At 38.9% G+C, this 70,612-nt stretch overlaps 2 protein-coding genes across 3 annotated transcripts; one reads left to right on the top strand and one right to left on the bottom strand.

The window, feature by feature from the left end:
- Positions 1 to 17,719: 17,719 nt before the first annotated feature.
- On the top strand, positions 17,720 to 30,017 carry CCDC43 (coiled-coil domain containing 43). 2 transcript variants are annotated; one of them, XM_027873326.1, is made up of 5 exons: positions 17,720 to 17,947; positions 23,551 to 23,638; positions 24,493 to 24,628; positions 26,381 to 26,439; positions 28,545 to 30,017. In XM_027873326.1, exons 1-5 carry the CDS (start codon positions 17,759 to 17,761, stop codon positions 28,730 to 28,732), a joined length of 660 nt encoding a protein of 219 aa, XP_027729127.1. In that variant the 5' UTR covers positions 17,720 to 17,758; the 3' UTR covers positions 28,733 to 30,017. The 2 variants fall into 2 exon arrangements, with proteins under 2 accessions (XP_027729127.1, XP_027729128.1); XM_027873327.1 differs by lacking the exon at positions 26,381 to 26,439 and having other exon boundaries at positions 28,545 to 28,701.
- Positions 30,018 to 33,681: 3,664 nt separating this feature from the next.
- On the bottom strand, positions 33,682 to 50,002 carry MEIOC (meiosis specific with coiled-coil domain). The gene is made up of 8 exons (XM_027872960.1): positions 49,901 to 50,002; positions 47,904 to 48,038; positions 44,907 to 45,064; positions 41,157 to 41,261; positions 38,312 to 40,187; positions 37,448 to 37,582; positions 34,482 to 34,662; positions 33,682 to 33,911 (listed from the first exon to the last, which is right to left on the bottom strand). Exons 1-8 carry the CDS (start codon positions 50,000 to 50,002, stop codon positions 33,682 to 33,684), a joined length of 2,922 nt encoding a protein of 973 aa, XP_027728761.1.
- Between the last annotated feature and the right edge of the window lie 20,610 nt (positions 50,003 to 70,612).

The raw sequence follows: 70,612 nt of genomic DNA, 5'->3' as shown, positions 1-70,612 counted from the left end.
GGATATAAGACACCAGTCCTTACCCTGGCCAAGCTTCCTTTGACTTGTGACCCTCTTCCATGTGTTCCCTGGCCACACTTACTCTCCATATATGTTCCCTTTCTCAGCGTGTATACTTTTTATTAATTTTGGTAGACTGTCAAATAAAATTTCTTTTGTCTTGCATTAGCAGTTCTCCAGCTGGTCTGATAAAAGAAATATCAGTGGAGGTAATGAAGTAATATTTGTTAAGTGTTTAGCACAATGTCTGGCACATAGTAAGTGCTATATAAATTTATTATTATTAATATATTATTAAATATACCAATATATTATAATTGTGAACTATTGCTTATTGGTATAATTATTAATGCATTGTTGTTGTTATTCTTATTGTCGAGGAAGACAAAAGACTGCTTTCATCTTTCCAGCTATCTAGATCTCATCAATGTGAGTTTTTCCCAGGAGTCACCTTAGGGGCACTGGCCCCCTTCCAATGGCTAATGGAGAAAATAGTCAGATATATGAATTATCTTTAAGTGTTGCTATACCTTGATGACCTCACTGTCTTTGGAAAGGCACTGGAAGAAAAGACTAATGAAAGTGTTGTACCAACAAAAGAAAGTTGATATGAATGAGCAGAAAAGCATTTAAGTACTTACTATATGCCAAGCACTGGGGATAAAAATACAAAAGCAAAGACAGTCCCTACCCTCAAGGAGCTTATATTGTAAGGGGGAAAACAAATAAAGGAGAGGTGGGGTAGGGGTAGGGGCACTTTGGTTCAAAAGTTACAGGGGTAGTAAATGGGGACAGAGAGGAGTAGATTGATGTGCTCCATCCACATCTGCAATGACAGAGTTGATTCAAGTATAGCTCATGTTTCCAGAACTATTGAGGAGGTGAGCAAGGAAGGAGATGATAAGTGCTCGGTGGGAAGGCTATGGAAGAGCTGGTGGGAATGCAGAGGGAAGCATGACTGGGGCTTTCCTGAAATAATGTTCTGAGAGGTCATCACAGATCTGGAGAGTGGGGCTCCAGGGCAAAAGTTCCTCTAAGACAATGGTGTCCAACTCAGAGAGAAACGAGAATGACTAATCAATCAGTCATAAGGATCCCTGCAGGCTATGTATCGACTTATTTTTAAAATGTAATATTATTTATGTCTTACTGTATTTTTATTTATTGCATTAAATATCTACCAATTACATTTTAATCTGGTCCAGGCCACATTCAGGAGTGGACAATTCAGGACAACTTTGTTCTAAGGCATGGTCTCTCGTACAGGTAGCATGTTTGATCTGAACTTGTCAATTGACAAATGCCAATTTTATAGAGCCCCTTTAATTATATGACATAATTATGTTAATTATGTGACATACAGTATGTCAACAAGGCATGATCACTGATGCAGGAATGGTAGTTCTCCTGCATTGGCCACATCCACAAAATCTTTGGTATACAGGGACTTTTCTAGTATTGGGCAGTTTTTATTTATTATTTCTTAAGAACTATGCCTCTATTGAGGAACCACTGAATGAAATGAAATCTGAAACACTGAATAAAATCATTAAATGATTGAAAAGACTCAGAGGCAGAAGGTCAAGAAATGACATATTCCCGGCCCTAAAGTCAGGAGGACCTGAGTTCAAATCTGGCCTCAGACCAAACACTTGACACTTACTAACTGTGTGACCCTGGGCAAGTCACTTAATCCCAATTGCCTGAAAAAGATAAAAAGACATATTGCAGTGAAACTTACAAAGTTATTTGGAGATCAATGGACAGGAAAACATGGACAAGTGTTCAGAAACATGGTCAACTGCCCCCCACACGTTCCCAAAATGGTTGATACCACCCCCTGGGGGGGTGCTGGAATGATCCAGGGGGTGGGAGTAGTTTGAAATGATGCAAATTAAAAAAAAAAAAACAGGAAAGGGTTAAAGAAATTAGATGGGGGTGCTGCTGAGTAATTTTTTTTAAAGGGGGCAGTAAGTCAAATAAGTTTGAGGACCTTAAGGAAACCTTTTGTCCTGCACACAAGATGCCAAAACTGATTGAGAGTCAGTGTGGTCCAGTACAAAAGCACTGAAAATTCTGCTGGACCTTGTTCAGAGCCTTAGTCACCTCCCCTGTAAAACAGACATAATAATACCAATGACAGATGGCTAGGTGGCGCCATAGGGCACAGAATGGCAGACCTGGAGTCAGGAAGACTCACATTCCCCTGGGCAACTCACTTAACCCTGTTTGTCTCAGTTTCTCATATGTAAAATGAGCCAGAGAAGAACATGGCAAATAACTCCAGTATCTTTGCCAAGAAAACCCCAATGGGGTTATAGAGTCAGACACGACTGAAACGAATGAACACCACCACCAATGATACCTGCTAGGATTGTTGTGAAGATTAACAGAGATAGTGCATGCAAAGTCCTTTGCAAAACTTAAGTCATAGGTAAAGAGTTACTGGCATTGACATATGGGAGTTTTCCTCTATTTTCACACATCTGCCCCTTTTCCAAGGGTGCTGTATGAGCATCAATGCCCAAATTCCTCCCAGAAGTGTAGCCTAGTCTGGGCCATATGGGGTCAAGACCCACAGTTTAAGGTGCAGAAGGGGACCCAAGTGGAAAAAAAGTTTGAGAAGCCTGGGCCTAGAAGAGCTAGTCTTAGTGCAATCTCAACATTAGCCACTGGGTGTCACTCTGAGCTCAGCCTATGTCCCAAGTCCACAGGCCTATTTCCAAGGGTTGGAGTTGCAATTTAAGATTGGATTGTTTTTGCTTACATAGAGAAAAGCCTTTATTTCAAACAATACCTTGATCAGTGAAACCATGCTTTTCAAGTGTTCTTGAAGCTTTAATGGACTAATTGGCCAGGGCGAATGTGTCTGAACCCATGGATAGTCTTTTCTAGGTGCTAATTAGCTAGGACACACAGGTTTGAACTTGCAGGCAGTTTCTTCTACACTCATGATTGATCTTGGAGGCAACTTGGCCTTAGTACATATTTAAGACCCTTAGTGGCCTCAGTTGTGTTGTCTGAAGGGAAGCCTGTAATGGGCTGGTTCTCATACGTAACCTAAAGTGATCCTGTCAGTGAAATTGGAAGGTGGTGGTTATCTCAGTTTTTTCAGGATAGTTTCCTCAGCCTGGTTATGAATAACTATCTCACAGGTCCAGAGTGCTGGACCTGGTGTCAAGAAGACTGGAATTCATATGCAGCCTCAGGCACTTACTTGCTCTGTGACCCTGGGCAAGTCATTTAACCTCAGTCTTATCTCAGTTTTCTCAACTGTAAAATGGAGATAATAATAGCACCTATGTCCCAGGGTTATTGTGAGGATCCAATAAGATATTATTTCTAAAGCACTTTGCAAAGCTTTAAAGCATTACATAAATGTGAGTTATTATTATTATTACTATTCTGAAAATGACCTTGACAAAAGTTACCATTACATGACAGTGAGGGTTTGGGTGGGTTCCAAAGCCTTTTGTAAAAGTTACCAAAAAAAAAGAAAGAAGAAAAGAAAAAACAAACCTGTAGAACTTTTAGCATGCAAAGTGCTTCAAAGAATACTATTAACTCAGGGGCAGCTACATGGCACTGTGGAGAGAGCTCCGGCCTTGGAGTCAGGAGGACTTGAGTTCAAATGCAGCCTCAGACACTTGATCCTTACTAGCTGTGTGACCCTGGGCAAATCACTTAATCCTGATTATAATACGAATGTTTCTTCTACTTAGAAAAGCAATCTCCCAGAATGGCAGTTGCATTTGCATTTTCAGTAGGTAGTAATGATAATGACAATATAATCCCCCTCAAAATTCAACAAGTCAGTCATTGGATGGGGTGGAGAGGTAAGAAAGGGGCCAGCAGAGAAGCATTGGTATTTGTAAAGTTACTGTTAACAGCAGCTGTGAAGGCAGGAACCCAGAAATGCTGGTGAATTGCCCTCTTCTGAGTTCAAACCTGGCACTACGTATTTACTAGTTGTTTGACCCTCGGCCCACTAACTTAACCACTGTCTGGCTGAGTTTCTTCAACTGTTAAAAAAAAAATGGGGATAATAATAGTACCTACTTCTTAGTGTTGTTGTGAGGATTCAGTGAGATAATATTTGTGAAGAGTTATTAGCACAGTGCCAGGTATATAGGAGGCACTTAATAAATGCTTGTTTCCTTCCTTCCATGACAAAATTAGAAACAAATCTTGCCAGTTATACACAAGGGCTTCATGATGCATTTTGTTATTGGTAACTTCAGCTCCAAAACACACAATGACATATTGTTGACTGCTATAAGGCAATTATAAAAACTAAACTTCATCCCTAAATCTAGACAAAATGAGATAGGAAATTTTTGAGCTTTAAATCTGAAGAATGAAAAGCTATATTCATGGCAAATCTTCACTTAATGCAAACTATAGACATTATACCTAATAATGAAATGGATGATAAATATAATACCTCTTTCAAACTATTTCAAAATGTGGATGAGCTTACTTAGAACGGAATTTCAAAAGAACTTTTTTGAATTTGATAGCATGACTCCCCAACTAGAACAGCAATTATATCAAAACAGACTAATTCTTTTTAAAGATGAAAAATGCTATAACCATCACAAACACATTCTCCCACAAAAATATCTCAAGACTTGTACAAGGTTCCAAATGTTCCAAAGTGGGCATGGCCAACCATGATCTCTCCTCATGGTGACCACTTCTGTTCTAATAAGGCAGGGCTAGGATCTAGCTTTGGGTTCCTGATTCCAAGAGCTCAGCTGGCTTGTGATTCCCTCTTCTGATGTGGTTTAAGGGTTCAGGGGTCCTGGGACCCCAAACTCACAACATGTGGGTCCTGCCCAAAAGAATTCAACCCAAGCCTTCTTTCAGCCAAAGACAAGGTTTATTAGAACATCCATCATATTGGGCAGACTCTTAAGGAATCTGAACATTAGTAAACTATTGGTTAGATTTTAAGAATCTGAGCCATGGCCAGATTTTAAGAATCCCAGTTTCTTAATGGAGACAAGATGGATTTTATATATAGAAAGACTGTGGGCGGGATCTAGGAGTGGCCAAGTAGTCCATGAGGTAATAGAATTACCAAGGGTGGGAAGTGGCCTGGGGCCATAAGGAGGCAAGACAATGGAGGGGAGATTGGGTGTAGCCACAATGAAAGGCCGGTTGATGGGATTATAGCCTCAGGGGAAAGCCAGAGATTTGACCTAGTGAGAAAGTCTAGGGTTTTTCCTTTCTGGGGTCTAGATCCCATCCTCATCATTTCCAACCCCCCCATTTTTTTTTTTGAGCATGAGTTAACTTCAGGTCTATTTGCAGGAGTTCAGTATAAGTTTCCTTGTACAGCTCACACTTTCCAATCTTCTGGCTCCTCCTCTTCCTCTTCTCCCATTTTCATCAGCTTTCCCCTTCCCCTTTACCTCAGCATGGGGCTTCTTCCCACTGCCTCCTCCCATCTGTTTGTGCCATTTTGGACCAGATGGAGAAACCTAATTGTTTCTTTATCATTAATCTTTCCAGAGCCCTGTCCAGAGAGCTGGGCTTCTCAGGTCTTTCATATTGTCCTCTGAATCAGCAGCTTTTAAAACATAAAGACCTAGCAGAAGAAATAAAAATCATTCAGTTATGACTTCAATAATTACACCATCCCCACCATTCAGCTTGCCACTAGAGTTGAACTAAGAATACAACAGTATCCCTTCTGAATAACAGAAAATGAACTTACATCCCAATACTTTTTTTCATCTACAAAAAGCAATTATTTTATTCAGACCCCATTTAGTACCTTTCTCACCACACCTTCCTTTTGCCCTTCCCCTAACCACCCTGGGGACTGCTCTGACCCTACAGGATGGCCCAGATCCTATGGAATAGCAGGGCAGGGAAAATGGAAGGAAGACTGACATATGATAGGGTTGGAATATGGGCCACATGGCCAAATCTCTGGCGTTTCCCTGAGGCTATAATCCCATCAACTGGCCTTTCATTGTGGCTACACCCCATCTTCCCTCCACTGTTTTACCTCCCTATGGCCCCTGGCCATTTCCCACCCTTAATATCCTAGCTAGGCTCCATTCTCCCTTGGCCATGCGGTCTAGGTCCCAGGAGTTCTGTTCACCCCAGCTTACTAGCCACTCCCATCCAGATCTCCTTAGGCCCTTCCTCCCTTCACCCCAAACAACTTGGCCCCTCCTAGATCCCTCCCACAGTCTTTCTGTATATAAGGTACATCTTGTCCCTATTAAGAGGCTCTGATACTTAGAATCTAGTCAATAGCCCATAGATGTTCAGATTCCTTAAGAGTCTAGCTGATATACTGAATCTTCAATAAACCTTGTTTTTGGCTGCAAGAAGGCTTGGGTCAAATTCTTTCGGGCAGGACTCTGGTATTATGATTTTGGGATGCCAGGACTCCTAACCTCTAGACCGCATCAGCTATTCATACCACTTAGATGAGTTGAGAGTCACCAACTACAAGCCTTCTGATGCGACAGAAGACCATTAAACCTTACCTTTCTCCCCTATTCTGCCTCTGAAAGTCCTCCAAGGCCCTATGGCTATGCCCCCTAGACATCTAGGCACTGTCATCTGACCTCTTATGTACCTTAAGGACACATGGGCCTTGCAATCAGACCCATTTATCCACCCTTAGCACCTCCAGACCCTTTCATTCCCTGCAATTGAATTTTTTTGTGTATTGTCTCTCCTAACTGAAGTGTGAGCTCCTGGACAGTATGGACCATCTCATTTTTTTCTCATTTGTATCTTAAGGAAACAGACAAAGCTGCCCTCACCTCCTCTAGTTTAAAGCCTACTATACTAGGAAAGTATGTAGGGAAGAAAGTTGAGGTCCCAGAAACAGGACTGGTTACCAGACTTGTGTTAACTAGACTTTGAATAGGAAAACTTCAGAGCTAATTAAGGTTATCATTGCCTTTTCCCAAGCCCATAAAGATCTCTCCCCATCCCCAAAAGCAATGAAGGTAATGAGAAGGAAAACAATTCTTGGATTACTTCAATTAATGGAATTTAGGTTCTTTCTTGTAGTTAGGTCCTTCATTCTTGAAGAGGACCAATGACATCAGGAGGGTGATGGCTTGACTTGCAAGTGAATTGGATTTAAGTGAGGCAAGGCTACGAAAAGGCAGCAGCCTCACTCTCTCCTCCAGAGTCATCAGAGTCCAGTGGTAATATATAGGTCAGGAAGGCTAGGGATGGCATCTGGGAGGCAGAAATTCTTCTATAAGAGGAATTGAATGGTTTTAGGAAAATGATTCTCTGAGGTTGTGTGCATAGAATTAAATGAGTATTCTTCTGTTTGATGAAGCAAACTATTACCTGAACTGTTTCCTAAACTCTTTGTGACTCTGCCTCAATTTTACCTTTCTTGTGTCCACAGGGCTTAACATAGTGCCTGGCTCATAGTAGGAGCTTATTAAATGCTAGTTGAGTGACTATGTGTACCAGTCATCCTGGCCATTTCTGCTAGTTTAGGAAAAGAAGAAGCTAAAGAAAGATTAGGATTATAGGGTGGAAGTTTTCCCTACAGTGGGAGTTTTAAGGATATCTTAAAAAGCGAGAGAGAACACTCAGAGAAGAGGAAGGTGATGAGCCTTCCCACCATGTGGAATACCAGTGACATCACCCTCTCTTCTACCAAGAGACTAAAATAGCAAGGTATATGACTGTGCTTTTGTTTTTAATCTCCAGTGCTGGAACTCTAAGGGGACCCACACACACATATGAGAAGGAACTTGTCTCCCCTTTCCTTTCCTTACTTAAAATGAGTGGGACTGGCATCTGTATCTAAGTATGGTCTTTAATTCTATTAAACACTACATCAGACTGATTTAATCTTCTTTCTCATAAATATTTGTACAACATGAGTGTGTATGCAGGCTCCAGGAGCCACAGAAGAGAATGACCTTTCCTAATGCAGTTCTGGGATCCCAGTCTCCAGGTCACTTGTTAGAGATTTCACTCTGTAACTGGAACAAGAACAGAATTATTAAGGACCTAGTGCCTTTTAGATCTGCCTCTTGAGACTACAAGCCTAATGCAGCCTTAGGGTTACATGTGAAATATACTGGGACTTCACAATGACTTGTGATTTAGGGAGCTGTCCAAGGGATTGAGGGAACTGTAAGTTTGGTCATTTCTCTCTCTCTCCAAGCAGAAAAATGGTAAGATATAGAATAACCTAAAATTAGTAGAAAATTATTTCTGACAGATTTGTGCCCATGACACAGAGTATGTAGTACAGCATTTGTTTCTTCAACAATTCCTAAAATTTAGCGTAGTACTTGGACACTATAAGCACTTAATAATGCTTTTGCACTCATTCATTCACCTGTTCTATAGAATTTTAAATATAAAATAATAATAGCATAATAGTAATTTGAACTCCCTGGAATAAGATAAGGGCATAATGGGGGAGGAGGGGCAGTCCAAACAAAAATCCAAACATTGTTAACAAAACATAGTGCTCATCACCCCAAGGCAACAATAGAAAGATGAATGCTTCCTCCTCAAAAAACAGGAAATGGATTTAGAGATCTTCTTAAAGCACATTATAAACAGGCAGAGATATTTTTGGAAAAAAATGAGTTCACTTCACAAAGCAATAGTAAAGGCTAAGAACAGGTACATTCAAGTGAATTTGTCCAATGTAACCCAATGAGTTTAGGAGACTATTTAATGTCATGGAATCAAAAGGCCCACCATGGACAAACATTCACATGAATCCCATCAACAATATGTTGACAAAGTGTGAAACAAAGTCATGAGAATTTATTTACAGAAATGGAAGGGCATTTTTTTAGGATTAGGTAATTGTCACTATAAATTATAGAAAGATTATCCTTAAGGACCTGGGGGTTAATGATTGATGGAAATCATGCAGTAAAATGGTGGAAATTGCAGGTTGCAGAGTTTACCATCATCCTTATCATCTTGTGCGTGCTTAGAATTGCCCTGAAAATGCTTTTAGTAGGTCTGCAGAAGATGAGCTCCCATCCTACCACTTGAATTCAACAATGAGAAGAATGAGATAATAACTACAATTACTTATAGAAGTACCTTTAGAACAAACAGAAATCACTTTACAGAGCAACAGTAAAGGCTGACAACAGGTATACCTCATGGACTTGTGAAGCGCAACCCAGGCCTAGAAAGAATCCTTATTATAACATACCAGCCAAGTGGTCATCAGGCCTCTGATTGATGTGGGGAACCCCCCCCCACCTCTCAAGTCAGCCCATTTCATTGGAGCGCTTTAATCGTTATAAAGTTTTTCCTGATGCACATATCTTTGACATGATGGCCTTTCCAATCCTGGAAGCAATTATCTTGTCCCTCTTGAGTGGGATGTCCCTATGAAGACTTCTCAGTGTAATTAAGGTTTGGAATAAGACTATTCTGAATTTGGAAAAGTTTAGAAGGCAGAATAGGATAAGTATAGATTTCTATAGTTCCCTTTTACTTCCAGTCTTACATCAGTAGTTAAAGATTGTCAAGTCTGAAACCTCTTCAAACTGTGAACTCAAGTTTAAAAATCCCCAGATCTTTTTCAGACAAACTCTATTCTAATCATGCCTCTCCAATCCTGTGTTTGTGAAGCTGATATTTTTTTTTAAACCAGTGGTACGACTGCCTAAAAGACTATTTTATGGAGAACTCACACAAGGCAAGTACTCACATAGTGGTCAGAAGAAGCGATAAGAGGACACTCTCAAGGTCTCTCTTAAGAACTTTGGAGGGGCAGCTAGGTGGTGCAGTGGATAGAGCACCGGCTCTGAAGTCAGGAGGACCAAAGTTCAAATCCGACCTCAGACCAAACATTTGACACTCACTAGCTGTGTGATCGTCGGCAAGTCACTTACCCCCAAATGCCTAAAAAAACAAAACAAAAAAACAACAACTTTGGAAATGATTGTGTGACATGAGAGACTCTGGCACACGACTGCTCAACATGGTGTGCCCTCATCAGAGAAGGTGCTGTGCTCTATGAGCAAAACAGAATTGAAGTAGCTCAAAAGAAATGTAAGCTGTGCTAATTTAGAGAATCCACCCCAAATGTTCACATGGACTAGACTATCCGTGCCCAACCTGTGGTAGAGCACTCCAAGATCATATTGCTCTGATAAGCCATAGTCAGTCTCATTGTAACTTGACTTTAATACAGTGATGTCATTTTGGTCCTCTTTGAGAACAAAGGACAACAAACAATCCCTATCCCTAATGAATTAATTTTATTCAATTTAGCCCAGAGCTAGAGAGTCAAGATCTCTTTGGATTCTGACTCTGTCATCTAGTATGTAAACTATCACTCTCACTTTTTGTCATTATTGATTTAAATGACCATACTGTTTTTGCCTTTATCCAAGTCACTGGTAAAAATAACTGATCTAATATTTTCCTTTACAAAACATTATTAACTTTTGTTTTGATATGACATATCCCACCAATCTCCTAGTGTATATTTCTTATAACCATCAGGCTTCTTTGTTGTTTGTTTTTAGTAAAACTTGTGCTCCGGTGGCCTACACAGGTAGAATTCAATCCAGGCGAAGCCCTCCTCATCACTCTACTTTGGCACATGTTACCCCTACCTCCAACTGACCCTGGGAAATTTCTGAATAGAGCTCACGTAGAGGTCTCCACCAATCCACCAATGTGTTTACACACATTGTTCTGTATAAAGGTTCTACATAAGCACTCAGAATAATAATAAATTTTAAAATATAAATATAAATAATAAATATATCGAGCACAGGGCAACCTTTATTTCATCCTACAGAAAATTAAAACAAAACAAAACAAAAGACTCACAAGTGCTCATAAACATTGTAGAAAGCAAAGGTCCCAGCATATCTAAAAACAATCCATCCAATTCTTCTCCTTCTCAGACTAGATGTGCACCTTTCCCAGGGCCCTAAACCACCACTCCAGACTTACACTGTTACCCTCAGAAGGAAAATGAAGTGAGAGTTCTGAGAGGGGCAACTCCCACTTTCCTGAGGGTTTTAACTCCCTGGGGAAGGGAAACACACTGAAGGTTGTTAGAGTGGTACCACCCTTCCCACTATATCTGCATTGTTTGAATAATACCTCATGGTAACAGTGGAAGGAAAAGTCCAAGTCTCTGGATTTCTTGGATCTTGGCTTAGTCTCCCAACCATTCCTCTAGCTTTTGGGCCACAGCAGTCCAATTGTTTTAGCCAACCATTTCTAGTCAACCACTTCATCCCTAATTTAGTGACTTTGAGCGGATAGTGAGCCAAATGGGCAGGGCCACATCTTCCAAGGCAGAGGCAAAGTCCCCAATAAAGGGTTTTTTTTGCCCTCCATAAAGTCATTAAGTCTATTAGGGAACTCCTTTGATCAAGACCCTATGTTATGTAACACTCTTTATATTGATAGAAATTTAATTTTGACAATATGGTATTAACATCTCAGAGTAGACACTCATTATCCTAAGACCAGGAAGGAAGAAACACAAAACAGGCAGCCTAAAACAAGATTTATGCTTGCTGGTCTAGGACATGTGCTTTAGACATGTGCTCAGAGCTGAATGGAGGCTGAGGTGCTGGTCAGGGCAAGACACCCCTCCCCCAACCCACTCCTGGAGAAGTAGCTCCAACAATCCTGACATGACTTGCAGCTAGAAAGGAAGAAAGTGATGAAAGGCTGCCTCTGCCCCTTTATACATCTACTGAGTCATCAGCCCTTAGGGCTCTGTAGCCAACAAGGGGCCTCTGCTTCTTCTCAACATGAAAGCCCTTGAACCTCTAGCGACACATGGCTAGAAGCAGGCCCCTAACTTCCCTACATAGTAGTAAACTTGTTTGATTGATTGAGCTATCTATGCTCTCCCATGCCTGTGGACTAACAACATACACATGAAAGATGGTAAGTGGTGATAATGATGTTAAAAGTCCTAACTGAATTGAGCTGGAAGCTTTACCTTGAGGAAGAAGCACACAGCCTCAGGAACCCAAAATATTGCTTTGACTACCAGACTGGAACTAGCCTCTAACCTGTGGGCGGCCAGAGCCAAACAAAGCAGGCTAGAGACAAGACAGTCAGGAATCAAACAGAAATGTAATTTCAAAGTGAAGAAAACAGGTTTGAAAACCAAACCAAAGTCCCCTTGAGAAGGAGGGCTTGTGGCTTGTTGCAGAGGTAGAGTTTTTATACATGAAAACTACAAGAAGGTGGGACTCAACACAGTCATTCTTAGGTCTTAAGTAAACAGTTCCCACAGCAGACCTATGTGTGCAGGCATTTTGGGGACATTATAGACATTCTTGGGTCCTGTGCGAACAGTCCCTAAGTTATTAGAATTGTTGAGCCTTGTGATTATCTCAAAATCATAAGGGTTGTTGAGCCTTGTGATCATTCAGCAAGGTACAGAACCAGAATTAGCAAGGCAGGAATAGGAGTGAAGCCCCTGCTTCAGTTCACTTAGCAATTTATAAGCACAGGAATTGTTCAGAGCATCAGGAGAGGTGATTGATCACTTTCTGCTGTGGCATGTTGGGTGTAGCTCTAGCTCTCAGGCCAGAATCCCCTGGGAAACAGGGGAGCTCCAACAAATCTAAATAGGTATTGATTAATATGGAAATTATAAATCCCTCGGTGAACACCTGTTGCTGGTCAATGCAATACATTTTGCCAGAGGGTGAGATCTTCCCAAGGGTGAGTACAAAGGACTGTTGTTATGCTAAGCTCAGGCACAGCCTGCTTGCTGGGCCTTAGCTCTGGAAAACTGGATGTCTCCTAATATCTTGACACTTTAAACTCAAGAGGCTCTTTGTCCCAACTAAGAATCAAACTAATCTGTTTGACTCCTGACTGTCCTGTTTCTAGACTCTTTGGTTCCAGCCACCTACAGGTTAGAGGCCAGTTCTGGTCTGGTTGTCATTTAAATTGGTGTCAGAAGTGCGACTGGATAGAACAGGGCCAAGTGGACTTTCCAGTACCAGTGGGAGTGGACTTTGCCACTGGAGATTTCTCCAGAGTCTGACACCACCCCACCCACCTACCCACCCATCCCCTTCTCTGGTAAGTCTGCTGCTCTTTCCTGGTTCCAATCCTGGGCTCTTGCTTTTGGTTGAGCTCAGTGTTCTTTGTGAGGAAAACTTCAAGGTTCCTCCCAAGACCTGGTTCGTTTAGGGTCTCTCTGGTAAGGATATCCTTTCTTAACTGCACACCTCTGTCAATTGGCCTCTCTGTACACCTCTGTATAATTAAGGCCTCTCTGCACATCTCTGCAAAATCGCAACTCTGTGTCTAACTACACACCTCACTAACTTGTGTGTCTCAGCCAAACTGGTTCTGTTTGTATCTGTCTTCTCATTTTTTCTGTTTCTCTGTTTTTGTAAAACGTAAAATGTCTGTGGCATGTTTGTGTTGTGAGCCAGATTCTGTTACCCTGAAAGATTTAAAATGCAGCCAGCCATAAAAACTTCTAAAAGCTGTAGCCAGAGAGTTTAGAACACTGGAAAAGATTAATGAACTTTCATAGCTGAAGCAATTGTCCCAGTAAGCAGGGCTAAACCCTCACTTTAGGCTTTCCTTGGGAGGTTAGGTTATAAGAAATGAAAAAAAACCTGTAAGACACTTCTTTCCTATCATTTCAGCTTTGGCTGTGTTGGAATTTAGAAATAAAGTCAGATAGTCAAAGTTTGTAGGACTATTAAAAACCTCTTAGCAGATTTTGGAAGTTTGAAGGTTTATTATTTTAAGATTGCAGGAGAGAACTCCTGAGACTTTGGGGTAATTCCAAGAACTTACTCCCTTCTGAAATATCTTAGCAAGTTTTGGGGTATCACTCTGTAGAATTTGTTCTAAGGAAAAATGAGGTTTTGCAAGTAAATGGCAAGATTAATAGCTTCATTGTTCTAGGGCACAGGTGGGGAACCTTTGGCCTCAAGGCCACAAGTGGCCCTCTAGGTCCTCAAGTGCGGCCCTTTTACTGAATCCAAACTTCACAGAACAAATCCCCTTACTAAAAGGATTTATTCTGTAAAACTTGGACTAAGTCAAAAGGCCAAACCTAAGGACTTAGAAGGTCACATGTGGCCTTGAGGCTGCAGGTTCCCCACTCCTGTTCAAAGGCAATGAAAGTAATTTTAAAAGTAATCCCAGAGTGAAGAAAGAAAAAAAAAATAGGTAAACAGTTTGCATTTTATAGTAATCTCATGTTAACCTTTCCTTGACATTCCTAACCACGAAAAGTGAAAAGACTCTCTGAACCAAAGAGACTCTTGAGACTCCCCGGGACCAAAAGACCCTCTTCCCATTACCCGCTCTCATCTCAGATCAGATTCCCAAATATAGGTGTTTTTAAAAATGCTGGAAAAATGTTGGGAAATTTGAATTATGTTCTGCCCCTCCAGCTATGCAGTTCAAAGCTCCAGAGGCCACCGGCTGGGGAGGGGGGCAGCAGCTGCAGCAGGGGCCCCCCACTGGCAGTGGCCCCAGTGGCTCTAGGCATCCTGAAACCTGCTCCTCTATGTAAGCCTGGGGGCATCACCCAGGTATACATCCTGCCCCAGTAGCTACAAATGGCCCCAGCCACATCAGTGCCTGGCCCCAAAGCTGCAGCTGTCCAGAGCAGTAAGGGTATAGGGTCAAGCCCCATGGCTAGCATCCACTTTGCCCTGCCACCAGGAACTACCACCAATGGGAAAGTCCTGGCACCAGCCACCCCAGTTCTAGGAAGTAAAGACAGCTGTACCTTCTTTGATGTTTCTTTCCTTGAAGGTGCCCTATTACTCCTCTCTGCATCCCCCAATTGTAAGCTGTTCTAAAGTGACAACACTTTCATATGTGTGTGGATATAAAAAACCTCAGCAAGAAATTCATTCTTTTTTTTTTTTAACAAATTTTTCTTTTTAAAAAAAATTTAGAACATTTTTATTTAAAATTTTGAGTTCCAAATTCTATCCCTCTCCCACTCCCTGAGATGGTAAATAATCAGATATAGGTTATACATGTGCAATTATGTAAAACATTTCCATATCAGTCATTTTGTTCAAGAAGACTCAAAAGAAAAAACGAAAGAAAATGAAAAATAACATGCTTCAGTCTGTATTCAATCAATATCAGTTCTTTCTCTGAAGGTGGATAGTATGCTTAATCATTAGTCCTTAGGGATTGTCTTGGATCATGGCATTGCTGAGAATAGCTAAGTCATTCACAGTTCTTCATCAAACAATATTGCTGTTACCGTGTACAATGTTCTGGTTCTGTTCACTTCACTATGCATCAGTTCATGTAAGTCTTTCGGGGTTTTTCTGAAATCATCCTGCTTGTCATTTCTTTTTTTTCTTTGTCTTTTCTTTTTTTTTTTTGGCTAGGCAATAGGGTTAAGTGACTTACCCAGGGTCATACAGTTAGTGAGTGTCAAGTGTCTGAGGCTGGATTTGAACTTAGGTCTTCCTGACTCCAAGTATATGGCTCTATCCACTGCGCCACCTAGCTGCCCCTGCTTGTCATTTCTTATAACACAATAATATCCTATTACAATTGTGAAGGGAATTATGATTTTTATAGTAATTGATATAATAGGTATAATGAATATACTAATAGATTAGATTTTTCAGAATTGCCTTTCTTGTGAGTCAGACTTACAGTGCAGCTTGAAATGAACAATCAAACCTTTGACAACGCTCACAATCACTGCCTGTACACCTTAAGTGAAGCGAATCAAAGACTGCTGAACCTGTTCCCACTGTGGAATTCTAGTCTTGTGACCCCTAAGGCTTGAGCAATACTGTTCCAGAACTCCAGAACTGTTGTATTGTCTTTCATTTGTGGGTGGGTCATAGGAAACCTCTCTGGCCCTAGGGAACGATTGTAATCTACCTTCCCCCCCTCTCCTGTCCCCCTTGTGATTTATGTATATAATCTCTGTCTTCACTTTGACAAGGTGGAATTCTGATCAGAATTCCTGATGTGCAAATCTGTTCTTCATAATGAAACCAATTAATTAAACAGTTATCTGATTACTCTGCTTTGTCTCTGGCCTGGTCATTCTCAGATTAGAGACTGGGTCAGTAAAAATCCTGTTAACAAAGGCAAAAGAAAAAGGGGGTGGGGCAGAGGATGAAATGGATAGGTGGTGTCACTGAAGCTTGGATAGACTTCCAGAAATAGTGGAGGATGGAAAGACCCGCCATGGGGTGGTCCATGGGATCTCGGAGAATTGGATACAACAACAACCTGGTCCCTTCCTATCTCCCTAGTCTTTTTTATATTTTACTTCCCTCTACACATTTATGATCTAGGTACAAGTGACCTACTTACTGCCCCTCGCAGAGGCCAAATCATCTCCACAGATGTCTATGTCTTTCCTCTGGCTGTCCTCTATGCCTGGAACGCCCCCTCTCCTCACCTCTGCCTCCTGCCTTCCCTGGATTCCTTCAAGACTCAGTTCAAATCCCACCTCTGTGGGAGGCCTTTTCTCATCCTTGCCCTATCCTCCCCCACTGCAAGTGAAGTGATTACCTTCAGAGTTAGTGGCTGGGATTACTTTTCATCTACTCGGTATATATATATTTGTATGCATAATTATTTACATGTTATCTCCCTTTAGAATGTAAGATCCTGGAGGCCAGAGGCCATATTTCAGCATTTAGAACAGTGCCTGACACACAGTAAGTGATTAATAAATGCTCCTTGACTTGATGTTGTATCCCCAGCATTGGCATAGTGCCTTGCACATAGTAAGCACTTAATCAGTTAATGAATAAACATTTATTAAGTGCCTACTATGTGCCAAGCCCTTCAATAAGTACTAGAGATACAAAAAGAGACAAAAGACAGTCCCTGCCTTCAAGGAGCTTACAATCTAATCAGGGAGACAACATGCAAACAAATATATACAAAACAAGCTATATACAGGATAAATAAGAGATAATTAATGGAGGGAAGGCACTGGAATTAAGAGGGGGTAGGGAAGACTTTCTGTAGATGGTGAAATTTTAGTTGAAACTTAAAAGAAGCCAGAGAGGTCAGTAGGCAGAGTGTTCCAGGGGCCTCGAGCCAGGCCAACCCCCTTCCCTTCCCCAGCCCCTTCCCCAGCAAGCTACTGCAATTAGTCCAGGGCTGGGGTGATAAATGCTGGCTGACTTGATTTTGTATCCCCAGTGCTAAGCACAGTGCCTACCACACACATAGTACACATTTAACAAATGAATGCTGGAGTCACGGAGACCTGAATTCAAATCCGACCTCAAACACTTCCTATCCGGACACTACCTTGGACAAGTCACTTAACCTCCCTCTCTTAGTTTACTCTTCTGTAAAATAGGGATCATAATAGCACGTTAACCTGGGGTGGGGGGGTGTGTGTCATGAGGTTCGAATGGGATATTTGCAGAAGCGCTTTGCAAACCTTAAAGCACTACATAAATGACAGTTATTATTAATGTTGTTATTAATAATTATACTGATTGATTGAGCTGAGAGCAATGGAGCAGAATTCAATCCAAGTGACTGGGAAGATTAAGCATGGACCCGCCGCGTGGTACCGGATAGGTCTAAAGAGGGCGGGTCCTGTACCTGTCAGATACTGGACGACCAATCACCTCTCCTTCCCTCCAGGGTCGGTCTCTTTAACCTTTGGCTCCGCCTCCAGCTCCTTTCCACGCTCGCGCCGGCTCTATGGGAGCATGCGCACTGCGCCCGGCGGGCCGTCCCCATCAGGCAATGCAGGAGGCGGCCCGACGGCGGGGAGGACCCCGGCCCTAAGATGGCGGCGCCCAGCGGAGCCACGGCCTCGGGTGAAGACGACGGCGGCTTTGGGCCGTGGCTGGACGGACGGCTGGAGGCGCTCGGGGTGGATTGGGCCGTGTACGGCGCCTACATCCGGGGCGTCTTGCAAGAGGACGACGAGGAGGAGAGGCTGGATGCTCTACAGGGCATCCTGGCCGCCTTCCTGGTGAGGAGCCTGGGCATCCGCCCAGCCCCGCCGTGCCCTGGCTCCGGCGCCCCCGCGTGGCGCCGCCGAGGCCCGCCCCCGGAGGAGGTCGGGGTTGGGGGGCGGAGGGGGAGGAGCCTGCGGCCGGCCAGGGGTAGGGAAGGAGGGCCCGGAGGGAGCGTCGCGGAACAGCCCGGGCCGGAGGCGGGAGAAGCGGCCCAGACGCTGCTGAAGGCTTCATCCTCCCAGCCGCCACAGGGGTGGGGACCACGGTGGTAGAGTGCAGCTAGCCCTAGATGTGAGGTTCATCACTCCCGCCGGCCCTGATGCTTGTTAGGCTGGTGAACTCGCTGAGCCTCAGTTACCTCCTCTGTGAAATGAGCACGTTCTTATCACACGCTTCCTGCCTCCTGAGGGTGTTTCGGGGAAATCCTTTTTTGGGGATGAACCTTGGGGAAGGCTACGGCTCATCTTTTCCCTCCCCCACATTCATTCAGATTCGTGAATTTTCAGTTTCTGGTGGGGGGGGGAGAATGCACAAAGCACCTACTGGGTGTGAATCGTGAGGTCAGCCCTTTTGAGCAGAGAGGCAGGCTCAGATCTAATCTCTGTTATTTAATTAGATGCATGACTTAATCATAAGTCATCTAATCTTTCTCAGCCTCACTTTTCTCATTTATAAAATGAGTCAATCAGTAAATATTTATTAATGACTACAATGTGCCAGATGCTGTGCTTAATTAATTGCATGACTGGGCAAGTTGCTTAATTTTTCTGAGCCTCAGTTTCCTCATTTGTAAAAATGAGTCAGTAAACATTAAGTGCCTACTATGTGCTAGGCACAGTGCCAAATAAAGGTAAAAGACAGTTTTTGACCCCAAGGAGCTCTTAGTCTAATGGGGTGAGGGGGGGCAACAGGCAAACAGTGAAGAACAAACCCCACTGGGTTTTTGTAGGGCTCAGATAAAATCTTGTACAGAAATAGTTGTGCAAACCTTTGCAAATACTCTTGACATTCTTGCACTTTGACTTGAGTCTCCAGTAGTGGGGTGACGCTAACATATGAATGTTGGAGTCAGGCAGATCTGAATTCAAATCCTACTTTAGATACTTCCTAGTTGTGTGACTTGAGAAAGGTCTCTCAACCTCTCTCTGCCTCGGTTTCCTCATCTGTAAAATGGGGATCATAATAACACCTACCTGCCAGGGTTTTCATGAGGATCAAGTGAGGTATTTGTAAAGAGATTTATTATTTCTTTCCTTTATAATATATTCCAGTTAGATGATCTGACTAGGTTAGCTATTTAAAAAACCGACTCCCAAAGTCAGTGTTTCAACAACAGCAAATGATGAAGAGGCTAAAGTTAGATCTGTTTTGAAGGGGATACAGAAGACCAAAGTGTGTAACTGTGACAGCTGTCCATGACAGGCCTTTTCCTCTGATAGCATCTGAAATGAAGAAATCCAGAATTGGTAGGGCACATTCTTTAGTTACTGATTGGAGAGGAAGGGCTGGTAAAATGATCATTCAACTACTAAAACCCCTATGGAAGGTATGTGGGATGCAGAATGTGAATTTCAGGAGGTTTTTGCTATTGGAGTGTTGTGTTAACACATAGGTTAATACATGTAGCGCCTCTCTGTGTGCCCAATGAGAGCAAATATTGACTGAGACTACCTAGATGAGGCTAGGGCAGGGCGTAACCCAACATTGTTAGGGGTACCCTCTATGGCAACAGAACAGCTTTCTATATTCAGAGTCTCCTCATCAGAGCTCTCTGTAGCTTATAGTGCTCTTCAGCAGTAAATGACACACTTTACCAGTTGATGAGAGTCTGACACTTTTTTCATAACCCTACCAGTGGATGAGTTGGGAAAATTGGAAGCTGGGAAGAGCTGAGGCCAGCAGCACCCAGCGACCTGAGGGGAAGAGGTCAGGAGACACTGCTCTGGCTGCAGTAAAGGGGTGAACTCTAAGGGAATGGATGCCCAGGGTCCCAGTTAGGTAATTTCAAGTGACCATGAAGATATCAGGTCAGACCGAATGAATGAGACTTGGAGACACTGTTGTAGAACCAGGAAAATTGAGAGCTGCCCGGTTGGTCACTGGATAGATAATTGTACAGTACTTGATATCTTGTACCCTTTGAGTTACCTGTGAATTTACTGTTCTCTTGTAATTAAGATGCCCATTCTATATTCTCTATACTTCAGAGAGAAGAAGCAGCTGGGGAAGAGGGATGGGTGCTAATGGTAGGAGCATTTGAAACATGGCAGCAGTTTGTGGGTCTAGCAGACTGGAGACTGAGGTGCAGTGGGGCACTAAGTACCTCACTGTGGAGCTAAGTACAAGTCAAAACCTTTGTTGCTGGTTGTAACATATGTTGCAGTCATAAGAGTTGCTCAAGATTTATAAGTTGCTTCCAACATGATACTGTGACATTAAGTCGATGCCAAAGCAGTGTCTCAGATTAAGTGACTCGCTAAGGGTCAGTGAACTAGCTGGTATCAGAGTTGGGGAGAGAGGTTTAGCCAGACCTGGCATTGAGATCTGGAAGCCCCTGGCTAGCTAATTGTGGTGTGGGAAATAGCTGTCTTAGGGAGTGGTTAGGGCCCAACCAGGACCCTGGCCTTTTGGAGGGTAGAGAGTCATGTTTTCCAAATACAGAAGAGTCCCTTAATCTTTCCTTCCTCCATGCCAATCACATTTTTTCCTTTGGGAGGCCTGTGCAAACCAACAGAAGAACAGTTCATCAGCTGGGGGGATGCAGCAGTAACTTGACACAGGGGCAGCTGTTTAGATGTCTCAAGACCAGACCTGTTGTCATTACCAGGGACTCACTGGTGGCATTAATTGGGTCACACAGCAAAGCTGGGCAAAAGAAGTCAGTTTCATGTGGTCCTCCTAAAATCCTTTGTTGAGGCTCCAGGAATTATAGTGTGGATTAACCCAGTCTGGGAGGTCATGATAGAGGTGATTTTCTCGCTACTACCAGGAATCCTGGGTGGGTGGGAATGGGAAGCTGATTAAGGTTCTTTTTATCCCATCTGGAAAATCTCTAAAGACTCTGTAAGTAGGGGGTGGAACTTAGCTTAGATGGAAGCTACAAATAGTGCCACCTGCCATGACCACCTGTTTATAGGTTGTCCTTATTTGGAGCCATTCATCTGCTGACAAAACCAAATACAAGGTGTCCCAAAAGTCTCAGTGCAGTTTAAAGCTTCAGTACTTTAAATCTGAACTTAAGACTTTTGGGACTCCTTGCATGAACTTAACCCAGCTTTCCTCTCTTTTCCTGGTAGAAAAGGTCAGTTTTTTGGGAATCAGTCTAATGCCTTAAGTCCCTACCACCTACAGAAAACTTGATTTGCTTTCCGGGTGTTTTTTCTTGTCCATCGCGTTCCATTTTCCCTTAATTTCCCCTGCCACAAGTAAACTGCGAGGAAATTGGATATACCAGTGTGACATTAGCATTGATTGAGCAGTGCTGGTCTGCAGGGCCGTTTGTAGTGAGGAGGAATCTCGGAGAAGTAGAAAATTATGTTCTTGGCCTTGGAAACTTTCCAGTCTAACTGGGGAAAGGAGATTCATCCGTTTAATTAATGTCTCATGTCAGCCTACTCACATTAAGCCTGTAAAGTAGGTAGTGCTAGCATTATTGCCCCAGACATATAGATGGGAAAACAGACTCAGAGAGGGGAAATGATTTTTGCCCAGTGTCGCACAGTGGCAAAGTGGCAAAGGCAGGTCTCTCAGACCTAGGACTCTTGATTGCCCAGTCCAGTGTTTTTTGGTGTACCACGTTGGCTGTTAGGAAAACACACTTATGGAGGAAGGCTTTCCAAAGAATATATACAGTACATTCCAAGTATCTAATTCAGAAGGGGACATCTTGTTTGATACTCCACCACTCTCTGGATCATGTGCATGACTTTCTTTCCCATACAGGTCTGACTCTGGGGTACAATTTGTTAAGAGTCTTCTGACAAATTGTCAGATTCCTTTCCAGGAAAACCAAAATACCTAATGAGATCAGTTCTCAGATCAGGCTTGGGTCTAATAACTAGAAGTAACATCATTTTTTTTTTTTAGCCAAATTTGGAGATAGGGTTCAGTGACCAAGGTCTAGTTAGGACTAGAAAGATCAAGGGTATCACCTTCGCCTTCTTGTCTGTTGCACTGGCCAATCAATCACCTGATCTTGGGGCATGAGTGAGGCAGGAGACCTATATCTATTCTAGGGGGACCAAGGCAGTAACTTAAAGGCATGAATCTCGGTCAAAGGCCCATGTTCTTTTCTCTCCCTCTTCTCCATATCATCCTTTTTTTCTTCTCCCCAATTCCCTCTGTTTCCTCCATCTCCCCTTTTCTTTGACCCTTGTCCATACCTTAGGCCTACTGGTGGTCCCTGTTAATCAGTAACATTCAAAGTTTAAAAAGGCGATAGCCTCTGGTAGCCCTGCTGAGCACACTATCATGCCCCCATTTTGATGCATTGTAAGCATTCTTGGCATACCTCAGTAACCTGTTTTCTTTTTCCTTTGCTAGTTTTTGACAGGAAGGGATGAAGACATAGTAGTAATTGTGTTGAAAAAAGGATAGCTGGTGTGTGTGTATATGTACAGAATAGATACAGTTGGATGCATGGCCTGATGGGACACATATCTCTCCCCCTCTCTACACCTTCCTTGGTGTAGCAGCTACAGTGCCAAAGTGGGTCTCGAGTGGGAAAAGTTTAAGAAGCCTTGGTGTAGCCCAGCAAGTTTGGAGGTCCAACCTTGATTAAAAAGTTGACAAACATGGGCAGCTAGGTGGCGCAGTGGATAGAGCACCAGCCTTGGAGTCAGGAGGACCTGAATTCAAATCTGGCCTCATACACTTGACACTTATTAGCTGTTTGACCCTGGGCAAGTCACTTAACCCCACTGTCTGGCCGAAAAAAAAAAAAGCTGACAGAGCCAAGGAGAAGCATGTTCAGAGTTTAGTGTGATCAGCAAGGTCCTCCAGGAGGCAAGCTCTTAAAATGAATTTAAAAATTCATATCGAAGGTTGTTACGTCACCTTCATTTCCCAATCTATTATTCCCCTCTCTCTGACAAGAGAGCTATCCTTTGTAACAGAATAAAAAGAAAGAAAAGGTGGATAAAGAGAGCAGCTCAGCAAAACTAAACAACACATCCACCAAGTGCAACAGTATATGTAGTGTTCCACACCCATAGTCCCTGATGGGTGATGTGCCTGGAAGATACAAGGTTTGTCTCAAAGGGAGCAGGTAGGCTGATTCTGTTGACAAGGAGATTCCTTTTACTTCCGAGTTTGGCTCTTCTGGAATAATACAGTAGGTGGGATTGACCTAGCAAGTATGAACTCTAGGGACAGTGATGACGAGATAAAGGATTACTGTCTGGGTCCTGGGCCCTTTTCTGTTTTGGGGTGTTTAGAAGTCCTAGAAGGGAAAAAAAAAAATCTCTGCATGTTTTGTCTTCCAAAACGTGGGTCCCTTTCAGCGTTGGCTGGAATCAGCCCTGTTTTGTGGGTTGGGCCTTTCCCCAGATTTCTTGATTCAGTTCACCTGGAGATTTTTTGGCATTCTTGGAATTACCCGGCTTACTTCTCTGACTAGGAAGAAGACTCACTCCTTGATATCTGCAGGGAGATTGTCGAGCGGTGGTCAGAAACCCAGAATGTTGTCACCAAAGAGAAAAAAGAAGGTAGCGTGAGTTGGCACTGCCCCCTGAAAGCTTCTCCAGTAGCTCTGTACAGCCGTTAGGAAAAAGCATTTTCAGTTCTCCATTTTGGCTGCTTGTCCGTAATAGAATACAAATTCACATCAATTTCATATCTCTCTTAGCTGTCCTTAGTTTCCTTTTCCCATTTTGCTTCAGTGATAGCACATTGGTCCTGTCCTCATCGTTTTTTGGCTCTCCTTATGGATTTGCAGAGGGGCTGATATCCCTTCCTGCAGTGCTGCCCCTCTTCTTACAGTTAACTGTGTATGATGGCTGTGGATTATCTGAAACTTTATCCTTCACAGAGGAAACCTTTACCTTACCTTCTGTTAGTGTGTTTTGGAAAACAGATTAATTTGGTATAAGACAAATTAATTGGCCTAAGACATTTATTAGTTAATTTGGAAGCTGGGGGAAAAAAACTATCAACTGATAGCAAATTATAACATCACATTAAAGTAATTTCAAACTATCCATACTACGTTTTTCTGTTGGTGTTCATAGTTGAAAGTGGATTCTATTTTAAACTAGTGTGATAATCCAAGAATAGCCACCCCATCTAACATCACTAAGCTCGAAGGGGTCCTAGGTAAGTTGGCCCTTTTCTTACTAGGCTTCTTGGGAGGGAGGTTGGAGTAGGCAAGTCTTGAGACTGAACCTCTCTGGTTTAAGAAAACTCAGAATTTGAACCCCAGCAGCTCCAGAGCCAGAGTGAACAGGTACTGGTGTCATAAGACTGCCCTGGCCTTGTTGGGACGATTGGCTTATCAGGTCTGACCCCTATCACATACAACAACCTTGTTGTCACTACTTCTCTCTCCCTCATTCCAAACCAGATGAAGTGCAAGCCATTGCCACCCTGATCGAGAAGCAGGCGCAGATTGTGGTGAAGCCCAAAATGGTGTCTGAGGAGGAGAAGCAACGGAAAGCTGCCCTGTTGGCCCAGTATGCCAATGTGACAGATGAGGAGGAATATCCTTTCTGGAACTCTGAAAGTTGTTTGGTTATAGCTAAAGCTCTCAAGGTCTACCTTAAATATTTCTCCATAGTTATTTCTAATCTCATTTCTCTTGGCCCACACTGTAACTTTGAGAAGCCTTCAAATATTCTCAGTGCCTCAGTTTCACTTTCTAAAATGGGAGTAACTTTATTGAAGAGGGCAGTGTACAGAACTAATGTAAATCCTGAAATAACATATCTGGAACTCTGGAATTCAGATTTATCAAATGCTTTACTGTTAATGCAGGTGTGATTTATTCCCATTTTACAAATGAGGAAACTGGGGCTGAAAGATTATGACCTTTCCATTATCACATAGCTAGTAAGGGTTAGGACCCAGACCTAGGTCTCCCAATTCCCAGCCTGCCGTTCTTTCCACACTACCAGGTAGCTCTTGAGTACTATTATTATTAAGTATGCCTCACTTCTCACACATTTTTGGAATGTGTTGATTGTATAAAATGAATCATTTTAAATGTAACAGGGAAACAACCTGCAGTCTGGGGAACATTTTGTTCACTTTTTTTTTCCCTCAAAGCATCTTTGTATATGTTGTCTCATATCTTTCCAATTTAAGAATTATTCTCCTCATACTCTAAAGTAGGAAAACTGAAGCCCCAGTAGGTAAAAGGACTTCCTTCTCTCCCCAAGTCATTCATAGTTTTTTGCTCTCCTTATGCATTTACAAACAGACAGGCCAATCTCCTTCAACCCAGTGCTATCCTTCTTAGTCCTATAGATATATTTAGTGGCAGAGCTGGTCTCTTTTAATGAATTACACTAACTAAACCCAGAATGGCATTGTTTGGATTGTGCTTCCTTAAGTGTCTGTTGTTGCTGTGGTTAGAGTGAGACCACTGGACTCTTGGGTTTGACCCAGGGGAGTGTGTAGATGGTTATGTACACTGGCAGGGTGAAGTATGAGTCAGTCAGTAAGGATTTACTAAACACCTGCAAATGGCAGGTACTCTGCTAAGCACTGAGTATAAGAGGGAGACAAAAAGCAGTCTCAGCCCTCGAGGAGCTCACAGTCTAATGAAGGAGACAACATGCAAACAACTATGTACAAACAAGCCATAGACAAGGTAAATAGGAAATAACTGAGAGAAGGCACTAGAATTAAAAGCGATTGGGAAAGACTTCCTGTATACATAATCAGTCAACTGACTAGAGCATGATTAGGCTCTGCTTTTTTTCCTTCATTTTTAGTTTATTTGCAGCTTAAAACACTCACCTCTAGTTTGTCTGGCAAATATTTGAAATGAATATTATACACCAAAAAATCAGATAGCTGACTACTAGGCTCTAACTTAGGGAGAAATTGTTTTTTCAGGTCAATTCCTTTTGTCCCCAAGACTCCTTCCAAGGAGCAGAATAATAATTCTGCTAAAAATTTCTATTCGTTGTGTTGGAAAGAAACCTTCAGAAATCATGCCTATAGCATGGTATCTTGCACTTAATGATTGTAAAACTGAATGTTATTCATCTCTTCAATAATAAGAGGGTGTCAAATCCAGACCAAATGAGGTTTGTAGGGAGTATCTTTTCCTACGATCTCATATTACAGCAACAAGGTTGAACCTGATAACTTACAATTCCTTAAGCTACCATCCAAACTGAGCCTTGTCTTTCTCCCTACTTGGTACTTAATTTCCCTAAGCAAATGAAACTGTGGAATACTTTGGTATTCCACCCATTTCCTGTTCATTCCTTAACTCTTTTTACTGAAGCAGATGAGAAGGATGGTTCAGTTGCTACGACAACGAACACTGGGTCTGAAAAATGTATCCTTCTCTGGTGTCTCTCCCCCAAATGCTTCTTCAGTCTTTCCTGAGAATAATGATTTCTATGTTACCTCATGTTATTGGGGAGTAGCAGGGAGAGTGAATTTCAAGGGGATTCCAAAAAGCCCCGTTTATTGAATATTGTGCCTGGTGCCTTGGGAGCAATACAAAAGAAACTAAAGAATTATCTCTATCTTATCTCTAGGGACCTTATACATTAGCTGGCAAGGCAGCATACACTCATCAGACAACAAAGAATGTTTCTATAGATTAACAAGTAAAAAGGATATATTTAAAATTAAATATGTAAGTGTTTAGGGGAAGGCATTGAGAAGTCAGATGAAATCTGATTATAGAAGGATTCCTGGAGGAGGCAGACTTGGAAGTGTTTGAATGAGGAAGGGAATAGATTAGGAGGGAAGAGCAATAGGGAATGGCAAATAGAAAGATACCAAGTCAAAAACAATTACATTGTGTTTAAGGGGTAAAGAGTACTTGGCTAGTACAGACAGCCAAAGTTTGTTATTAGGTCCTCAAATTTTGAAGCAGCTTACCTAGGTATGTTTTTTTAACTGTGGTAAAACTTATTCAGATCCTAGTAAAGTTCAGATTCTGTGACAATTGGGACCAGGGGTAGGCTGACTTTTATCTTGGTACTATCTGAAAAAAGCATAGTATTAAATTAAGCAAATTATTGAGGGTATAAATAAAAATTTAACCAAGAAAATATTTCAAATACTTGAGCAGCACCTACCTTGAATATAATATCCTAATTACATAGGACTTGTTAAAATATTTATCTACACACACACACACACACACACATACATATATAAATATGTACATCTGTTTATGTTAAAATTTAACTTCAGTGGGCTTATGCTCTCCCTGATGTAGACATTCCATCTATTAGGGAAGACCACAATTTCTTCACCTCATCCTGTGTGTCATTTTCTTCCCATAAATCCTCCATGGGGGGAGAGAACTACCTTATTACCTTATGTATTGTCATTCTCATGTAAGTTTAACGTTGCTTTTCACCAGATGCGTTGTCCACCAGTTATCCTTCACTTTCACTCCGTAAGTAGCCTACCTCCTTTTATAGACATAGTTTCGATAACATCTTTTATACGATGTCAAAGTCATTGTTGACAATATGCTGCAGTTTAGCCCCATTTTATGTCTCTTTACTATGCTTTTTATGTTCATAAGTAAATATAGTAGTTAAATATTACTAGAGCTGAAAGGGAATTCAGATTTGGCAGCCTGGTAAAGCCTATGAATCCCTTCTTGGAATTAATGTTTTTAAATGAAAATAATAGCTAGCAACCAATAATATTGAAATAGTTATCAATTTTTTTTTTAAACTTCATGGATTCCAACTTAAGGACACCTGATTTAGTCCAACTCCCTCATTTTACAGATAAAAAATTAGGCTCAGAGGAGTTAAGAGTTAAGTGTCTTAGGCAAGCTCACACAGATGCTAAATGGCGGAGGTAGTGGACTAAAGATTTCTTCATTCCAAAATCAGTGCTTTTCTTTTTTTTAATTGCATTACATCCCAGATATACTTTAACATTTCATTGATGTAACTTTGGCTTGGTGGATAGAATGCTGGCTCTGTGTCAGGAAAACCTGGGTTCAGGTTTTATCTCTTAACACATGCTGGCTTTGTGAACCTAGGCAAATCTTTAATCTTCTTTCCATGTCTCCAGGCATTTAAGACCATAAACCTATGAGTAGCTAATCATCTGCATTGGTAGAGGGACTTTTCTCCAGGGGAACACCTAATGACAGTACAAGTCTGGACCACAAAAAGCCAACTGTGTATACAGAAATAAAACTGTTCTTCCTGTATACTACTCTTTTAATTCAGACTTTTCACCAGTTCAGATTCTACTTTGCATCCTGTCCATGCCGGGCACCTAAATTAAGATTGAATGGCTGAATGATCCTTACCCTTCAGGAGGCTATGTGTAGAAGCTCAAGGTGATCTGGAGACAGATAAAATAGTCAATACTCATTAGGGAGGGAGAAGGTAACCAGAAATTTGAGGAACAAGGTAGTGAATGTGCCTATGCCACTAACCCTTAACTCAACAGCAGCTCTCTTCAGAAATACCAATGTGGAAGATGTCCTGAATGCTCGAAAATTGGAGCGAGATTCACTGCGGGATGAGTCTCAGAGGAAGAAGGAACAGGACAAACTACAAAGGGAGAAAGACAAACTGGCCAAGCAGGAACGCAAGGAAAAGGAAAAGAAAAGGACACAGAAAGGGGAGCGTAAACGATAACATCTGGATCCTCTCTTCCTCCCCAAGGACTTGAGCAAAGGAAGAACTGGGTCTTGCATATGGTGTGTATTTTGGAAAAATAATAGAAGTCCTGGTGGTTTTACTAATGCCATTTCCTCCCTTGTTTACACAGCCAAGAGAAAAATCACAAATGTTTAATTGCAAAATGTGCCATGTGATTTGTGGTGTGGGTAATGTTGGATTGATGTAGCCAATGTCTGTACCAAAGATCTGAGAAGGCGTGACTTATTTTCAGCAAATCAATTCCTGTGATCCTTTTTTAACCACTTAAAAATTTTGGTCTTCCTCTTCTTGAACAGCAAACTAGCTTTGTAACTTTTAAACCTGGAGTATGTAGGATTGGAATGGATACTACTCTCCCTGACAGAATGTAGAGTGGAAGTTTGCTTTCAGACAGCAGTTAGTTCTAAAATGTGGTGTTCTTTATTTCTATCCAATAAGATAGAAAGTTAAATCCAGATTTTATTTTTTTAATAATATATAGGAGCAGAAGCCTAAGCCTAGGGCAGTGGAGGTAGTTATAGATGTTTAAAAAAAATTAATGACTATCATGTCAGTGCAAGGCTTTTTAAGTATGTAGCTATGAATTTATAGCTGTAACCATGACTTTTTTTCCAGTGTTATAGTAGACAGTTTAGTACCATTCCTACCTTAAGACTCATCAAAATATAAGTAAAAACTTTTGGTGGTTCCTAATTTAAAGAATTAGGGTAGAGTGGAATAGATAGAGAAGTCATCTCCTTAAAGAAAAAGGCAACCCTAGGAATCTCTAGCAATACTGGATATCCAACTATGACATCAGCCTCTCCTGGTCCACCTTCTCATTCTTCAAGTAACACGGAGGAGAAAGAAGCCACTGACTACTCATCCAGATTTGTGTTCTGGGAAAGTATGGATGCCTGCATTATTATTAAATCCATTTAGATGGGTCAGATGCTAGCAAGAGTTCTCCATCTCTGCTTTCTTCACTGGCTAAATTTAGTTGTAAGGAACTTCTCTTTGATTGTAAACAACTACTGATCATAAAATAACCCAGAGAAGGTATTTTCACTGAACAACAAACTGAAGGTAGATCAGTTTCATATGACTAATTATGTGAGAGTAACAGACCTTTTTACTTGTGTGCAGATGATTAAAATGATGCTTGGCTAAGGAAAGGTTTTTCTCCTCTCTCCTTCACACACTCCTGAGCCATAGCATTTCAAAAATGTAAATGTTCACATTTTCCACATTTTTTTCAAATAAACTTCTGATATTTAAATCATCATTTTCTGATTTCTTCTGATTTTCTCTTCAACAACCTTTAACCATGGGAAAAAGAAGTTCTGAGTGTGATGTAGCAGAAAAGATCGCAGGTTTTGGAGTTGAGTAGACTTTGGTTCAAATCTCATCTCTGTTACATCTTGTTAAAATTACTACCAGTGTGACTTTGAGCAAGTCATTTAACCTCTCTGGCCTCAGTTTCTTCCTCTGCAAAATGAGATTTGGACTAGATGACCTCTGAGATCCCATCTTCCTCTAAATATATAAAACTATTTCCTTAGAAATGTAATAGATTTTGACTTAATGCTGTTTGCTTTGACTAGTGTTCCAATATGCTGGCTAAATCTTTTAGGAGAACTGGAGTCTTCTAATACCTTATATCATTTTAACATGGTCATTTCTTGAACTAGAGAGAATCTGTAGAATAATTCAAGTACAGAAGAGCCCATATGTACTTCTAACTTCTCTATGAAAGCTACTGTCTTTATAACTTTCATGTTCAAAAGTCCTCAGCTATTCATAACAAACAGCCACTTGTATCTTTGGATTTCAGATATATTAGCTCTCACATTGGAGAAGTCCTTTTTGATTGCTAAACTGATTATGCTTAAAAGTTAAGATTTTTTAAAAGTTGAAAGGAATCAGTCTTTATTATTAAAATAACAAATTTTATCTGAATGACTTACTTCAACCTACCTAACACGGTGTAATCATTATGTGATCTTGAGACTGTGTATGTTACAACTAAAGTCCAAACTGACAAAATATTCAGCAATCTTTTAGAGAAAAGGGAATAGGTTTGTTCACTAACTAAAGTATGTCATCCAGACACCGTTAAGTCTTTAATGAATATTGATCTTCAGTGATGTCAGTTTGGGGGTGATAATGTTTAAAATCCCTCCTTTTCATATCTCCTCAGTTAATACTGACTAGCCAAAGTTTTGGGTTTTGCTGTAACATTCTAGAGCATCTCAAGCAGGACAGCCCTGAAGTACTGAGTCCCTAGGCCCTTCGAGGATGACTGGGAAAGACAACAATATGACTCAAGGTAGCTTTTCAACCACTTTTGGTAAAAATTTTAATTTTCTTAAGTTTGGTCAGACTTTTTAAAGAGAACAAAAATGGTAGAAAACACTACATATTCACTGGTGAATCTGTTGACTGTTTTCTAAGTAGCTTGTTTAAGTTTTTACTTAAAATTATATAGGGAATAAATTAAAATGTATAGAAAATATTTTTTAAAAATTATATGCCATAGGAAAACAATGTATAGTGATTAAAATCACCTACTGGTATAAATAACATGTTTTATTTAAAGATAGCCAGGTCAGCATTGGTTACCTGGAAATGGGGCTATTATTTTTTTTCTTTTTTTTTGGTGAGGCAACTGGGGTTAAGTGACTTGCCCAGGGTTACACAGCTAGGAAGTATTAAGTGTCTGAGGCCACATTTGAATTTAGGTCCTTTCGACGCCAGGTCCAGTGCTCTATCCACTGCGCCCCCTAGCTGCCCCAAATGAATTTACTTTTGACTCTCTGCTTATAGGTTGTGGGGTTTTTTTTGGATTTTTCTTTTTTTGGCTAGGCAATGTGGTTAAGTGACTTGCCCAGAGCCACACAGCTAGTAAGTGTCGAGTGTCTCAGGCCGAATTTGAACTCAGGTCCTCCTGACTCTAGGACCAGTGGTCTTATCCACTGTGCCACCTAGCTGCCCAGGGCTATTATTTAGGAAAGAATTTCTAACATGGTTTTTTTAGTGTGTGTGTGTGTGTGTGTGTGTGTGTATATATATATATACACATACATATATATATATATTCTTAATATTCAATTTGTACCTAACTTATTTAGATTATATTAAAAACTTCTACAGATTTTCCATTCTGAAATATGTGGATCAGCACAAGAAGCAAAGCTTCAGTTTTAGGTGCTAGCATTTTAACAACTAGTATATTCAGTTTGTGACCCAAATACAACACAAATACTCATTCAAAATTACTTAGCAGCAATACTCACCAACTTTTAACGTAAATTTAGTTACAAGATTTCCTAATGAGCACAGTGAATGAACCAACTTTTGGGTTAGCTAGCTATATCAGGGATGTAAATGTTGAATAATGATATCAGACATTTTCAACAAATGCTCATTTATTTCTTACCTGACAGTCTAAATTCAGTACAATATTTGTTTTCATAACATCCAACATGTCTTATGTCCAACTTAACCAGTTTCTGTGCAGTGACTGTGGTGGGGTGATCTATTTTATTTGGGTACCCTCAATGTAATTCATTTGGGCAGTTCTCTTAAGGCATATCAATGATCAAAATGGTTTCACTACAGTTTCTCCTGCATTCTCAATCAGTTTCTTCCGCACATCATCTAAAGAAAATTTATGTGGTGTGATTACACTCCTTTTTTTGCATACCAGGATTTCTAAAACTAGGAAGAACACTGACATTTAAAACATCAATGTTTCTAGCCAAGGGTAGTTCAATTAAATTTCATCAGTACATTATATCATAGTTTAACTCATGCTAGAATTGTTAAAACCCAAGGTCTTCTGAGCCACATAATACCAACATTTCATATTAATGAATAAATTATTCACATTCAATACAAAGATATTAAGTGATGAGAAACAGAAAAAGCCAAGCTTTCAAGAGCTCTCAAAAAAATACAGAAGCAAACTAATAAACACAACTACACAAAATATACACTAACCAATTGTAAACCAAACTAGCTAAAGAGTAACTTTAAAAAAATACATTTTAGAACCTCGTGATACCCTCTTCAAAGTAGCAAAACCAAGGGTATTAGAACTATCATTATTTCAGTTGCTGTGCAGCAAGTCTTTCTAAAAGATCCAGATAATGGAAATGTTATGTTTTGATTCAATTTAAATACTTTAAAATTGGCAACATTTAATAATTGATATTATAATTAAATTTTAAAGAATATACACAAATGATTTGAACAGGTTTTATATTCAGTAACTTGCATGGTTTTTACACTGACACTTCTATCACTAATTTAGGAGAATCAGATGCAATTCCCTCCATAAATTTAGGCGCTAAGATTTCAAATTTATAAATATGGTAGTATTTTAATATTAAATTTTTACATGAATATTGGGTATAGCCTTGTTTTCCTTTGGTTCTCAGGTATTATCCAGTTTTGCAAGGAAAACGCTTTTATATCACAATCAAAACTTCTCTTGGTTACAAGACTGTAGTCCTAGTTGGGTTACAGTCACTTAGATTCATTATTTGGAATTATTACTTACTAAGGCAAACCTAAATGAAACTTATCACCTAGAAGAATTTCACATTTGCGTTTACCTGCACTGCAGAATAGGTTTAAGTAATACTTTAGTTGTTAGGAAATACTCATTTTACTTAAACTAACCTGTTATCTTTGACTAGCTAGAACTCCTAGTCAACTTTACCTCTGAGAGTTCACCTTTAACTATTCTGATCCATTAGAAATAGTATTCTAGATTTTTTTTAAAAAATAGAAGTCGAACTTCATTAAGGTATTAACTTTAAATCTGGGAGAAAATTAATGTACTGAAATTCTCAAGCTTGAAAAGTTCATTAAAATTACTTTAGAATGTCTTGATACATTTACTTAACAGCTTTCATTCTTCATGTTTTGCTGGCATTTCCTTAATGTTGGTTTGTTTCACCTCTCTGGTTCATAGGATTGCTGCTATTTATACTTTCATGGACTTTATCTTCACAGTTTACTATATCCTGTAAAGCCTTCTCCACATCTGCTTGGCCAGCTGTACTGGCTGTTTTGGGCAAGGTCATCTGCAGTGCACACCATAGGGTAGTGCGTGCTTTCCGAGTAGCCACGCACATCTCTTTAATTGCTGAGGCAAGAGCAAATACATCTAAAAAAAAAAGTTACATACATTATAAATATAGGCCATGTAAGATACCATCTAAGAAATTTCCTGAAATCTAAAAACCAAGACAAAAAACAACCGAACCCCCCCCCCAAAAAAACATCTGGCATTATAGCCAAAGTAAAGTTGATTATAATATTACTCTATTCAAGAAGGATGGTTATTTCCTGAACTAAAGACATTCTGTTGTTAAGTATGGGTGTGGGGTTTTTTGGCTGTTGTTTCTTTGTGATTACTAGGGAAAATGACCTATGCTTTATCTGGGGCACTGATTTTTGTCTCAGTTGCACAAACAAAAATCAAAAGACTTCCAAAGACAAGCTAAAAAGGAACACTTTTTAATTCTGAAGGATGTAAAAAGTTATCAGAATTACATTTCTTTTGAGTTTTTAAAATCTTAGTTAAGTTTGTCTTATTACTCTAAGTTCTACTGCTAGCTAGAAGTTTTAGAAATGTTCCTTAAGCCTCTGATTGAACATAAAATTAACATAGTTCTCTTATAGTAACACTCTAGATTTAGCATCACCTTACCAAAGAAGGAATACTGATTGGTACCTCTGTCATCTTGGCATCTAGGAACTCCTTGCCTTTGCCGATTTGAAGCATTTACAATTTCATCCTTTCTACGTGACTGTACAATGTGAATAGACTCCAAGTGTCTATCAAGAGCAGTAGAAATATTGGCATGAAGGGGAGAACTGCGAAGACGTTCCATTTTGCCAAGTAAAGTCACAACCTGTAGGAAGTATTTTAAAGTTAGGTAAGGCATATAACCATAATGCCTTGCCTCAAACGTCAGCAAAAATAAATTCGTATTTGAAGAAGAACATTAAGATCACTTATCTGCTATTAAAAGTTCATCTCAAAAGTTTCAGTGTCTGACTTCAAGAACTTAGCAACATTGGAAAGGTTAAATTTATTGGTAGGTGTTAATAGTAGGCAGATATAAGATCGGGGTTAATATTTTTTAGCATTTGGGGTAACATCTTGAGGAAGTAGGTTTAATATATAAAAACCATTAAATTCCAAAGGAAGGTCCTCTAGGTTGATTAACCTTGAACCTGTTAAGTCATATTAATCTATCTCCCCATCTGCAGAAAATGGAAATAAAGCCTGTCCCCTACCTACTTTTTAGAGATGTGAAGACAGAATGAGATAGTTATTAAAAAAATACTTTGGAAGTAAAATTCAATTCAACTAACATTTATTGAGAACTACTAGACACTGGGGATAAGGAGTGAAAAAACAGTATTCTGCCCTCAAAAAGAGGGATGACAACCCATTAATTTTTTTCTGCTGTTTGGTTTTCATGTAGTCCACTCAACTTTAACTACCTTCTTAACAATAATCTAACTATGCTCTCAGTGGTAACCGCAATTAAATCTACTCAGATGACTTTAAAAGAGAGTTCAGATAGAGATGAATAGGGAGCTGAGAGCAGTGTTCTAAAGGAAACTGTTATTGCTTAGTTTAAAGAATTCAGAATTTGGGAAAATCCAGGATTTTTATTATTATGACTGTTAAAAGATTCCATAGGTATAAACATTACCCAAAGAAATTTGGGAAGAAAGCAATTTATTCCTATTGGTTACTATGCTAAAAAATAAGTTTCTATAGCGTCACTTTCATTTCAGTAGGCATAGATTCTTTTTGAACATTAAGGGGTGCAAGCCACATAGTTGTGGATTGTCCTATAGTTTGCTTCAAGTTCTTAAAACAGTGAGTAGTTTTCTCTAACAATCAGGATTTCACAGAGCAAATCAATACAATTAACTGTCCCCAGAAGCTAGCTCCTGATTCTAACTATATACCGTAGAGCACAGTTGTTCTAAAAAACCCTTAATTGAGAAGCTGACATCATTGAATCACTGCTTCCTTGACTTATCAAAATCATTTGTTTTTTTAGATTGAGCGTATGTCAAATCAGGCCCATAGATTCTCTCAAGAAAACAGGTTTATAGGAGAAAAGAAAGTATTTCACTCCATCTTAGACCCCTAGAAAACAAAACACTATACCAAAACCACAAGCCAATCACTTAGTATTATTATTTGAGAAAAGCAAAGAGTTACTTAAAGGATAAGATAAAGAAAATGCGATGAAATTTTATGTGGTTTTTAGTAGACTTAAAATTTTTTTTACAGGTTTCTGAAAAATCCCACAAAATAAAAAACACTATGGAAAACTACAAAAGTTAGTACAACCAAAAGCAGTTTCAACCTTTGAATATTTCTGAATAACATTGCTATTTATCTATAATAAAATTACTAAAACCTATGTACCCAAAGCCTGTAAGTTAATGTATAACTAGAAGGAACATTCTAGTTTTTAGATCCTCTCTTCTTGTGACTCTTTGTTTTATTATAAGGAGCTTACCATAGAGCTAAATGGATTTTAACCAGAAGTAATTTTTATAAAAATAAACTAGTTTTTTAAATTATAAATTAACATGATAATATTTAAATGCAATCTATGACATTTCTAGTTTATTTTAAATTGCTGGACATTTTTATCAGCATAAATATTTCCCTTGAATTAAAAAGACATTTTCTGAAAATTTTAACTGATTAGATATAAACAGGTTTAATAGTCTATAAAAACTGAAAAAAAAACAGGCCTGCTTCTAGCAAAGGAGACTAATAGTTTGTTTATGTTAACAGCTTAAGGACAAAAGATATAATTAGGAAATAAATGTAAGTCAACTGTACTTATTATTTCTTGATTCATAAAAGCTTCTGTTAAGTCACAGAGATAACTTGATTTTTTTGAACACTTAATTTTATAACTTTAAAGGCATGCTTAAAAGTTCTACTTGGAAAGTGTTTTAAGTAAGATTTTAAAGAAGTTTTTAAAGAAGAATTTACAAACTGCAACCCCAAAATCCCAAAATTACAAGCATATTTTTTGGGGGGGGAGGGGTATAACTATTCCCAATAACAAAGGATTCATTTCAAGATTCCAGCAAAGTTCCCTACTGTTTTAAAAACATGATATGATTACACAACTTTCCAAGAACATAACTATAGTATCATGTAAAGTTAGGCACATAAATTGCTTAATGAATGAACTGGATGAATGATGCAAAGCTGAGAAAATTAAGAATTATAGCCTTATGTTTTACAGTGTGCACACTACAAACGTCAACTCCCTACTCAAGCTGTCTTTGTAAGAAATTTGGGGAAAATTTTTGGTGTTGATATTTGGGAAGGAGTTCTTCCTAAATATTTAAAAATTGTTCTATCCATTAAAGCTTAATTACCAATTTAGTCTGAAGGTGGAATCTTTTAACCTATTGGTAAAGGAATTTTTGCTTTATAAAGGTCCTCACTATTTTCAAAATAACTTTTAAATAAATGGCACTTCTTTCTAAATATTTATCTTTATGCTAAGACCAAACATGGAAAATTATTTTTAAAAAGCTAATGCATATGAGATTTTTAAACTCCTCAAAAGTCTTAGATATTAAAAAAATACATGAACCAATTTAAATATAGTGTTTTGTTTTGTTTTTTAAATAGCTTACTCTGGCTTGTTCTCGTAATTCATCCACAATTAGGCGATCAACTCGTGATGGGTTAGAGGTCAGCCTTGGAATTGGAGTGTTATTAGTACTGGAAACTTTTTTCCCTGGATAGTTCTTGGCAAGAGCCAATTCAGTCTAAGAAAAATTGCAAAAGTTTAGACATCTAATTTTTTCAAAATATTATCAAACAATGAATAATAGTTTTCATATGCACATACATGTATATATCCCATATAAGCCTAGTCTTTACCATTATATGGCTTAATTCAGTGCATGTAAATTTGCCCAAACACTCAAGTCAAGTACCAAAGAAGCTTCAATCTGCTAAGGTAGGCAAGGATTTAAAAATTCTATTAAATCTCATGCTTAATCTTAATGCTTCTCTATGTGAAGATTTCATTTCCTTTAAAATTAGTAAATAAGTAAATAACTGCTTAATTAAATAACTTGGGACTTGTGGTCTCTAAGTCATATGGTTATACTAAAAATGTTCACTTCTAGCTATTCTATATAGCAATCCATACTTATTTTGCTAAACAAAGCATTTGTAAAATATACTAGTACTTTTTTCTCGAAATTATTTTTAATGTTTTTTTCAACATCGATGAGATTGACACATTCAATTCCGATATTAAAGATTTTTGTCCCTTTAGTTTATTTCTGGGATAATTTTTCCGATTATCTAGTCTCTATGCATGTAAAAACACACTGCAGTTTTTAACATTACAGAATAAAGAGTTTAGCTTCATCAGTAAGACAAGCTACTCTTGAACTAACATGGTGGGTGATAATACTGAAAACTGGCAGAGCTGGCATCATGCTACAATTAATTTACTCCTATACAGATAGCTGTTTTTGTGTTACCTTTTTTCTCTCCTTTTCTAATGCTCTCCACTGTTCATAGCACTCTTCTAGACGAATATGAAGTTCACTAGCTGGTCCACTTCGGGTTTTAATTGGTCTTTGAAATCCAAAGGTTGGCACAAAACCAGAAAAGGAATTATCACCATACATCATATCATTGAAATAAGGATATAAGTGACTTAAATCGTCATAAGAAAACAAATCGTAGGAATCCAATAGTGGAACAACAGAATGGCCAAATGGATGGGTAGATCGCAAGGGAAATCCATTTGAACCAAGTTGCTGAAAACTCTGATTATGCCTTAAGTCTCCCATCATGTAATTATTAGAAAAACATGAGGCTTGCGTACGATTCACACGGTTATTAACAATATTGTTGTCTCCGCTTCCCTGTCGGTGGCTATTATAGTGACCTTGTGACTCCAACAGATCTTGGTATGTATTTTGAGATAAACCATCTAAATGCTTCTGTCCTTCCTCAGGATCATAATGTCCAGTTTGGGGCTTAGCTTGAAAATTATGTTTGGTCACATTTTCAATGATCCCATACTGCTGAGCAGAATAGTTATCACAAAATCCATTTGGCTGCTTTATTTTTTTATCTGTAACTGATTCAAAGAGACTTTCTTCCCCAGTCTTGGTCAGTCCTTCCATGTGATTGACAGACTGAATTCTTTCTGTACCATTGTAACTGAAATCAAAACCAGAAAATGCTGAAGGATTTTCTTGGCAATATTTCTGAAACAAATTACTATTCTGGGTTAAATTTGTAGATGATAGTTGGGGAAAATCTGAAGAATGGTTACTACCTTTTGAGGCTGCATTTAAATGGCTATTCAATTTCATCAAGTTACCTTGATTTCGATATGGCACAGGAGCGCTGTTTTTCGTTTGAACATTCATCCAAGTTGGCCTACTTATGTTGATGCCTCCTGAAGATGTTGCTGAGTTCGATAATAAATTCACTGATTTAAAATATTCAGAATTCTGGGGCTCAGGTTTAGAAAACTGCGCTTTTTCTGAGACACTAGCAAAATCATTATTACCTGGGCAAGCTGTGTGAGATTTCAGTCCATATTCCGATTTTAACCCAAAATCAGCAGTGAATGCTGCTTCCTTTGTAAACTGCTTTTCTGTTAAATGTGGTGTAGTCTTTGAAAATGTGAAATTCTGTTGGTCTTGTATAGTCTCCTCCATTTTTTTCTGGTTTGTTGGTTTAACTTGAAATAACTTAGTGTATGTGTCTGTTTCTACAGCTGGTGTCTCAGGTGTTCCATTGGCTAATTTTTTGTTATCTTGAACACTAAAATTTGAACATTTATTTAGCTTAGCTTTATTGGGATGAGAATATTCTGGATATCTACAATAATCTGCATTTTCATTGTATTTATTGAATTGTGAAAGAAATATCTCTGCCCTTTTTTGCTGTAATGGTACCTCAAGCCCTTTGGCACACATTTTATCTCTTCCATAAGGGTAAGTATCAACCCCTGATTCTTTCATGATATCAGATAGGCCAGCTTGTGGTGTAAAACAGTTTTTGATAAATGGATATTCTTGGAATGTTGTCTTAGTGGTATCATTTGTCTGAATATTATAACAGTTGGAGTGATCACTTCGTGAGGGGTACATCCATTGCTCTTCCAGGTCTAAGCTAGTAAATCCATGATAAAGTTCATCTATTTTCTGTTGTGGTGTGAGATTACTACTGTGCAGGTACTGCTTTTCCACTGTTGAGACAGATTCGCCACTATAAAAAGCTTGTTGAGAGATGGCTGTATCTACTGGCCTTTTAGTTTCTGACAAGAGTTCATGGTGATCTGCAAATCTGCTTGTATTCACAGGCCAAACTGACTTTAAGTTGGAGGAGCAGGTCCTAGAACAAGTAAATATGTTTAATTACAACTTGGACTTTAAAGACTTTTCCCCAGTGGAGAATGTGAGAAAGGAGTTGAAATACCTCAATCTTGTCCCACTCAGCTCTTCTCCAATTATCCACAGCACATTATCAACCTTTTACTTACATCACAGAAATTTTTAGAGGATAATGGTAGCTATTTCCTGCTGGAAATAACATAATGAAATAACCTTCTTAACTTCACTCTCTCTTCATTGTACTTTTTCCTGTGGGCAACTCAAGCCAATGAATAAAATCCCACTATAGCTTCTCATTAACTATGTATAGTGAGCAGAGCATGAAAGACTTTTTCTTTTGATTGGCTTATTTTTACTGATAAAAGACAAAATTAATTTAAAGAAAAAATAAAGTTCTGGAGAGTCTGTATTTTTTTCATAATAAAAAGGGAGGTGTTCTGATGAAGCTGTATTTGAAATTAGAATATTTTAATTGGCTACATATGTACTGCATAGTTCCTATTTAGGATTCAAAATCCATAGCTTCTGGGTAGGATTTTTCCACACCCAAATGAAACAATTAAGGTGTCTTTTTTAACAATTAATTTTACTTTGTAAATAAAATCCATGTGTCTTTCTGGATAGAAATCACGAAGTTTTTTCTTTGGAATCAATGTATAAAATGCCTGGAATTTATACACACTCCTAATGCCAAGCTTTAGCCCATGTGACAAAATGTTTTGAATACTGTAAGAACAATTTTCCTAATAAAAGATATTAACAGTAATTGAAAAAATGAAAACACAAAATGAGATTTTGAGTAACAGGGCCATAATGAATCACATCAATGAAGTTAAACCTAAAAGTGAGTATGACTTAAGTCTCTGACTGCCAAATGATCCTCTATTCACTAAAAGAAGGTTAAGGATGAGGTTCAGACAATATATGCAAGTTTAAAAGTTTCTTAAACGGTTATATATAATATACTAACCCCTCAGCAAAATATGGCTGTGACTTATCTTGTTCTTCCAAAATGTTAGACACAAGTCCATATAAGTCTGTTTCACTGCCATAGTCATTTCTTTCAGTTTGAATCCTAAAAACAAATCACAGTTGGTGAAAACTGAATATCATTTGTAAATTACTTTATCCTATAATACAGTGCAATATTAATAGGTAACAGTTATATAGCACTTACTATGTGCCAGACACTGTGCTAAGTGCTTTACAATTTATTATCTCATTTCATCCTCACAATTGTCTTTTTCTAGTCTTACTACCATTATCTTAATATTTAACCCTTGGAATGAATTTATACTTGCATTTCAAACAGTGGTAGAAACTAAAATAATAACATTTTTCACTCTGGCATTGAGTTCATTTCAAACCATATAGCCAATTCATACTAAATAACGACTTCCTAGGCATTTCTCTCCACACCAATACCGTACATTTTAGACTAAAGGAGATATAATTTTCTGTTCTGTGATGACCTATCACCCATATACTTCAGCTATTGCTGAAAGCCACTTTCGAGTCCTATAACCCTTTATTCCATCAACACTTACTTAGTTTCTTCATAAAATATTTGAACCTGATGTTTTATTCAGTACTTTCCCCCAAATTTTGTGTGTGAAAATGAAGTATATCCAGAATAATACTGAAATCTTCCTTAAAATAACTCAAGACTTAGGCAGGTAGGTAGCACAGTGGATAGAGCACTGGTCCTGAAGTCAGAATGACCCAAGTTCAAATCCGTCCTTAGACACATAACACTTACCAGTTGTGTGACTCTGGGCAAGTCACTTAACCCCAACTGCCTCACCAAAAAAAAAAAAAACAAAACCCAAAACAAAAAAACAAACAAACAAATAACTCAAGACTTTAAAGGGACTAATGTAGGTAGAGTATTAGTCAAGGGACCCAGGTTTCTAGACCCGGTTTTGCTACTAATAACTAATTGTGTGAACTTGGGCCAAAAATTAACTTCTTTAGATTTCAGTTACTTGTAAAATAAAGAGGTGGCCTAGTTCAGGTATTCTTAACTTGTTGTATCATGGACCCCTATAGCAATCTGGTAAGTGTATAGGCAACTTTCTCAAAATATTTTTTTAAATGCATAAGACACATAGCATTAGAAAGGAAACTAGTTTTATGGAAATACAGTTATCAAAATAGTCTTAAAAACAAGTTCATGGACCTCAGGTTAAAAACCGCTGACAGTAGAAAGAGTAGTAAATGTAGAATCTAAGAATCACTGATTTAGAGCTAGAAGAGGCCTTACAGGTCATCAAATGTAGCCCTCTCATTTTATAGAAAGGGACACAGGCCTCAGATGTTAAGTGACTTGCCCAAGGTCACTGGGTGGCAAGTAGCAGAACTGGGATTTGAACCAAGGTCCTGTCACTCAAAAATCCAGTGCTCTTTCCATTGCACTGAAAATTCCATCTTCATTTTCTTATTTTCAGTGTCAAAGTTTGCTCTGTCACTTACTACCTGTGTGATCCTGGGCAAATCATGTTAACTCCTCTGGGGTTTTTTCATTTGTAAAATGAAAGGAATGGACACTAAGGCCTAAAATTGTATGGGTATACTCCAAGAAGTATCTAGTATAGAAGCTATAGTTTCAATTAGTTAAGTGATATCTTGCCCAGTGAATTGAAATAATCTAAATATGTATAATGACAAAAACTATGAGGGGATACTATTTTATCTTTTCCAGGGAGATCTGTTGAGAATTGGAAAAATTTACATCTTTATTTTATTGGCCTCTAAATGAAATTTAACATTCCCTTCCATTATTTATTTAGGCTTTACCAGACTGCCAAAGGGGTCCATGACATTAAAAAGTGACAAAAACTCCTGGCCTGGGCAGTTCTACCTGTTGTTTTCCTTAAGAGCTGGAGATTTTCATTTTTTTGTTTCTAACCCCAAATGGTTAACACAGTGTCTAGAACATAAATGGTTAATAAATGCTTACTCATTATGTTTTAAACTATATTGTTTCTCCTATAAAAGTTCTTCATCATTGTTTTTGCTCTTCTTTTCCTTACAATTTTTTTTAGTGTTATGACATTTTAGATACAATATCTATTTGTGTAGCTATACACGGTTGAAAAAGATTTCACGTAAATCTCATTTGATCCCCACAACAAAGCTTGAGTTAAGTAACAAAGATATTACTTTCATTTTATATCAAAATTGTAGAATGTTCAAGTTAGGTAGGACCTTATTTATTATCTGAGTAATCACTGGATCAAAGATTGATAGCCACAGAAGACTTCAGAGGATAGACATTTAGTCCAACCTTATTTCAAAAACAAAAAATTAGGCCTAGGGAGGTTAAGGGACTTGCCTAAGGTCAAACATACAAGTAGCACATTTGAACCCAGGTCCTCTAAGTTAATGATCTTTTCCCTGTACCACAACTGCTGAAATTGAGGATCAGTTAAGTAAGGTTATGCTAACCAGCAAATCCAAATCACTTAGACTGGTTTTTCAGTGATTCCTCACTACATTATTTTCCTAAGCAATCAGTGTAAAATTTCTGAGTTATATGTAGTCCCTGAATTTTCTGAAATGTAGAACTTTCCCAATAAATCTGGGGTGGAGGGAAAGCTAATCAAAACTCCTGGGCTAGATAAATTACTACTGTTGTCCTTAAGGGCAAGGACTGTTTCATTTTTTTTGTCTTTGTATCCACACATGATTAGCATAGTGCCTAGAACACAGGAGTTTAGTAGAAGCTAATTATGTTCTAAACAATAATTTTTCTTTCCCTTCACTATAAAAAAAATTCTTTTCCTCAAAAATTTTAGTGTTATTTTAGATTTAATATCTATTATTTGTATAGCTCTCTACATTTGAAAATTATTTCATGTAAATTATCTTATTTGAGATCATTTCCAATAGGACTAGCATCTTAGATATTTTACCTTGAGTTAATTTTTTTAAGTTCCAGTATTTTTCAATTAATAAGAACCAAAGTTAAAAAGAACTATATAACACTGCCTCTTATTAAGGGTCAAAGTAAATTAAAAGTGTGTTTTTTCTAGTATCATCCTTTTGATAAATCTGTGAATTGACTAACTACCAAAGACTTATAAAGGGAGATGGCAAGATAAGGAGACCAATACTTTTTAACCTAATAAAAAGGATAACTTCATAAATGGGAACTCCTAAATCAGATTTTATTAAATGATCTTACTAAAAGGGAAAAAAATGAAAAAGATACCAAATAGCTATTAAATTAATAATTTTATTGAAGGTAGCCTCTTCAAATTATTTTTAAAACCTGATGAATAAATAAAACTAATGCCAACCAATCACAATCCTGGTATAGAGTCACAAGGCTGACATCAGAGTTTAAGGATTTCTGTATTATAGGAAAAAAGGTAGAATATATACCTCTATGTACTTAGTATATGTGATCCATTGTATAATCAAGTCAGCCTCTCTATATGAAGGTTTCATTTTTATACAATTCAGAACAGCAAACAATAATGTATAGTCCTCCAATATGCCTCCAAAACTAGATGATTTCTGATAATATTGTGGTTCATTTTGAAAAGTAATGTAAAATGGGCCTGTGTATTTACATGCCACATATAGTTAAATTAAGCTGGTCAACATGGTAATTGGATATTTTTTTCACCCTAATCTTTCCCTCCTTGTAGTTCGCAAATGACTTAATTCAATTTAAAACCTAATTTAAACTCTTATGTCTTATTCATTAATTTACCTGTTCTTTACATTGATTTGAGAATTAGTAGGTTGCTTAATATCATCTCCATATGTTGGCCATGGTGCATAGAAAAGGGAAGAATCAACAGAATTTGAATATTCTGTGGATGAAGAAAGTGGAGTATATGTCTGCCGTAAATCTACATTGTCTTCACTCTGAAATTTATAAGAAATATTTTAGTAATACTTATGAATACTTCATTTATTTTCTTTTATTCTGCTATTGACAGAATATTAGTTCAGGTGATAAAAAATACAAGTAGAAAGAACACAAGAACAGAATTTGAGAGCTATAATCTTAAATTGGAACTTAAAGGACTGTAGCTGTATGTACAGTGACTGAATTTTTCATTTTTCATCTAGAAATCTCACAGACTTAGGCAGTGTGACTTTGCACAAATTACATAACTGAAATGCTCTAGCTCATCTGGAAAAAGTGGGTAAAAAGTAACACTTTACATTTTTGTGTTGTCATTTACAAAAGCATTTTCATATATCTCATTTGATTTTCAAAACAACTATCAGAGACAGGTAAGGCCAGTATTATCTCTATCTTAGTGATAAGGAAACTGAGTCTTTTGGAGATAAAATGACTTGCCCAGTGTATTAGGTTACTGAGAAGCAGCACCAGGACTATAACTTAGGTTTTCAGATTCAGCCCAGTGCTGGCCAACAACAGAATCTTAAAGCTGTTTCTACTTCCTCTAATGTCCTCTCTCCCCTCTTCCTCCCTCTTTACACCTGTTGAATTCTTATCCCTGCCCATCTTTTATAGTCTAACTGAAATGCCAACTCTTCCCGGGAGTCTTATCTGATTTTTCTCCAGTAACGCCCTCTCAGGCCCCAGAGCACTATGTTTTATGTTGGTCATAGAATATTGTGTATTACAGTACTCTACTAGACTGAAGGTCCCTTGAGGACAGGGACAATGCCTTGTTTAAACTTTGTATCTCTGCCAGCACATAGTGTGATTCACTCAGTACTGCACTTATGTTTATTATTGTTGTTTCTACTATACAACACTACATCTCTCTCACTCTCTATTCCTTTAACACCTGTATTTTTTTAAAAAATTAATAACTTTCACTATTTGAAGGGCTCCAGCTCAGGTTTTTGTAAAGAAAATTGTAACAAGGTACAATAAACAACAAAATTTACAGGCTGATATAAATACTTCATAACAATGTTTGAAATGTAATAAAGCTAATTTTAAGTTATTAATACTAGAAAATTCTTTTATACGTGAACTCCAAAATTATAGATTCACTCTTTTCAGTCCTACAAAGAGGAAATGATAAAGCCAGAGGTGGCCTTTAACCCTAAGTAACATGTAAATACAATAAAAAGAGTTTATTTAATGTTTAAGTATAACAATGGGATCTGAAACTGGTTAAAAATATTTTTAAACTATACTATTCCTTTGCATAATTTTTACTGTGATTCAAATTAAACATATATTAAAAAATACTTTATTTGTACAATTTTTATTTTTAAATTTTTTCTATATTAAATTTTCTTGTTAACTATTACCATCTTAATCAATGTCACTGAAACAATCAGTAATTCAAAGCACAGGCTAATGATGGCTATAATGTTAGTAATATAGTCAACACTTAAATATGTTTAAAAAGAGTTCTTTTAAAAACCATCTTCAGAAGCTCAAATTGTTTTGTAGCATTTGCTGTTTTATTTTGACCATGATTATTATTTTAAACCTATACTTCAGAACTTTCTTGAGTAAACTGAGGTGCAGAACAACTACTTCATTGAAAATGAAAGTTCCACTAAAATTTTTACCTTTCCAGAATTCCAGTGGTATTAAATTTATAGAAGGTTTTTTATTTTATTTTATGCTCAGGTACTTAGTACTGATTAATCTACTCGTTTTTAGTTTTAACTTGTTCAAACTAGCTGTTTTCAGTCCAACTGTTCATTTGTATTACTCAATTCTGTAGTGAAATACTTAGCCAATCAATCACTTTCATTTTATGTCTATAATGGTGAAGCCCTGGTATCTGGACCTAAATATGTTTTGAGGATGTTCTTTCATTTCAACTATATTTTGCATTTTAAATGAATTTTTATCCAGATTTGGAAAAAAATCCAACTTTTTTTAAAAGGTCAATTTTTAGCTTAGCCTGACAGGAAGTACTTTAATACCAAATCAATATGGTAGAGATCCATATATAAATACAAGAAACACGTGGATCGTTTTCCAGCTAAAATATGTATACAAATGTAACATACAGATGTCCAGTGTGGACAAAACTAAATAGTCTGGATAGTTACCAGCCTCTAAATGTGAGTTATTATTATTATTAGATATAGCACTTTAAAGTTTACAAAGCACTTTTTTTTTACAAACACCCTATGAGGTAAGCAAGTACTATCCCCATTTAGAATACTGATTGTACAGATTTTTGGGGGGGTGAAACTTCACTCACTTTTAAATTAAGGTCATTTTTGTAATGATGAGGAATATTTCCACACATTCAGACAACCTGACCAAAATGAAAATTTCAAATGACAGCAATTTTAATTACACTAATAGGTTAACTTTTTAAAACAAGTTTTTAAGAGAGAAAAGTAGACAGTAGCACACAATCCAAGATATCAAAAAAAAGCATGAAGATAATCAAAACTTTTAACCTTAAATTACCTGATGTTTGGATTCATGTAGGCCTATAATAAATAGCTTTTAAATATGCTTAAAAGAGTGTTCAAAGTTAAGAAATTAATGTAAAGGAGTTTCCTTAACATTTTTGTGGTCACATTAAGCTGAGGATAGGATGAAAACATTTAATGAAAAATGTTAGGTATTCCATAGAACAATTTTTCAAAGGTATGTATTTTGCCAATTCTCAGTTCCTCTTCTAACCAGAGATTCATCAACACCATGAACTGGACAGTCTGGGGAGATGAATTTAATTGTAATAATTTGGTATACTTGACAGTCCTTAACCTTTTAACATGGAATTAAAGGTTATTAATGCACCTGTGATTTGTAGCAATCATAGAAAGAAGTGGAGCCAGTCAACATCACACTGTTGAATACATCAGTTAATCGGCTGCTGGTATCTGCATTAATGTTCCAGCAGCGATTCGCACCTCCACGGAAAGCGACTTTAGGCTGCAGACAGCAGAAATCGAGAAGAAAAGCATGAATAATGAAGGGGAATGTTGTAGCGAATGAACTTTGTCCCAAAGACTTATTTACCAATTTTTTTTGTAAAAGGAATCGGATTTCTATTCCTCAACGAGCAATTCATTTGTGACCCTTAACTGCTCGCTCTCCTTAATCCCACTTCCCCGACACCAAATTGCTCCTTTCTCCTCCTTATCCACTTTCTAAACTTTTCTTAAGACAAGATTACAGAGGCCAAACAATTAGTATCTATTCAAAGAGTCCGGTGGGGCTCGCTGGGGGCCGGTGGGGTGGAAAGCAAATGATCTTTCCTTTCCAAGGCTGCTCTTGGCTCTTCTGGTCTCGAGGGAAACTCAAATCCCTATTTGCAACTGGGGGTCGCTTCTCCCAGCTAATAAGTAAGTCCCAGAATCCGTGTAAATGAGATCCCACTGAATTCCCCATAAGTATGGGAAGAAAAAGGGAAGGAAGAGGTATGGAACTACATAGCTAACTTCATCACAACTACGCGGAAACGCAGTCAAATTTCTTTTGGCATCTTCCTCCGAGTTCAACTCACTCTAGCCCCTCCCAAATCCTTTTCTTCTCTCCCTCTCTTCCACCCCCATCCCCCACCTTGAGAGGCCTCTGACACTGTCAGTTTTGTCCTCCAGTCAGTCACACAGGCCCTTTTTTCCCCTCTGGGGCCTTGGAACCTGTCAGCTCCAATCTTCCAGGTCCCCTCAAGGTCCCCACATGGTGTCACCTCTGGACCCCAGTACCTCAACAAGCCATTTTCTTCAAAAGACCCATGTGAATTTCCACAATTATTTGTTAAGCGCCTACTACACGGAACAAGGTGCTGTGCTAATTTAGGCGCTGTCACCTCCGTCCATCTTCCTTTCCTCTCTCCTGAGGATCCTCCCAACCCCCCTTTCTCACTTAGGGGGCCCGATCCTGACTTCCAGTCTTTCTCAATCCCCTTTCCTCAAGGGTCCCACAACCTATCGCCTCCAAAGTCCCTTCCCTCAAGAGACCAATATCTAGTCACCTCGGTGCGACAGCCAGCCCCCCAATTCTCTGTCCTCACAGAGGCCCCACAACTCGTCACCCCTCTTTCCTCGCTAGGGTCCCACAGCCCGTCGTCTCCTCGGTGACTCCCTCACGAGGGTCCCACACAGCGTCGTCACCTCCTCAGTCCTCCCCTCAGGGGCCTCACAACCCGTCGTCGTCACCTCCTTGGTCCCCCTCGGCCCTTCCTTCACAAGAGCTCCACACCCCGTCAGTCGCCTCAGCTCCTCGGTCCTTCCCTCACAAAGGCCGCCATGGTCACCCCGGTCCCTCAGCCCTTCCTCACATCCCACTGCCGTCACCTCCTCGTCCTCAGACCTGCCCCCACAGAGGCCTGCCAGCCCGTCCTTTCCCTCACCCTCCATCACTTCCTCGGTCCTTCCCTCACAGGGCCCCCACATCCCGTCCCCTCCTCGGCCCTTCCCTCACACTTCGCCACCTCCCCGCTCCCTCGGCCCCTCCTTCACAAGCGCCCCACATTCCCTCAGGGGCTCCGGTCCTGTCAGCCCCGTCGTCGGGTGCCGCTCCCTCGCCCTCCCCCACCAGCCCCCGGCGCAGCTCGTCCCTCCCCAGGCCTCGGCCCCCTTTTCCCCGAAGGTCCCGCCGCGCTCGCAGCCCCGCAGCCCGCCCCGACCCGGGGCTCCAGCCCATGACGGCTGTTTGACGGGGCGGCCGGGCGGCGGGGCGGCGGGGCGGGCTGGGCCAGGGCCGTCTGTCCTCCCTTCCCTCCTCCCGCTCCTCCGCGGCGCCTCGCCCGCGCCGTGCCCAGCCGCTCCAAGGTCCCCGACCCCCATTACCTCCACACCCCGCCATCCCCCTGTCCTGCCTCCCTCGGGCTCGAGGGGGCTGGCGTACGTAGGGCAGGGGCCAGGCGGACCGCCTCCGCCTCTCACCTCCATCGGGGGCCCCCCCAGCCCCTCCGCGGTTAGGCTCGGCTCCTGGGGTCGGGGATGAGGGAGGGCGTCGGGCCGCTGCTCCCCTCAGCCCGCACCCCGCCACTCCCGCCGTTGCCTCCGCCCCCAGCGCCGCCTGAGGCCCAACTGTGGGGAGGGGGGGAGGCCAGAGGGGGGGGGGGGGGCCGGGGGGGGGGGAGAGGCCGTTACATTTCCTACCCAAGGGCTCGCGACCTGGCACGCGACCTGGCACTGGCCCGTCCCCGCCCCCTCCAGCCTGCCCCCTCCCCCCGCCTCCCTCCCAGGTCCTCTTTCCTCTCCCCAACATCTGATTGGTTCCTCCGGGAGCCAATGGGCATCTTCTGCCAAGACCCTGTTCCCCCAGAGACAGGGCAAAGAAGGGGCCGTTAGCGTGCTCTTGCCTCTCCCGTGGCTTCGGCTTTTCCCGCTCAAAATATGAAGACCCAGGATTGGCTGAAGTGGGGCAGGGGCGGCGTGATGATTGGCTAGAGCAGGCTGCGATGGGGGGAGAGAAGGAGGAGGGGCTGGGGAAGGGAGGCACTAGTGCCTGTCACCCGGGGTCGTTTTCTTTAGCAGCAATTGAGGGAGTGTGGAATATGGGTGGGGCCGAGGCCCACGGTGGCTTGGGTCGTGAGGCCAGTAAGCCCGCCACACCTAACATCCCTATGTTAATACTCGACGTGCTCCCCTTGGTCGGGGCGCGGAAACTTGTCCCAGAATCCTTAGCAGCGGAACCAGAGAATTCTGGGTAGCGAGCCCGCGGTGGAAGGCTGTGGGCCAGTCTTGCTCCTGTCCCGGGACCCGGGGGTGGTTTGGCCAGGCTGGAGTCACAACCTTAGCCAACCTCGAGACCAGATTCCGAGGTTCATGTGGCCTCTGGGGGCATTTCCTTGCCCAGAAGATTCCAAACCTGTTAGCCTCAGTGATGCAGAAATGACATGCATGGGGCCAGCCATTGTAGACTGGCAGAGAGCTTGGATTGTAGGTTTTCTATGCCCTCCCCACCCCTCTATGATGAGTGCACATTGTTCTCTTAAGGTGGTACAGGGTCCTGGAATCAGGAACACCTACCTTCAAATTAGGCCTCAGACACTTACTAGATGTGTGACCCTGGACAAGTCACTTAATGGCTGTCTGCCTCAGTTTTCTCATCTGTAAAATAGGGATAAATAATAGCACTTGCCTCTCAGAATGGTTTGTGACCTTAAAATGAAATATTTGTAAGAGTTTTGCAAACCTTAGGGCCCTATACTAGCTATATATTCAGAGTTCCACTTGGCTTTGACTTTAAAAAGATGACAAATAGATCCAACTTGTGTTGCCACTGCCTTACTATTATATGATGTAGGTGTCATTCCTTTGCTGAGATTGAAAAAGATAATCGCTCCTTTGTTTACTGATATGCTGTGAGTTGGAAAGTAAGAGACATGCTCATTAAAGTATAGGGAGAGAAAAAGGAACAACTTATTTCATGGAGTATATTCTAAAATAAATTTCAGGATTTCTGATTTTGTTTCTGTACACCATGTGATCTACACACTGAAACAAACTGCTGCAACCCCTCTTCTGTACCTTACTTAGTAAACTGATTTCCTGACTTGATTTGACTGAAAAACTTAACATCCAGCCTAAATAAAGTCAGATCCATGAGCCTAAGATGAGAAACAAATCATCCATTTTTTCCACAGCTTTAAGTCTTTCCAGTGGGGTAGGATCTGATGTAACTGTGCTCCTTGGCATAACCTCAAGTAACCCAGGGTTACTTTCAGGGTACAATGAACTAAAGTGAATAAACAAATTCATTGTGAGAAAATCTGGTTACCAAACTGGACATGTAGTTCCAGCCAATTCATTAATAATAATAAGGTGATTCCAAACTTATTCCTGGGCAGCTAGGTGGTGCAGTGGTTAGAATGTTGGGTCAGAAAGACTCATCTTCCTCCTTAATTCAAATTTTGCCTAAGACATTTTCTAGCTGTGTGACCTGGGAAAGTCACTTTAACCTTGTTTGCCTCAGTTTCCTCATCTGTAAAACGAGCTGGAGAAGGAATGGCAAACCACTCCAGTATCTTTGCCAAGAAAATCCCAAATGGGATAATGAAGAGTTGCATACAGCTAAATGCTTGTCCCTAACATTAAATCTAAATCTCAGGAGATAACAGAGGGAGAACATTGTAAATACTCAAAGAATTATTCAGCTTTCCTAAGTGTAATTCTTTTCTTAAAATATATTTTTCTTGATTTGTTTTTACATCCCCTAGATTTTCTCTTGCCCCCTCCCCTACCTCCAAGGGAACCATCCTTTGTAACAAGTAATTTTAATAATAATAATAAAAGCATTCATATGGCACCTACAATGTGCTAGATATTGTGCTAAGTGTTTTAGGAAAGAAAATGAGAAAGAAGAAAAAAACTAAATGCACACACACACACACACACATACATATATATATATATATATATATATATATATATATATTTTTTTTTTCCCTTTTTGGTGAGGCAATTAGGGTTAAGTGACTTGCCCAGGGTCACGCAGCTAGTAAGTGTCATCTGTCTACTTAATAAAATTTTTAATCTGAATTTTGGGATTGAAGGAGATACCTTTCTTCACTCTATGAATATTAAATATGGTCTAACATAGACCTAACAGAGAAAAAACTCTGTAAATTAATCAGATTAATTGATTTTTTTACTAAGATAATCAACCATCTTGACAATGATGACCACAGGGGCAAATTGAACTGTTCACATTAAATGGGGTGTATGTTAATAAATCTGAGTTTGTCAAAAACAAATAACTAAAGTTATTAACAAAGTAGGAAACCAAGAATCATTTGTTCACACCTCTAGGGATGTTATTCAGTTTATAACTGAAGAACTTCATACTACTCCATCCTAGAAATTAAGTATAGAATGTAGATTTCCCTCCCTTAACATACCACAAAATCAACTCTGTTATGAAACTCTAGATGACATTGAATAATACAGTGCCCTCCAGATCTTTTAATAAGATTTATTTGATATGTTTGCAAATGTCCAAAACACATAGTTTCTCCTGAAGCAAAAATAAATGATTGTCCCATTTACAAAATATTGCTTAGTTTGGCCAATGGAAATGTTTTGAACAGCGAAAATGTGTGTAGGATGTTAAAATTCTCCCAAGTAAAACTTTTTGAGATCAGATAAAACAATTTTGAAAATTCATGTATCTCTGTGGGCATAATCTAGATGTCACCTCATTTATGAAAGATTGGGAATGAACTTCTAAAAAGCATTTAAATGAATCCTCTCTAGAAATCAATTGTCAGTCCAAGACACCATGTAATTAAATCATTGCAAAATGGTTTTTTGAGGAACACAACTGCATAAAGTTAATTGTTTTTCCAGTTTGCTAATGGACTTGTGATCCATTTAAATAGCCTGGAAACAATCTTCAACCCAAATCATACATGCTTATGTACTTCTCCAACTTCGAAGAAATAAGTTTAATTGTAAACTGAAATTAACTGGGCTGCTGGTTAAAGTCCCAAATTCTAAGAGTCTGTTGGAAGTCTTACAGAATGAATGTTCCTTATTATTGCCATTAGCAAACACCATCTCTCCTTTTGGATCTTCAAATTAGTGTTTCCTTGGCTGTCTAGAATATTTTTTTTTAATATGCTCCAAGGAATTTTTGAAATGTGCTTTAGCACTAAATAAGGTCCGCAGGATTTGTGCTTTGACACTTGCTGAGTGATCTGTTTCCATCTGGAAAAAAGATCTCATTGTTTTGGTTAGCTTTTTTTCAAAGATAGTTTCAATAACATCTCCTCCAGGGAAATGCCACAATATTTCATTACTTTATTCTACATCTCCCCTAATCCAAACCCTTGAAAAGAAAACCAGGCAAATCAACATTCTTTTCTTATTTTTTAAGTTGTATTTTTTTTCCTAGAGATCTTGCTTAATTCCTGGGTGGAGATGATAGTAGAGGAAGTCAATTTGATGTTTAAAGTGATTCTGACACGCAAGTGAATTTACCTGCTCCTTTCATGGTAAAATTGAAAATTTCTCTGGGGCAGCTAGGTGGTGCAGTGGATACAGCACCAGCCTTGGAATCAAGAGGACATGAGTTCAAATGTAGCCTCATACACTTACTAGCTGTGTGACCCTGGGCAAGCCACTTAACCCCCCAATTGCCTAACCAAAAAAAATACCAAATTTCTTTATGTCTCTGCCCTCCAAAGCTGAATTTCTGTTTCCTACTTATTCAAAGTAGCCAGAGGATCCAGAAGGAAACCATTTGAAAACAAACCTCTAATAAAATCTTGTTGATTGATATTTAGTATACCTTCTTTTCCAAATGTTTTCTAAGTGATCTTATTGAATAGGTATTGGTGTAGTTACTTCCCAAGTTTTCTCAAATAGCTATAACCCTCTCACCAACTCAGTCACAAGAAATTGTTATTCCCTTCTCTTTTCTAGAAGTAATGGAGGTCGGAATGAACCGATTCAAAATTTTCCTTAGATACCTATGTTTAAGGTTATTCCACTGTGTTAGGGTAATGTATGTAGAGTACTTTGTAAACCTTAAAATTCTATATAAATGAAAGCTCTTCTTCTTCTTTTTCTTCACCATTATCATTATCATCATAATGAGAAGTGACATGGTCTAGTACATAGAGAGCTAACCTTGGAGTCAGGAAGACCTAGGTTCAAGTTCTGCATCTGATTTACTGACAATGTGACTTTGGGCAAGCCAATTAACCTCTCAGTGCTTTAGACAATTTCTAAGACTATAAACTGCAGAACAGGTGCTGACCTATGTTTGACTGAAGCACTTTTCTCATCAAGAGTTCTCTGTACTAATGAAATCTTTGGTCTGGCCTAAAATATAATAATAAAATTTATATTAGCTAGGGGATGGAGGATAAATGGGAGTTGTTTGAATTCTATTGTAAGATGTGTAATTATCTGAACAAAACACACCAACATCAACCTCTTACTGCTATTGACTTGTTTCCTCATTAAGTCTCTCTGCAGGTTCACAAGCAATCTGGGATATGGCTATTGCAGAACTTAGCAATGTTACAGACATTCTTTCTCTAATTAGCTTGATCCCCCAGTCTCCGTGGCAACATCTCTGAGTATAAGTACTAACTATTTAGATTACATTGATATCAATGGCTGCCATTTACATTATTAATCATATAATAAGGAAATGGCTGTTCTTTTTCTATATATATTTGTCACTTTTCACTTACTCTCTTTAAAAATTTTTTTTAAAATTTTAATTTTTAGTTCTGAATTCTTTCTCCATCCTTCCCCACTCCCAAGAAGTCAAGCAGTACTATATCCATTTCACATGTGAAGTCATACAAAACATATTTCCACATTAGCCATGTTGCAAAAGAAAAAAGCAAGAAAAATAAAGAAAACGAAAGAAAATATGCTTCAAATTAATCAGTTCATCAGTTCTTTCTTGGAGGTGTATGGAATTTTCATTATGAGTCCTTTGGAATTGTCATGGATTGTTGTATTGATCAGAGTAGCTAAATCTTTCATAGTTGTTGTTACAATATTGCTGTTAATGTGTACAATGTTCTCCTAGTTCTGCTCATTTCACTTTGTATCAGCTGATATAATCTTCCTAGTCTTTTCTGAAACCATCCACTTCATCATTTCCTATAACACAATAGTATTCCATCACATTCATATACCACAATTTGTTCAGCCATTCCCTAATTGATGGGCATCCCCTCATCTTCCAATTCTTTGCCACTACGAAAAGAGCTGCTATGAATATTTTTGTACATATGGGTCCTTTTCCTTTTTCATTGATGTCTTTGGAGTATGGACCTAGTAGTGATACTGCTGGGTGAAAGGGGATGCACAGTTTGATAGCTCTTAGGTGTAGTTCCGAATTGCTCTCTAGAATAGTCGGACCAGTTTGTAACTCCACCAACAGTGCAGTAGTGTGCCTATTTTTCCACATCCCTTCCCCAATGACTCTCTACTCCTACCTCCCCTCTAAAAGAACATTCCTTCTTACTATTCCTCTTCATACAAAGCATTTTATTTTCTATCTCTCTGCCTTTTCACTTGCTGTCCCCCATACCTGGAATGTAATCACTGCTTAACTCCATCTCTTAAAATCCTTAATATTCAAGTTTTAGTTCTATTACTGCCTTCTACATGAAGTCTTTCCCACTTCCCCCAATAGCCAGTGCCCTTATCCCTAAATCACTTTGTATCTATTTTGTATATGCCTAAATATGTCTATATTGTGTCTCTCTATAGAATGTAAGGTTGTTGAAGGTAAAGACTGTTTTACTTTTGTCTTTGTATCCCTCCCAGTGATTAGCATAATGCCTGGAACACCTTAAGCATTTAATAAATACTTATTGATTAATAAAGATGTGCAATTAAGAAAGAGGAATCAATACATTGATCATATCTAACAATGCATGCCTTATCCCATACCTACTGTATAGGCCATGACTTCTCTGCTAGGTCAATCCTCTGAAGCCATGATTGAACCTATTGTTTTGATTCACTTAAAGTCCTATAGATGATCATATCCTGTTTTAGCTCACCTCAAAGGGCTAATCTTTTGTACTAGAGTTATCTGTTTACTAGAATGTAAGCTCCATGAAGGCAGAGATTGTCTTATCTAAACTTTGTATCTCCGGTAGTACCTAACATTGCTCTGCACAAAAGAATGGCTTAGAAAACGTTTCTAGAGTTAAAGAATAAATAAATTAAGGAGTCTGGTTAAATATTGTTTAACTTCAAAATGGGAATAAATCTCAGGATTCTGTGTATCTATCTGGAAATGTTCTCTCTAAACTCTTAACTCAGTAATTTTTAAGCAGTCCAAATGTTTATAATAGTAAGTAACCACCCATTTATGTAGCACTAAAATGTTTACAAAGCGTATTCCTCACAACTACCCTGTGAGGTAGGAAGTGCAAATATTATGCCCATTTTACATTTAGGTAAAATGAAACATCAGAAAAATTAAAGAATTCATTCAGTGTGCAGTTGTCTCCTCCATTAACATGGAAGCTCGTTGGAAATAGAAATTGTTTTATTTACTATATTTGTATGCCCAGCATCTAGCACAATGCCTGGAATATAGTACTATTGATTGAAATATCAGAGGCTAGTTTTGAATCAAGATTTGATTCTAACCACAAGGCTAGAGCTTTTTTTTTTTTTTTAACTAAACAGTTCATCATATTTCTGGAGCATCCTTTGTTGCTACTAACTTTCAGTGGGAGAATTTACTTCACATCAAATGTAGTAGATAATGAGGTAGACAACTATCTAAGACTATATTGCAGACTAGTTGCTGATTTCAATTTGGTAGAAGGAGTTTCCTCAACAGGAGTTAGTGCTCTCCATCAAGGAAACCACAGATCCAGTCTGTCCAAAACTTGAGAAACTGTCTAAGTCATTAACTGTGGTGAAAACTCTCATATTGAACAACTTGAATTAAGTGGGCCTTTTACTGGGGTTTAAAAAGCCTTGTCAGGACCTGTCAGAGCTTGGAAAGGGTTGATTTATACACTACAGTAGCCTTTAAATTTTAAGGCTTTGTCTTGCTATGGGAAGCCAGTTATTGCTTGTTGTTAGAGGAGGAGCAGTAAGAAAGGACTTGTCTCTCGAGCAGGTTTTTCTTCTCTTCCAAGATCCTTTTGCTCTCCTATATTGTGTCTGTTTTTCCCATTCTGTCTATTTGTTTGCTTTTGACCCACTACTCTGTCTCAACTTTGTGTTTCCCTGTGATCTGTGTATCCTAATCGTCCCTTTGATTTGCTCCCATCCAATGTTACCAGTCTTTGCCTTTACTTTCCAGATTCCCCACTTAATAGTTCTAATTTTTCACTCATCATTACCTATGACATAACATGGAGACTGGATTGTGGTGTGAATGGTATTTTATTTTATTTTATTTTATTTTATTTTTTGTGAATGCCACTTCAAAATAGGATTTGACTATTTTATTTGAGGCCTCAGAAAGGTAGACAGTATCAGTACTTTTGTCCTTCCTTTTCTAGGACTGCTTGATAAATCACTAGCTACAGGGGAAGGAAACAGTGAGAAAAGCACAACAGTTTATTTCATTTAAAATAAACTTCCCTAAAAGATTTAACACTAGACTGAAGGTGAGTTTGTTAATGTTTGACTGGCTTTGTTTTTGCATAGCTCAGAAGGACCACTTGTACTACAACACCCGTCTCTGGGTTTAGCTGATGCCTGCTTTTATCCAGTTGGCTTTCTTGGCACATTGTCTTGCCAGATGTATGTGGAAATTGTTATAACAGTTTTTCCACCCCCATGGAACAGATGTCAGATCCCTCCGGATCCTTGTTCCCCTCCATTGGCCTTGATGTATGTCCATGGCCTTGTTGTCACAATGAATCTTTATGTTCTTGTCCTTTTATAGGCTTCCCAAGTATCTCTGAGGTTTCCAGAATCTTAATTGATAACAGCTCCTCTTGGTCACATTATGTTTCCCAACCCTAAAACTATATCCTTCTCTAACAGGTTGGTGCCAGTTTAGAATCCCTATTTGTAAAACTACGCAGATGGGTCCCTTTTCCACCTTGCTTCTGCCAATTGTTCTTTGTTTCTTTAGCTTTGATGTGAGTGGTCTTGCAGGAGACCCCTGACGGGGAGAATGGCTGAGCTATTGGTTGAAAGGAGATCAGTGGAGAGGATGCTGCACTGCCCACTCACTCATTCTTCCCTCTCCCTCTTCCCTCGCATCCAATCAGCTGCCACGTCTTCTCCAACCTACCTCCGTAACATCCCTCGCACCTTCCTCCTTTTTTTCTCCACTCACGTGACTAACACCCTCAGCTAGGCCCTCCTGACATATCAGCTGGATGATTGCAATTCTAACTGGCCTCGTTGCTTCTAATTCATCTCTCACAAACTCACCTTCAAAATCTTCAGTGGCTCCCCATTGACCTTAGGATGCAATATGAATTCCTGAGCTCGGCATTTAAAGGCCTTCAAAATCTAGTTCCAGCCTACTTTTTCAGACTTATTTCACATTATTCCCCTTTACTCACTTTACATTCCAGTCAGACTGACTGGAAATGCTGTTCTCCAAACTCAGCATTCCATTTCCCACCTCCATGTCTTTGCACTTGCTGTTCCCCAGACCTATAATGTACTTCCTTTTTACCATTGTTTCTTATAATCCTTAGCTTCCTTCCAGGCTCAGCTTGAGCTACTTCTTCCAGGAAGCCTTTCCTGATACGCTGAGTTGTTAATGTTCCCTTCTATTTCAAATTATCTTGTGTTTATAATCTGTGTAAACTGAGGCCCAGAGAAAGGCATGAGAAGGAATAAGACTCCAAATCTCCTGACTCTAGGCCTACTTGTTGTCCTACTTAGGCTGAAAAGATAAAGAAACAAGCCAGATTTTTGCAGATTTTAACCCGTTAGCCAGAGATTTGTTTTCCCCACTAGTGGGACAGATTTAATGGAACCACAGAAGGTCTAATATAAACTCTTAAGAGCGTGATAAGAATCATAATATATTAGGTGAATTCAATTCAATTCAATTCTCTCCAATGCCTCTTAGAATCCTTGCTTTCCATCACATTGTTCCGGGATTAGAACCAGATGAGACATTCATAGACCATAAAACATTTAACCAAAGGAATCTCACTAACATTAGCATGGAGAAGATATTTAGCAAAGATATATAGCAAAAATATAATGAGGGTGTACAAGTAGAGAAATATACAACGAGGAAGAAAGTAGAGAGGGGAACAGGTAACCCCCAAATCTCACTGACATCTGAGCTAGTCAAAAGAGGTGACATAGTTGGGAGCAAAAATTCAATTGACAAGGAAACAGGAGAAAAGGGAGAAGGTAGCAGGAGGAATAAGGGAGGGTTTAGTCCTAAGCAAAATAAAGTCTAACTAAGGCTGCATAAAAATATTTATAGCAGCTCTTTTTGCAGTAGCATAGAACTGGAAACTGAAGGGGTACCCATCAGTTGGAGAATGGCCAAGCAAGTTATGGGGTACACATGTATATGAATGTGTGTGTGTGTATGGTGAAATACTGTTGTGTTGTAGCATACCATTTTCTTTGGCTTCATATGTATTTACTAGCTGTGTGCCCCTGAGCAAGTCACTTCACCTCTGCTTGGTTCAGTTTCCTCAATTGCAACATGGGGTTAATAGCAGCATTTAGGGACAGCTAGGTGGTGCAGTGGATAGAGCACCAGCCCTGGAATCAAGAAGCTGAGTTCAAATCTGGTCTCAGACCAGACATTTGACACTTAACTAGCTATGTGACCCTGGGCAAGTCACTTAACCCCAATTGCCTTGCAAAAATGAAAAAGAAAAAAATAGCAGCATCTACCTCTCAGGGTTGCTGTGCGTATCGAATGAGACAATATTTGTAAAAAGCACTTAGCTTGGCACATAGTAAATGCTGTACAAATGTTTATTCCCTTCCATACCTTGTAAAAATTATTTATAAAAGGACTTTGGAAGACTTAGAACAGAACCAGTAGAACAATTTATATGATGACAACATTATGAAGACAAACAACTCTGAAAGACTTAGAAACTCTGATCAGTGTAATGACCAATGATGATTACAGAGGATCCATGATGAAGCATGTTACTCACCTCCTGATAAAGAGATGATGAGCTCAGAATGAAGAGACATTTTAAAAATATGGACAGTGTAGGAATTTGTTTAATTTAACTATACGTGTTTGTAAAAGGGGCTTTGTTTTTCTTTCTTTCTCAATTTGTAGATGGGGCAGAAGGTGAGAGGAAGAAAAGGCAGATGTTTGACAATTGAAAATTTTTAATTTTAAAAATATTTAACAGAAAGGTAAACAAGAAAGACATTAAGTACTTAAATAGAATTTTAGAGAAGTTAGAATAGACCTTTGGCAATTATGACAGCAAAAAGGCATTTATATATTTTTCAGCTGTGCATGGCACCTTCCCAAAAATATATTATGTGCTAGGGCATAAAAACATCAAAATAAATGCAAAAAAGCAGAAATATTAAATACATCATTACTGATCACAATGCAACAAAAATTATAATAAATAAAGATATTTGGTTAAAGAATTCAAACTTAAATGGAAACAAAATAATTTAATCTTAAAGAATTTCTGGGTCAAAGAAGAAACTATAGAAACAATAGGTAATATAACAAAAGAAAACTACAAAAAATTAGATATCATAGTAAAACTTTCAGTATCCAGCCAAAGCAGTTCTTAGGATAAAATTTATAATTCTAAATATCTTCTTCAACAAAAGAGAGAAAGAACAGATCAAGGAATTGGACATGCAACTAAAATAGCTAGAAAAGCAACAAATTTAAAAAATTATATACAAAAAGAAAAATTCTGAAAATCAAAGAAAAGATAAAATTGAAAATAAAAAAGCCAATGAATTAATAAAACAAGGAGCTGGATTTTTGGGGGGGGGGACAGTAGGAGGAATGAATAAAAATAAATAAACTATTAGCTGATCTAGTCTTAAAAGAGAGAGAGGAAAACCAAATTGCCAATATGAAAAATGAATATTTAAAAAATTAATAAATTAAGGGGAAACAAATGAAATCACTAGAAATTATGTTGATTTTGTATTTTATGATTTATGTGTGTTATTTCTTTATATTAAATCTCTTTGAGGTCACAAACTACTTGTTCAATTTCTTTTTATAGTATTGAGTTATTTAAATTTTCATCTTCTCATTCTAGTGATGTGAGTATTTTAATGTTTTGTAAATATGCATCCATTTCATGGAAGTTATCAGAGTTTTTTTGTTATGCACTTAGGTAACCAATCAACAAACATTGATTTGGTGCTAAGTGATGAGGATTCAATGAAAAAACAAAAGTATTTTTGCAGTAATATTCATTAGAGATAGTGTTCTATGCTTTTCATTTTCTGCAATATGCTTCCTTCCCAAAGGGGGAAAAACTCTGGGATCAAATGGATTTACAAGTAAATTCTATCAAACAAAGTACAATTAATTCCACTATTACATAAATTCTTTGGAAAAATAGAGAAAGGCAAACTCCTATCCAAACCCTTCTATGAGGCAAATAAAAGTTCTGATACCTAAACCAGGGAGAGAAAAAGCAGAAAAAGAAAAGCAGAGAACACTATTTCTAATGAATAACATTGCAAAAATATTGAATAAAATACTAGGAAAGAGACTACAACAACATATTTAAAAGATTATAAGTACTGACCAGATTGAGTTTATACCAAGAATGTAAGATTTGGTCAATATTAATGAAACAATAAATAATAACAAAAACAATAAAGAGGAAAACATAAGCCAGTGAAGAATACCTATTGACCAAACTATTGAACACTACACTACTATGTCAATTTGCTTCTGTAACTTGAATACATAATCTGTTCCATTGATCAACTTTTCTATTTTTTAAAACTAGTACCAAATATTTTTAATGATTATGGCTCTGTAGTACAGTTTCCAATCTGCTACTGCTCTGTCTTCTTCCCTTCCACCCCACTTTTTTCATTGTTTCCTTTGAAGTTCTTAACCTTGTATTCTTCCTGATGAATTTTGTTAACTTTTCTAGTTCTTTGATATAATTATTTGATAGTGATTGCATACTGTCTTGAGGAGGGAGGTGGGGAGGGAGGGGGAGAAAATTTAAAACTCAAAAGCTTATGGAAGTGAATATTGAAAACTAAAAATAAATTAATAAAAAATTTTAAAAAATAATTATTTGATAGTTTAGTTAGTATGGCACTGAATCTGTAGATTGAGTTAGCATTATTATTTTTATTATATTGATATGAAACAAACTTAAGCAACTAATATTTCTCTATTTATTTACATCTGTCTTTATTTCTGCAAAGAGTGCTTTATAGTTGTACTTATATAATTCCTGTGACTATGAAATATTTTCTACATTCTGTAGTTATTTTGAATAGAATTTCTCTTTCTATCTACCTTGCAGTTTTTTTTGTGGTAGTCTATAGAAAGGCAGATGATTTGTGTTGTTTTATTTTACATACTACTTCTATGAGGCTCTTGACTATGACTCAATACTCAAAGAAATGTTGATTCCAAATTCAACCTCAGATACTAGCTATGTGACTCTGGGTAAGTCATTTAACCTATCTGTGCCTCAGTTTCCTCATCTATAAAATGGAGATAATAATAATACTTATATTCCAGGCTGCTGTGAGGATGAAATGAAATATTTGTTAAGTACTTTGCAAATCTTAAAGTGCTATATAAATGCTACTGATGATGAGGATGATGTTATAGTCAATAAGAATTCTTCTTCCACTTGTATTTTATTGTGTAGGTAGATGGAATAAATTCTTTAGAGTGCTAATGAATATCATTTAGGAGACTCTGTAATGTTGTGAGACTCAGTAATGTCATGCACACAACAGGAACATCTGGAGGCCCTCAACATATATAGGGAATACCTTCGTAACTTGGACTTTGCACTGTATCTCCATGACAGTGGCAAACACCTTTGGCAAGTGTACATCTCGTTGTTTTATGTTTGACATAAACAACAAATACAAATAAATAAATCAAACATGGGTCATATCACCAACTGAACTTCCAAATTTCAACTATTTATAATTTAAATAAAAAGTACTATAACATACCTTTTTTTCCAAAAATACATTTTCTTTGTCCCCTTCAAAATTTTTATATACATGAATAAGCTTTGTGGCCTTTGCTTGTATATTTATTTATTCTGTAATTATGATTTTATTAGTGTAAGGAACTCCCAGTAAGGAAATACCCTCTACTAATGCAAACTAGCAACTGTTTTGCAACTTATAGTCTTAGAAAGTTGCCTGGGAGAGGTAAAGTGACTTGCCCCGCCAACATCATTTAAAAGCCCTAAATGTTCAAATTCCTAGAACCTGTTTTAGGTCCCTCATTCTATTATTTACAAACCCTCATTAAAAAAAAAATTCTGAACCTAACACCAAATAAGACAAGCATTTTCATACCCAAAGTAAAATAAAAAAAGGAGATGTATATGATTGAGCAAATTTGCATTCCATACAATTTGTTTTTGTTTTAAACATGGAGGAAAAGGAACAAGTATCTATTAATCACCTATTATATGCTAGACACTATGCCAAGCACCTTATGGATATTACCGTATTTGATCCTTACAATAACCCTGAGAGTTAAGTGCTATTATGATCCACATTTTACAGTTGAGGAAACTAAGGAAAACAGAGGTTAAAGGACTCACTCAGGATCACAGATCTAGTAAGTGTCTGAGGACAGATTTGAACCCAAATCTTCCTGTCTACAGGCTGAGTATTAATTCAATATGTTCTTTTCAAGTTTCCTACTGACTTTGTTTTGTTCTGTTCTATGCAAGGATCTTCAATGACCTTTTTTTAAAATTTTTTTTCCATTTTGGCAACTCTATCACTACCTCCTCTCCCCTACTTACCCCCCACAAATTGAAAGAAAGAAAAGCAAAACTATGAGCCCTTATTTTTCCTTTGAATCACATGAGCCAGTTATACACAAACAATATGGATGTAATACAAAAAATACAATTTACTTAAAATAGAAATGTAAGATAAATAACAATAAAAGTAACACTAACAACATTGTCACATCAATTGAAAAACCTTTTCTTAAGCTTCGGGTTGTGAGTCTGGTTTTATTCCATTGTGCTTGTATGAAAGAAGGAGGAAAAAAAGAAGAAAAATGGAAGGAAAGAAGAAGGAAAGGAAGGAAGGAAGAAATCAAGGAAGGAAGAAGGAAGGAAAGAAAGAAAGAAGGGAAGGAGAGAGGGAGAGAAGAAAGAAGGATGGAAGTGATGGGGTTGGGATCTGGGCCCCAGAAAGGAAAAACCCTGGACTTTCCCACATGGCCAAATCTCTGGCATTCCCCTGAGGCTATAATCCCATCAACTGGCCTTTCATTGTGGACCTCCCTGTGGCCCCAGGCCATTTCTCCATTCTCCCTTGGCCATGTGGTCCAGGTCCCTGGAATTCTATTACCTCATAGACTACTTGGCCACTCCTAAATCCCTCCCATAGTCTTTCTGTATATAAGGTCCATCTTGTCTCCATTAAGAGGCTTAGATTCTTAAAATCTAGTCACTGCTCAGATTTTTATAATCTAACCACTGCTTACCCATGTTCAGACTCCTTAAGAGTCTGCCCAATATGACGGATGTTCTAATAGACTTTGTCTTTGGCTGAAAGAAGGCTTGGGTTGAATTCTTTCGGGCAGGACCCACGTGTTGTGATTTTGGGGTCCCAGCACCCCCGAACCCCTAAACTGCATCAGAAGGGGGAAAAGAGAGAAGGAAGCATTATAACACTTGGTTCTCCTTGAACTCCATCCTTACTGGTGGAGATGGATTATTCAGTGCTCCTTGCCTGTGTGAGGGGCAAACAGCAAACACAGTTAGTGAGAGCTGGAGAGAGAGAGAGAGACTGAGAGAGAGTTATCCAGGCTCTTCTGGCTAACAGCTTTGAGAGAAAATATGCAACATTCTAACCTCTCTTCAGGTCCCTGAAGGGAGAAAAAGACTCTGAGAAGAAGCATAGAGGAACTGGTAATCTCAGTCATGTCTCTATCCTCAGCTTGCTGTACTAGACTTAGGAGAATTTCCTATTGAGTGAGATCTAGAACTCTTTTTCTTGACTGAGCTGAATTGTCTCACTCTCAATGGGAGAGCTCCTTTGGTAGGTATTGTCTGATATATTCTCCTATGTATACTTTCCTTTCTTGGCCTTTTGGCTAACATCAAGTGTATCTGTTTTTGGGACAGCTAGGTGGCATAGTAAATAGAGTGCCAAACCAAGAGGCAGGAACACTCTTCCTCAGTTCAAATCTGGCCTCAGACATTCACTAGCTGTGTGACCCTGGACAATCACTTTCCACTGTTTGCCTCAGTTTCCTCATCTGTCAAATGAGCTGGAGAAGGAAATGGCAAACCACTCTAGTCTCTTTGCCAAGAAAAACCCAAATGGGGTCACAAAGAGTCAGACACGACTGAAACAACTAAACAACAGCATCAACATCCTTTCTCTGATTTCTGCTTTACTGTTAACTCAGATACATGGGTTTATTTTCTATTTGCTATGTGTATTCATTTGAGAACTGGCATTTGATGGGAAAGAAGTCAAGCCTTGGTTATATAGTTTGGGGTCCTCCTTGCTTGTTAAAGAATAGCCATCAGAAATATAGTATGAACCTAAAAATTACTTTCCCTAGACTAACAATGTTTAAGAGAGCAGATAGATGTAATTCTAGCCTGGTACTCACTCTTTCTGAGGAGAGCAGAGTGGCCAACTTCTGGCCCCAATTTCTTGCTTTTCCTCCTGGCAGGAATCAGTCTTCCTTAGACAAGAGAGGTGGGGAAGAAATTCTTTACCTTTTCATCCTTGCCCTCTGTGAGCCACATCTAGACTGACCCATTGGACATATAAATTCTACATGGGCAAAAAACAAAACAGCACCCACACACCCCACACCTTACATAATGAAAAAGCATTTTTAAGTGCTTACTATGTGTTAAGTGCTGGACACAAATAGAAAAAGAAAGACAATCCCCACTCTCAAGGGCTTCATATTCTAATGCAGAAGACAAATATGTAGGAAGTTTCAACTGCAAATCAGATGGAAAGTCCCAGTGTTTCTTAGGTGATAATGTATCTTCAGCACCTTAGGAGAGGAATCCAGGCAGTTTCACTGCTCCCAATTAATACTTCTGTCACCTCAACACAACAAGAAGAAGATACTCAGTGAGTTAGTCAATAAGCATTTATTAAGCATCTACTATGCACCAAGCACTGGGGATACAAGGAAAGTTAAAAGATAGTCCCTGCTCTCAAGAAGCTCACAGCCTAATGAAGGAGGCAACATGCAAACAGCTATGTACAAACAAGCTGTACACAGGATAAACAGAAAATAATCAAGAGGGGAGGTACTAGAATTAAGGGCAATTGGGAAAGGCTTCCTGTATAAGGTGGGATTTTATCTGGGGCTTGAAGGAAGCCAGGGAAGCTAGGAGACAGAGATGAGGAGGAATTGTATTGCAATTACTTATATACTGTTGAGGTCTTGGAGTAAATAAGAGTATCAACTAGATAAAATACCACTCTACAGTCCAGTAAGTCCTGGGAAATGGTGCTCATGGACCATTGAATAATCAATCAATCAATTAGCATTTATTAAGCACCTACTATGTATAGGGCTAGGTACCAGGGATAAGAACAAAATTGAAAAAGTCCTTCCCTTCAAGTAGCTTACATTCTACCATAACTTAAATGGCACGACCTAGTAATTAAACTCTCAGAAAGCAGCAGAAAATCTGAATATGCTCTATAAATGTTATTGCTGTTACCTCATTCTTCTCATCTTTTTCAATAGGGCTCAAAGAGAAATGATCCTGAAACAAGACATCATGTTGATATTTCATTTTATACTTAATACTCTACAGACTATTACTTAAGTGGATTAAACAACTGCTCTTTGCGATGTGTGGGGTATTTGTGACCCCCAAAATAATCAAATCAGAGACTTTTTCTTAAGAAAGGCAAAAAGGAGTTTTATTGCTTTCTCATGAGAAAGGACACACCCAGCATTCACTCAAGATGGCTCCAGCCAGGGTATGTGCCTGAGTGTCTTGTAAAGTAGAATATATAGACCCTGTCCGCAATGTCCCCACCCTAACCCCCTTCCCCTCAACCCATTGGCTGGGGATATTAGGGGCACAATCTATTCGAGGAATTCTAACTTCTACTGAAGTAAGTTCGAAACAAGTTAGAGGGGAGTGGTCTCTTTGCACAACCAGAACATCTGGTTTAACCACATGGAACATCCGATTTAGCCAAAATGTGCTGCAAGGCATCTGGGTGCAGTCTTGCAACAGTCATTCATAAGTATGAAAAGTAACTGAGGTCGGGGTTAGTTCATTCCCCTGAGGGGACTTCACTCTATATTGTCCCATTCACTCCCTTATCTTGTTTACATATTTGTGTAAACCAATAAACCAAGAAATCAGTTAACCAATAACCTCATCTCCCCGTGTCCTCTTTTCTTACCAATTCTGTGGGAACCAAACTGTTAGCGTTCCTCACATAATTAGATAAAAGTATTAGGAGGTAAGCTCACTCTCCACTGACTCTTTAAAACCATCCTCAGACAGCTCTAATGGCGGGGATGCTGCACCCCTTATCCTGTTCCCTCATGATTTTGATCTCTTCTGCTAGGTCTCTATATTTTAAGTTTTTTGTTCCATGTAGCTTGGATATGTTGAGTATCTGGCAAGGCAACATTCAATTTTGTTTCCCTTTTTATCATTACTAACTTAACAAACATCAACATTTCCCCAAGCTAAGATCATAAAAAAAGAACTGCATGTGAAACTATGACTCTTCTAGAGTTCTTTGTTGTTTTGTAAAATTGTCTTTCAAATTTGATTAAAATCAACAAACGTTTAAGTGCCTATTATATGCTAGATATGGGCCTCTGGGTTTACACAGACAAAATGCAATGTTCCCTGCCCTCAAGGAGCTTGCTGAAGAGATGCAAACTATCACAAGAAAAGAAATACAAACTATATACAAAGTAATTTCAAGAGAAAGTATTTGAGAAGGGCCTGGTGTAGGAAGTGTCACCTTGAAAGTAGCAGCTTGCAGGAAACTAGGGATTCTATGAGATGGAGATGAAAAAGGAATGTATTCAACATGAGTGACCAATTGGTCACCAAGGCAAAGAAGTGGGAGATAGATACTGTGTAGAGAAAACAACTAGCATGTTAGTTTAACTAGTGAAGTGTGCATGAAAGAGACTAGCATGAAAGGCCTAAGAAATAAATGAGAGCCTTATTGTTGAGGGCTTTAAAGACCAGGCTAAGGATTTTGGATTTAATCCTAGAAGCAACAGTTAACCACTAAAGATAATTGAGTAAGGGAGTGATAAGGTCATATCTATGCTTTAAGCATACCGACATGGCTGTTGCCTGGAAAATGGGTTGGAGAGGGAGAGGCAATTGCAAAGATTCAGGTGAGAGGTGATGGGAGCCTAAATGAGGGTAGAAGCTGTGTGAGTGGAGAAGAGATGGATGTGAGAGATCTGGAGGTAAAATCTACAAGACTTAGCAATAGGTTGAATATTGGTGAATGAGTAAGGAAGAGTCAAAAATGGCTCCAAGATTGCACATTGGGTGACTGGAAGGATGGTTTTGCCATCAACTGAAATAGGGAAGTCTGGAGGAGAGATGGGTTTGGTGGCAAATATAATAAATTCTGTTTTGGACCTGTTAAGTTTGATATGCACGTGGGACATCCAGGTGGAGATGTTCAGAAGGCAGTTGGTAATAAGAGAATGGGGTTCAAGAGTACTTAGGCGCAAAAAAAAGTGGAGAATTGAATTTATGTTATGGTTTCTAAGAACTCAATATTGTGACTATTCAAGACCGAAACTCCTTGCCAGTAATCCCTGGTCTTTTAGATCAAGAAAATGATCTTTATCATGCAAGGGGTCCTACAACATAATATGCATCCAAGACAGAAATAAATAGAAGATGATTATCCAAACATGCCATGGGTAGTTTAATTACTAGGTTGTGCCATTTGAGTTATGGTAGAATTGAAGGGAAGGACTTTTTCAATTTTGCTTTTATCCCTGGCACCTAGCCCAATACATTGTAGGTGCTTAATAAATGCTAATTGATTGATTGATTATTCAATGGTCCATGAGCACCATTTCCCAGGACTTACTGGACTGTGGAGTGGTATTTTTATCTAGTCGATATTCTTATTTATTCCAAGACCTCAGCAGTATATAAATCAGGTCCAAACTGTGCATTCGTACTTGTACCAGTACTACCACTTTGTCATCTAGAAAAAATGCCAGTTTGGGCAGGAAGAAATGAACCTGGCTAGATGAGAGTGCAGTTAGAGCCATGCAGAGTGCTTCAGTGAGGGACCCTTCTACTTCATTCAAAGGTGTTTAATGGTTCCAAATGTTCATGGGGTTCTACTGCTGTTTCATCCCTGACTTGTTAGTTCTCACAGTTCCCCAGATACCCATGGAAGAGATGACTTTTGGTGAACTTAAGCAGCAATGGTCACGTGCCCACACTACCACAAGGCTTCTGTGGTTGAGACCAATGCAACAAACACAGTAGTGGGAGTGATCCTCTTGGAAACCCAGACACTTCTCAACATTCTTTGGCCTTGTACATATTTCACCCACAAATTTTCCTTGGCCTGATGGAACTGTACAATTTGGGAGAAGAAGCCATTTGCCACAGAAACCACACTCAATTAAGGCTCAGAGTCACCATCAAGATGGGGCTTAGCATCCCATTGTGGTAAATGCAGACCATAAAAACCTGGAACATTTCCAGACTGTAAAAAAATTAAACCTATAAAAATCCAATGGATGCTTTCCTTCAGTTAGTTTGACTTCTCAGTAATTTATATCTTAGGGTAACAAAACTCCAAAACTGAGGCACCATTGTAGAAATAAATACGGTCACTCTTTAGAACCCTCACTATGGCAGCCATTACTATGTCCCGAGAACTTTTTGGCTACATAGTTCCAAATTAACT

This window comes from Vombatus ursinus, unplaced genomic scaffold, assembly GCF_900497805.2.
Source record: "Vombatus ursinus unplaced genomic scaffold, bare-nosed wombat genome assembly UNPS02014801.1, whole genome shotgun sequence".
NCBI lineage: Eukaryota > Metazoa > Chordata > Mammalia > Diprotodontia > Vombatidae > Vombatus > Vombatus ursinus.
Note: the sequence above shows the minus strand (reverse complement) of the source record. Positions and strands in the feature narration are given on the sequence as shown.

What these genes read in the sequence shown, in the direction of transcription:
- CCDC43 (XM_027873326.1), top strand. Translation starts at nt 17,759, where the DNA reads ATGGCGGCGCCCAGCGGAGCCACGGCCTCGGGTGAAGACGACGGCGGC. An exon ending in AATGTGACAGATGAGGAGGA is followed by an intron (nt 24,629 to 26,380) that starts ATATCCTTTCTG and finishes AACTCTTTTTAC; the next exon opens with TGAAGCAGATGAGAAGGATG. An exon ending in GAACACTGGGTCTGAAAAAT is followed by an intron (nt 26,440 to 28,544) that starts GTATCCTTCTCT and finishes ACTCAACAGCAG; the next exon opens with CTCTCTTCAGAAATACCAAT.
- MEIOC (XM_027872960.1), bottom strand. Translation starts at nt 50,002, where the DNA reads ATGGAGGTGAGAGGCGGAGGCGGTCCGCCTGGCCCCTGCCCTACGTAC. An exon ending in CAGCCATATTTTGCTGAGGG is followed by an intron (nt 40,188 to 41,156) that starts GTTAGTATATTA and finishes TACTTGTTCTAG; the next exon opens with GACCTGCTCCTCCAACTTAA. An exon ending in TAGAAAAGGAGAGAAAAAAG is followed by an intron (nt 37,583 to 38,311) that starts GTAACACAAAAA and finishes AATTTTTCTTAG; the next exon opens with ACTGAATTGGCTCTTGCCAA.